At 39.1% G+C, this 72,089-nt stretch overlaps 2 protein-coding genes across 2 annotated transcripts; both read right to left on the bottom strand.

The window, feature by feature from the left end:
* Positions 1-21,067: 21,067 nt before the first annotated feature.
* On the bottom strand, positions 21,068-35,177 carry LOC139168102 (arylacetamide deacetylase-like). Its single transcript, XM_070753451.1, has 5 exons — positions 34,968-35,177; positions 28,294-28,516; positions 26,399-26,468; positions 22,643-22,814; positions 21,068-21,796 (listed from the first exon to the last, which is right to left on the bottom strand). The coding sequence occupies exons 1-5, from the start codon at positions 35,103-35,105 to the stop codon at positions 21,188-21,190; spliced, it is 1,212 nt and encodes a 403-aa protein (XP_070609552.1). The 5' UTR covers positions 35,106-35,177; the 3' UTR covers positions 21,068-21,187.
* A 2,602-nt stretch (positions 35,178-37,779) lies between these two features.
* LOC139168101 (arylacetamide deacetylase-like) lies at positions 37,780-48,013 on the bottom strand. The gene is made up of 5 exons (XM_070753450.1): positions 47,793-48,013; positions 45,294-45,516; positions 41,829-41,898; positions 39,961-40,132; positions 37,780-38,506 (listed from the first exon to the last, which is right to left on the bottom strand). Exons 1-5 carry the CDS (start codon positions 47,928-47,930, stop codon positions 37,898-37,900), a joined length of 1,212 nt encoding a protein of 403 aa, XP_070609551.1. The 5' UTR covers positions 47,931-48,013; the 3' UTR covers positions 37,780-37,897.
* Positions 48,014-72,089: the final 24,076 nt, after the last annotated feature.

Below are 72,089 nucleotides of genomic sequence, written 5' to 3'. Positions count from 1 at the left end.
AGGCTGTGAGTTTGATCCTAGATAGAGACAGATATGTCTTTCTCTGGACACAATGAGAATATATCAGCTGAACAAAATTGCATTGGTGGCAGGAAGTACATTCGGACATTATACACTCCATTTAGTTGCCCTGGGGTTGGAAGAAGAAGAAGAAGAAGAAGAAGAAGAAGAAGAAGAAGAAGAAGAAGAAGAAGAAGAAGAAGAAGAAGAAGAAGAAGAAGAAGGTGATGAAGAAGAGCAGGAGGAGGAGGAAGAGGAAGATGATGATTTTGTGCATCAAATGAGAACTTTGGATTGAATTTGTCAATGGTATCCTTGTGTATTTTGGCGCTCTATCGTATTTCAGACATTTTCTTAAGCACCAAAGTGATGGACAAAACATCAAAGGTAGTTACTCTGTCTGGGCCTGATGCTTCTAGTAGTATTTTTTCTATGAAATAGACCTTGCACCTCTTTTTCTAGGATCATCACAGGTTGGGGTCCCAGGGAATAGAGTCAGGTGTAGAAGACTTGGCTGTTGTTGTGTATCTGAGATGGTGAGAGTAATAAGTCGGACACTGCTTGGTCGGAACAACGTTATTTATTAGGTAAGAACAACAATAATAACAGAACAGAGTTTAGACCACTTAACCTCTTTATATACCTCCAGCTGGCTGAGGAGAGAACCAATGGGCTTATCCCGATTTTCCCGCTCAACGCTGTCACCACCCATTTGTACTGACCAATCAGGGCAAGTTATGGTCCCTCCTATTGCTATTCATCTCCAGGCAAATCCTGCTTGTTTAGACGGGAACATAACAGGGAGAGTAGTGATTATTGACAGTGGTCTCCTCTAAAACCAACAGTAGAACACATTCAGGTGATCTGCCAATTAGCAATTCCCTGCAGTAAGGGAGGGAGGTCTGCTATAGCAAGTTATATTTAAAAGATTTTTCCACATATTTGCTGCTTCATTTGTTGAGAACTGGTTCCTCAGCTTTTCAGAGTAGCTTCCTCTTGCTGCCCTGATTTCCCTTGTTAATACAGTCTTGACTGTACATCATTCTACAGTGATCCCTCGATTATCGCGAGGGTTCCGTTCCAAGACCCCTCGCGATAATCGATTTTTTGCGATGTAGGGTTGCGGAAGTAAAAACACCATCTGCGCATGCGCGCCCTTTTTTCATGGCCACGCATGCACAGGTGGAGTTTGCATGGGCGGCGGGGAAGACCCAGGGAAGGTTCCTTCGGCCGTCCAGCAGCTGATCTGCTCCGCAGCGCAGCAGCAGCGAGCAGACGAAGATCGGGGTTTCCCCTTTGCGTGGGCGGCGGGGAAACCCCGATCTTCGTCTGCTCGCTGCTGCTGCGGCCGCCCAGCAGCTGATCTGCTCGGCAGCGCAGCAGCAGCGAGCAGACGAAGATCGGGGTTTCCCCACCGCCCACGCAACGGGGAAACCCCAATTCGGCTTCTCGCTGTGCTACCGAGCAGATCAGCTGCTGGGCGGCCGAAGGAACCTTCCCTGGGTCTTCCTCGCTGATGCCCCCGCTCGCCCGCCCGCCCGCCGCCCGCCGCCCGCCCGCCAGCAAGAGGGGGAGAGATAGAGAAAGAGAGAGAAGGAAAGAAAGAGATGAGAGAGGGAGGAAGAGAGTGTGAGAGAGGAAGAAGCAAGATAGAGAAAGAGAGAGAGAAAGAAAGATGAGAAAGGAAGGAAGAGAGTGACGTCATCGGGTGGGAAAAATCGCGATATAGCGTTTCGCGAAGAACGAGATCGCGAAAATCGAGGGATCACTGTATTTCAGTTCCTTGAGATTTCCTCTTTGGCATAATGTAACTCGAGTTAGATACGAACCAAAGTTTAATGTTACTGTACATGCATAAGTTTTAGTCGGCACACAATAGTCCTCATAAAAACTGATGTATGATGTCACAGAACAGTGCGTTCATACAAGTCTGCTGAGGCAGCATCAAAAATGCTCCAGTTTATGCAAGCCTATAGCTTAATTTAGCAAGCCTATAGCTTAATTTTTGGCTCCTCAGTCCAAGACTTCATGATTTTAACTATTGGTTTTATGATTTTAAGCCTTTGTCTATAAACAGGCATACAATTAGGGGGAAAGATTATAAAAAAGACCAAGGATAAAGATCTATTATTATGCTTTATAAGGTCATTTTATAATACAATGTATACAGTATGTCAGCCAGCACACCTTATTTTGTGGTGGTTGTTATGGATATGCCTTCCACTATTTAACTAACAAAATATAGACAATCAAGCTATTCATTACTAGAGGCACAATTGCAACCATGTAATAAACATGCAGTACACAGTTGAAAAACAGATGACTGGTGCCAAAGGGTTGTTAAAACAGTTAAGTGCTTTCAGAATAATTATGGCTAACTATATGATGGATTGCTGTTTCTAGCAGTTACTGGGTTAGAGTCTTTTAGCCTTGAATGCTGATCATCTTGGCTGGGGTTAATGACATATGGATCCAATATATAAATGACCTCAGGTTCTCTAATTCTATTGTAAAGGGAACAAATTAATTTCCCCAAATGGTAAGAAAATAAAAAAGGGGGGGAAAACAATATTACATTGTTGTTTAGTGATAGCTCCAATCCAATGTCACAGCTAGGAAAATTCTTCAGGTGCTGCTAATATAGACATACATACATACACACACACACACATACATACATATAAACCTTACAAGGCAAAGGCTACAAGTTCAAATCCCAGTGAGGGTATGGCTAGATAATGAGGCCAGAACAAGGGCGGAATAGATCTATCCTAGTTTCCGTTAATTTTCAAATTCAGCAAAAACATGTCACACACACACACACACACACACTTCATCCATTTAAACATTTTATCTTAGCATGTGGAAGAATCAAATATGAGGTATTAATAAAAATTAGGATATGACTAGTAGTGTATTGTAGGCAGTATGTTGCCATAAATTATACTGATTTTGTCACTTGACCTCTTATAGTATTTTACTGACAGTTAGAACAATTAATTAGTGGAACGACTTGCCTCTTGAAGTTATGGATGCTCCAACACTGTAGGTTTTAAAAAAGAGATTGGACAACATTTGTTTAAAATAGTACAGGGTTTCCTGCCTGAGCAGAGGATTGGAGCAGAAGACCTTCAAGGTCCCTTCCAACTTTGGTTACTCTAGTTGATACAACTAATGGTGTTTATGGGTGGACCTGGGGTGTATGGGGTGCTCAGGGAGAGGTAGCACCTCTGATGTAGGGGTATGTCATGTCCCTTTACATCAGTTTTTAGGGCAGCTTGTTCACCTTTGGTCTCCACCTGTCATTCATCTCTCGCCTGTGATTCCTAGTATCTGTAGCATGTGCAGTGGCCACACCCTGGGCAACAGCTTCGATAGGCTGGCCAAACCAGGCTGACAGTAGCCAGTGGGTCATTGACCTTTAGTAAGATAGGCACTTCTTATGTTCTTGTCTATGTGAAGACAGATTCTGTCTTGTGAAGACAGATTCTGGTGGACTGAGCAGATTAAACCTACTAGAGCATATGAAGACAGATTCTGGTGGACTGAGCAGATGAAACCTATTAGAATAGGTCAACAATCATGAAGGTCGTCTCTGCAAGCAATGTAGTACACTAAAAGCACGGCAAGACATGAAAAACACCCTTGTCAACCACTAGGAGGAGGGAAACTCTGACTGCAAACCTCCACTGCGTTGTGGCTATATCTATAATTGGAAAAGGCCTCAGGAGTAAACCTTGAGGCAAAATCCAGAGCCAAAGTCCCAGTAGCAGTTCATGACTATGTACAGCCATGTTCTGATAACTCCTGCAATGTAGCTGGAACCTTTGCCATTCCATTGGATTATTTCAGAGGCGTGAAACGGGGGAATCTGCTGCTTGAGTAAGTCTATCCTCCATACTAACCTACCCAGGCTTCGTGCTCTGGAGAGTCCAGAGTATGATACCATGGTCTTTTGAGACCAAAGGATACCAACACCATGGGTGGACTTACAGCTAGAGTTCTCCTAGGAATTTCAATGTAATTGACTAGAATAGGAAGTTGAGCAACCAGCCTAAAAGAAAACACTAGTACTTCCATATTGTTTCCAACAAAGTTGTGTTGGCATGTTTATGAAATCAGCAACATTTGATCTCAATTTGAAGGATGTTTTACTTTAAGAACAAGGAGGAATGCTCCATCTCTTGCTTATTGCCATGGCTTTGTAAAAAACAACCTTACATAGATATTCAGTTATATGATATTAGTTGATCAACAAATATGCAATACACACAGAGAAATAATCCAGGCGGATTAATTAAAAAAGTAATCAATCTGAATTTGTGTTTGTACCAATGTTCATAATTTCAGTTAATTCAACAGGACTTTGCCCATAGAAGAAATATTTCTTCAGAAGATAAAAGTTGTGCTACCAACTTTATAATAGTAGAAGAAATATTTCTTCTACTACTATAAAGTTGGTAGCACAGTTTTTATCTTCTGTTTTCATTGGCTGCCTCTTTAATGCTGCGACAGTTGTCATGGAAATATCTCAAATCTTGAAGATAAATTGTAGGTGTCCATTGAAAATGTCCTTTAGGGCTATTTTCAGATCATCATTATCCTTTGCCTTCTATGTAGATCTGGCATGTGTGCCTGCTGAGAATACATCCTCAAACATTGTAAAAGGTAACAGAGTAGTTTGCTTTTTATAAGAAAAATCCCCACATTCATTATTACTTCATTATTGCAGGTGTGGTTCTTGTAAAGAGATTTTACTTTACTCAGTAGCATCGTTCTGTAATGATCACCCATTAAGAAGTAGAGGATTGGACTAGCGGTGTTGTTTAAAGAGGCAAAAAGCCTACTAAATGCATAAACAAGCTTGATAAGAATATATTTATGAGCAGAAAGATCTCAGATCGTTATCTCAGATGCAATCTTAATATTGTGCATAATGTGATATAAAGGGAAAAGAAGTGAAAATATATTCAAACCTATGATAACTGTATAAAATAATGAAAGTGATTTTGCATAAATATATAAGAACCATTATCTAGGCAAAAAGGCTGAAACATTTTGTAAGCTCAGAATGATAATAAGAGCTGTTAAGGTAATATCTGACATTTCCTTTTTATTATTGGCTGAATTCAGCTGGAAATAACTGAAAACTTCATATTTGCTACAGCAACCAATCTCAACCAGATTCAGTTGATTATTTGGCCACCTCATTTGTAACATGTTGGTGTTTCTCAATTTTCATCAGTCCAAGATGAGTATATCTTGACTTCCAGAGTTTGCCGGGAATTCTGGGAGTTGAGAGCCATATATTTTAAGGTAGCCAAGGTTGAGAATCACTGTTTAGGTAAAGAAACAGTATTTGACTCTGTTGCTATTAAATAATCTATTCATTAAAAATATATATATTCATAGAGATTTTACACACGAAACGTTTGTACGATTAACAGATAATGTATAGTAATACGTTGTCTTCATTGGGGAGCTGAATTGAATATCTTCCAGTTTAGATGTACAGTCGCACCTCTACTTACAAACTTAATTCTTTCCATGACCAGGTTCCTAAGTAGAAAAGTTTGTAAGAAGAAGCAATTTTTCCCATAGGAATCAATGTAAAAGCAAATAATGTGTGCAATTGAGGAAACCACAGGGAGGGTGGAGGCCCTGTCTCCTCCCAGGAGATTCCTAGAGAGGCCCCAAGAAGGCTTCTCCCTGCCTTTTCCGGTCACAGTTTTGGAGGCTCGGGTTTGTAAGTGGAAAATGGTTCTTGAGAAGAGGAAAAAAAACTTGAAAACCCGGTTCTTATCTAGAACAGTTCATAAGTAGAGGCCTTTGTAGATAGAGGTATCACTGTAATTCAGAATGAACAGTTTACAGAACAATTTAGAAAAAGTAATGCTGGCACTTCAGAACCACAGGCAAAATTCAGCAGTTCTAATAGGTTTTGGAGAATTGATAGCAGAAATTTTGAATAGTTTGGAGAAACGGCAAATATTAACTGTGGCCGGCGCCAGAGTAGGGTGGGAATGGAGATTTTGCATGCTCACCAAGCCATACCCACAGAAACGGTAGGGAAATTTTTTTGAATTTCAGAACAGGTGAATTCCCATTGGCAGAAACTCTTATTTTACCTTTCTGGCTTTTCACTCTTCCTATCAAGGTTTAAGCAATGTGATATCATAGTAGTTTCTCCACTATTTTAAAAGGGGCAGAATGGTAGCTTTCAAGCTTATCTTCAAAAGATCAGTTGGGATTTTTTTAATCTTTAGAAACTGAGGACAAAAGAAGGTAGGATATCAGTCTCAATATTTCCTTACTGAACAATAGGAGGAAATGTTTATTGTTCCATGTCTTAACATTTTGAGAATAGCATTCACAAGGTGCTTCAAAAATGCTTCTAAGGTTTTAAACAGTGGCTCTGGGAAATGCTTAGAGGCAATATGAAATTGAAATCTGTCTCAGGATACCATATATATATTTAAAAGATCTAAACAAATACAACGCTTCCCAACAACATACTGTTGTATGCCTGGCTGATATCTGGAATTAATTTTAAATAGTATCAATTATTATAACCCTCATCTCAATAGATCCAGAATAGTCCCATGGTATCAAGGCACTGAGCTCAGGAATAATAAATTAAGCAACATTGGAAGAAAATCTGGAATATGCAGTATGAGACCTAATATGAAATGGGATCCAACAGGACTTTGCATTTCTCCACTATTTACAGAGAGTAGATTACCTTGTCAATCTATAGTTCGCCATTATTTATTTATTTTTATTTATTTATTTATTTTGTCCAATACACAATGAGGGTTTTAGTGGGCATATATCTATATACACATAGTAAAATACATGATGAAGGTTATAGAGGAGATACTCATAGTAAAATATATCTAAGAAATAATAGAAAAGAAGGTATAGTTATATTTTATTTATTTATTTATTTATTATTTGGATTTGTATGCCGCCCCTCTCCGAAGAATCGGGGCGGCTCACAACAAGTGCAACAAATCATAAATAATCCAATTAATTAAAATATTTAAAGATTTAAAAAAACCCATATACTAACAGACACACACACAAGCATACCATGTATAAATTAAACATGCCCAGGGGAAGATGTTCCAATTCCCCCATGCCTGACGGCAAAGGTGGGTTTTAAGGAGTTTATGGAAGGCAGGAAGAGTAGGGGCAGTTCTAATCTCCGGGGGGAGTTGGTTCCAGAGAGCCGGTGCCGCCACAGAGAAGGCTCTTCCCCCGGGGGCCCGCCAACCGACATTGTTTAGTTGATGGGACCCGGAGAAGGCCCACTCTGTGGGACCTAATCGGTCGCTGGGATTCGTGCGGCATGAGGCGGTCTCGGAGATATTCTGGTCCAATGCCATGAAGGGCTTTAAAGGTCATAACCAACACTTTGAATTGTGACTGGAAATTGATTGGCAGCCAATGCAGACTGCGGAGTGATGGTGAAACATGGCCATACCTAGGTAAGCCCTTGACTGCTCTTGTAGCTGCATTTTGCACGATCTGAAGTTTCCGAACACTTTTCAAAGGTAGCCCCATGTAGAGAGCATTACAGTAGTCGAACCTCGAGGTGATGAGGGCATGAGTGACTGTGAGCAATGAGTCCCGGTCCAGATAAGGCCGCAACTGGTGCACCAGGCGAACCTGGGCAAACGCCCCCCTCACCACAGCTGAGAGATGGTTTTCTAATGTGAGCTGTGGATCAAGGAGGACGCCCAAGTTGTGGACCCTCTCTGAGGGGGGTCAATAATTTCCCCCCCCCCAGGGTAATGGACGGACAGGTGGGATTGTCCTTGGGAGGCAAAACCCACAGCCACTCCATCTTATCCGGGTTGAGTTTGAGTCTGTTGACACCCATCCAGGCCCCAACAGCCTCCAGGCACTGGCACATCACTTCCACCGCTTCGTTGACTGGGCATGGGGTGGAGATGTAAAGCTGGGTATCATCAGCATATTGATGATACCTCACCCTATGTCCTTGGATGATCTCACCCAGTGGTTTCATGTAGATGTTGAATAGCAGGGGGGAGAGGACCGACCCCTGAGGCACCCCACAAGGGAGAGACCTCGGAGCCGACCTCTGACCCCCCACTAACACCGACTGCGACCGGCCAGAGAGGTAGGAGGAGAACCACTGAAGAACAGTGCCTCCCACTCCCAACCCCTCCAGCCGGTGCAGAAGGATACCATGGTCGATGGTATCGAAAGCCGCTGAGAGGTAGAGGAGCACCAGGACAGAGGATAAATCCCTGTCCCAGGCCCGCCAGAGATCATCCATCAACGCGACCAAAGCGGTTTCCGTGCTGTAACCGGGCCTGAAACCCGACTGCTGGGGACCTAGATAATCGGCTTCTTCCAAAGACCGTTGGAGCTGGAGTGCCACCACCTTCTCAACAACCTTCCCCATAAAGGGAAGGTTGGAGACTGGACAATAGTTATTAAGTACTGCTGGGTCCAGGGAAGGCTTCTTGAGGAGGGGGCGCACGAGCGCTTCTTTATAGAGTGTTGGAAAAACTCCCCTCCCCAAGGAAGCATTGGTAATCTCCTGGGCCCAGCTCCGTGTCACCTCCCTGCTGGCCGAAACCAACCAGGAGGGACACGGATCCAGTAAACAGGTGGCGGAACTCACAGCTCCAATGGCCTTGTCCACTTCATCAGGTGTCACCAGATCAAACTCTTCCCAGACAGGTGGACAAGTACGTGCCCCAGTCACCTCGACTGACTCATTGTCAGTCAACTCTGTTTTACAATTGGAGTCGAGGTCGGCCCGGATCTGAGCGACTTTATCAGCGAAAAACATGTTAAAATCCTCGGCACTACTCTGCAAGGGCTTCCCAACTCCCCCCTGGTTAAGAAGGGAGCGGGTCACCCTAAACAGAGCGGCCGGGCGGGATTCCGCTGATGCAATCAAGGCGGCATGGTACGCGCATCTTGCCGCCTTGAGTGCCACTTTGTAAGAACATATCAATGAAAGAATAGAAGGAGAGATATAGGAATAGAAGAAAGGTATAGGAGATATAGGAGAGCAATAGGACAGGGGACTGAAGGCACTCTAGTGCACTTGTACTCGCCCCTTACTGACCTCTTAGGAATCTGGATAGGTCAACCGTGGATAATCTAAGGGTAAATTGTTGGGGGTTTGGGGATGACACTATGGAGTCCGGTAATGAGTTCCACGCTTTGACAACTCGGTTACTGAAGTCATATTTTTTACAGTCAAGTTTGAAGCGGTTAATATTAAGTTTAAATCTGTTGCGTGCTCTTGTGTTGTTGTGGTTGAAGCTGAAGTAGTCGCAGACAGGCAGGACGTTGCAGCATATGATCTTGTGGACAATACTTAGATCTTGTTTAAGGCATCTTAGTTCTAAACTTTCTAGGCCCAGGATTGAAAGTCTAGTCTCATAGGGTATTCTATTTCGAGTGGAGGAGTGAAGGGCTCTTCTGGTGAAGTATCTATGGACATTTTCAAGGGTGTTAATGTCTGAGATGCGATATGGGTTCCAAACAGATGAGCTGTATTCGAGGATGGGTCTGGCAAAAGTTTTGTAAGCTCTGGTAAATAGTGTGAGATTGCCAGAGGGGAGGCTCAATTGAAAAATCTCATTCTTTAAAGGAAACATTTTGTTGGATGATCTTAATCTGTGTGTCATATTTGAAGAGGCATGATTGATGTGGTTTTTGGCCAATTATTTGAAATATTTTCAATGTATACTTCTTCAGACTGGAGTATCAAACTACCATCCATTATTCCATTTAATTAGTCAGAGTAGTATTGGCCAAATGATTATAAAAAAGCAATAATCCCATTTTTGGGGAGGGGGAGGGGAAATGATGAAGCATTTGCTTCATCCACTTTTGTTACAACATTGGATTTTAATCAAATTCCATATCTAGTAAAACTAAACAGTGATTGTGATCAATTGCAAAGTTATAACTAGATTAATCTCACTTGGAATTTTTCATCTGTTACTTAAAAAATGTGTGAATCTGAATGCCATCAAATGTATGAATTGTATGAAAAATGTGAAACCCTGCTTGGCAACGATCCAAATTAAATCATTAAATTATGTGATTTATGTTTATGTGATTTCTTTTTGGTCCTTTCTTTTGAAACAAAAGAGCAATCTTGTTTCCATAGAGATGTTACTTTCAGCAAATTCATTTATGTTTGCATACAAAGTCAGGATTTCAATCCCCATTGACCAGAGCAGACTTGTTGCAAATAATAAAGCACTGTTGCCTGGTTTTATTGAACTATTTGTATTTCAGATCATGTGAAAAGATTCAATTTGTTGATGGGGGATATTTGCCTGATTTTTAGTAGTTACCTTCATGTAGTTTCCTTTATGGAAGTGCTTTACCATTGGCCTCTTCTGAGAATCCCCCCCCCCTCTTCTTCCTCTCCTCCCACCTAGTTACCTATATTAACATAAAGCATTGCAGTATAATTAAAATAAATTAGTAGAAAATTCTGTATGGGCCTGAAAATAGATCGGCTATTTACAATAAGACCCGACCATATGTTCTACATCTGCAACGAAAATTAACTGGACACACATTAATTATTGCAAACTTGCTTTCTCAACAGTAGTGTGTTTCCAGGAAAAAAAAATAAGGCAAGACCTATTTTTCAAATTTAGCCCAGATGTTCATGCTAATCATGATATCAAGCCAAGGTGACTTTTATTTTGTATCTGAAAGTTTGTTCAATTACGCCCCCATGTGGTGAGATTCAAAATGTTGGTATTGTATGCTACAGAATAGCAGGCTAATTTAAATTCGGGCTGATGGATATTCCCAGAACTCAGATGAAAAAGAGGACGGTTCTTTTTTAAATAATAATAATAATAATAATAATAATAATAATAATAATAATAATAATAATTGTACAACATTCATGCCTTATCTATTTACAATCTGAATAGGAACTAGTGTGTGACACACACACACACACACACACACACACACACACACACACACACACATATATATATATATATATATATATATATATATATATATATATATATATATATAAGCTGTGACGTTCCTTCAGTATACCAGGGTGATCCAACAGAAAGAACATATAGCCCCCTCCCTGGTACAAAGCTGAAGGGATCAGATCTGGTGGCCTAAAGGTTAATTCTCTGCCTTACAAAGCAGAAGCTGCCGGATCAAATCCCAGTAAGGGTGTGGCTAGCTGATGAGGCCAGAACAAGGCCAAAATAGTGCTATCCTAGTCTCCCTTAATTTTAAATATTCAGCAAAAACATGTGATACATATATATATATGTGTGTGTATGTGTCACATGTTTTTTTGCTAAATTTGAAAATTAAGGGAGACTAGGATAGATCTATTTCGGCCTTATTTTGGCCTCATCAGCTAGCCATACCCACTGGGACTTGAACCTGCAACCTTTGCCTTGTAAGGCAGAGAATTATCCTCTAGGCTACAGTATCCAATCCCTTCAGCTCTGCACCAGGGAAGGGTTACATATTTTTGTGTTGAATCACCCTGGTGTTTTGAAGGAACATCACAGCTCCTTATTTGCCTCTTGGCCCAACCCAGGGCCATTTCCAAGGCAGTTAATTTTATTGATAGCCGACAATTCTATCTGTATGTGTTACATGTATATATGGGTTCTAAATCCCATTGCTACTGGTTTGCGCATTCATGCATGCTCATCCACAATGTTTCTACACATGTGCAGAAGCATTCTGTACAGATGTGCGGAGTCTCCCATCACTGCTACCAGTTCATAGAACCATACCAGACCAGTAGCAACCCACCACTGGTGTGTGTGTGTCTCTGTGTGTCCATCTTAAGGAGGCTTAGGTAGTTGAGATCTGGAAACTTTCTTTTTGATAGTTTACCTAGAGCCTAATTAGATTAGGATCGAAAAGAAAACTAGATAAACTTTTATAACTAAAAAAATACTTTTGCTTTAATATATGTAGTATGGGAGGGAAAAGGAGAAGGTAAAAGAGAGAGGAAAAATTTGGGAAAGCAGAAAAACAGATAAAACAGAAAAGAACAAAAACAGATTATGCCACATGCAGCATAGGAAATCATTCAGTATAATTTTTAAACACATCATTCATTCTCGACTGCAATGATATTGACTTGTTTTTCCATTACACTGGTAGAAAGCTAGTTCAGGAACACAAAGCAAACATACTGTATATACAATATAGCTGTAATTCAGCATAGCAATCTGGGATTGTACTATCTTTCCAACAAGGACTAGCAATCTTTTTACTGCACCTCATGCTTGATAAATCCATAATTCTTCATCAAGTAGTAAGTTCCAAGTTTGGTGTATGTAGTTCAAAATTTGAAATCATATCACCTTATGGACATTAAACTAAAATCATTCCATACTGAGAATATCCTATATCAAATCATATCATATCATTTTATTTATTTATTTATTTATTTATTTAATCAAACAAGTATAGAAGTGTAGAGTTAGAAAAGACAAAAAGACTGTAAGACAGGGATGGAAGGCACAATGGTGCACTTATGCATGTCTCTCACAGACCTCTTAGAAAAGGGGAGAGGTTGATTCACCATCATCAGGCTGAAGTTTCAAGCTTCATGCTGTTGTAAAATGGAATGTTTGCAACTGTCATTTCTTCCTAGTATATAGTGTGGGGGTGGAGATTTGGTTTGAATGTAGCAAATAGATTGGGTGATTATGTTTTAGTGATCTGATTGGTTGGTGGAATCATAATTATTAGAAGGATTGACATGGTGATTTTTATGAAGTGTTTTTTTATTTAAGGCGGGACGTGTCATCTCTTTTATTTATGCAAAGGGGGCTCCTCTCAATCTCTATGGCTTACAAAGCAATTCTTCTATATAAATTCTCTGTTTTGTGAAGTAATTTAGTTTTTTCAAAGTCAATTTCGTGCCCTGTTTTTTTAATGTGCTGGACAAGGGAGGAAGTCTTTTCTTCTTTTCTAACTGCATTTCTATGTTCTGCAATGCGTGCACTTACTCTTCGATTGGTTTGTCCAATGTATGTGGCTGCACATGTTTTGCAAGGAATTTCATAGATTCCTTGGTATTCCAATTGGATTTTATCTTTTGGGCTCCTTAGGATATTAGATATTTTTTGGTTAGTGCAAAATGAAGTTTTGATGTTATGTTTGTGCAGAATTTTACTAATTTTGTCTGTGGTGCCCTTGATGTAAGGGAGGATGGTGGTACCATTGTCCTGTTCTTGATCTTGTTTTTTGGGAATGTGATTTCACCGAAACGTCGCATAGACATGCAAAATATTACACAGGGCAAAACCCGAACTCAGAACAATCTACATACATATACCCGTGAAAATTTACGAAAACAAATATATATATATATATGACGGTCTTGGTATATTCGGGTTTCTTCCCGTGTAGGATTTTGAAATTTCTGGCGACGTTTCAACGAGGTCCCACTCGTCATCTTCAGGCTGGTGTTTCTGTCCTTGTTCTAAGGCGAACACTGCGAGACCTGAGCTGCCTTCCTTCTATAAATACTGGTGGCTGGGTGTGGTTTGATGGCTCAGCAATTGCCTGCTGTGTAGAAACTTCCTGGTGAGTCTGTATATATATACATGAGTATCTATACATGTATCATCAAGTGAGTATATATACATGTATCATCAATCATTTTACATTTCCAACAAAATGACAGACTGCAAACCCTTTAAACATTTGGGATGGGTAGCACATGTAAAAAGCATTATTTTGCTGACTGTTCAATGCAGGAACACTTGTTCATATGAAATGGGCTTGTCACACTATTTTTTAGATATTAAATTACTTTTGTTTATAGCCACATGTTTAAAAAGTTTTAAAGATAATCAACAACATACTTAATATTTTTTAAGATCTCCAGTTGTTCATTTCATAAAAGATGTTCCAACTCTTCAATCCAGATTTCTTGCCCAATAATAATAGCTTCCTTAGTTATTCTGTTTCGTTATTGATTTTAAAAAATCGTAGATAATTCTAACACTAATATAGAAACATAGAAGTCTGACGGCAGAAAAAGACCTCATGGTCCATCTAGTCTGCCCTTATACTATTTTCTGTATTTTATCTTAGGATGGATATATGTTTATCCCAGGCATGTTTAAATTCAGTTACTGTGGATTTATCTACCACATCTGCTGGAAGTTTGTTCCAAGGATCTACTACTCTTTCAGTAAAATAATATTTTCTCATGTTGCTTTTGATCTTTCCCCCAACTAACTTCAGATTGTGTCCCCTTGTTCTTGTGTTCACTTTCCTATTAAAAACACTTCCCTCCTGGACCTTATTTAACCCTTTAATATATTTAAATGTTTCGATCATGTCCCCCCTTTTCCTTCTATCCTCCAGACTATACAGATTGAGTTCATTAAGTCTTTCCTGATACGTTTTATGCTTAAGACCTTCCACCATTCTTGTAGCCCGTCTTTGGACCCGTTCAATTTTGTCAATATCTTTTTGTAGGTGAGGTCTCCAGAACTGAACACAGTATTCCAAATGTGGTCTCACCAGCATTCTATATAGTGGGATCATAATCTTCCTCTTCCTGCTTGTTATACCTCTAGCTATGCAGCCAAGCATCCTACTTGCTTTCCCTACCGCCTGACTGCACTGTTCACCCATTTTGAGACTGTCAGAAATCACTACCCCTAAATCCTTTTCTTTTGAAGTATTTGCCAACACTGAACTGCCAATACAATACTCAGATTGAGGATTCCTTTTCCCCAAGTGCATTATTTTACATTTGGAAACATTAAACTGCAGTTTCCATTGCTTAGACCATTTATCTAGTAAAGCTAAATCATTTACCATATTACAGACGCCTCCAGGAATATCAACCCTATTGCACACTTTAGAGTCATCGGCAAATAGGCAAACCTTCCCTACCAAACCTTCCCCTATGTCACTCACAAATATATTAAAAAGAATAGGACCCAGAACAGATCCTTGTGGCACACCGCTTGTAACCTGACTCTGCTCAGAATACTCGCCATTAATAATAACTCTCTGATGTCTATGCTTCAGCCAGCTGCAAATCCATTGAACTATCCAGGGATTAAGTCCAATCTTCACTAATTTATCTATCAGCTCTTTATGTGGAACCGTATCAAAGGCTTTGCTGAAGTCCAGGTAGGCAATATCCACGGCACAACCTTCATCCAACACCTTTGTGACATAGTCAAAGAAATCAATGAGATTAGTCTGATATGATTTGAAGTGCCTTAAGATGCCCTTAAGGCATTTAATCAAACTTTGAAATCTAAGCATGGTGCAATTGACTAAACTGCCGTTTTTCAACATAAAAACAACAACAGAATTGGAAGGAATCTTAGAAGTCTTCTATCAAACCCCTTCCTTGGCCAGGAAACCCTACACTACTTCACACCAATGATTATCCAGCACCTTCTTAAAAACTTCCAATGTTGGAGCATTTACAAGTGGAGGCAAGCTGTTCCACTGATTAACTCTCAGATAATTTCTTCTTGTTCTAAATTGCCTCTCTCCTTGTTTAGTTTCCACCCATTGCTTCTTGTTTTACCCTCAAGTGCTTTGGAGAATAGTTTGACTCCTCCTTTGTGGCAACCCCTGATTATATTTACTTGGTATCATGCACATTCCTTTCATAACAAAAATACAAAGAATTTGTCTGTCTGCCTGCCTGCCTGCCTGCCTGCCTGCCTGCCTGCCTGCCTGCCTGCCTGCCTGCCTGCCTGCCTGCCTGCCTGCCTGCCTGCCTGCCTGCCTATCTATCTATCTATCTATCTATCTATCTATCTATCTATCTATCTATCTATCTATCTATCTCCAAGGGCTCGGGGCAACTTACAACACAGAAACAATGTAAATATCCTAATCCAATTAATTTAAACTAATTAATCTAAAACCACAGTAACATTTTAAAAAATCAATCATTCCCATTCACACAACAAGCATACATCACATTCGTCGGCCAGGGGTATAGAGTCTAAGAGCCCCAAGCCTGTCAACATAGATGAGTCTTCAGACTGTCGCGGAAGGCGAGGAGGGTGGGGGCAGTGTAAATCTCTGGTGGGAGCTGATGCCAGAGGGCCAGAGCCCCCACAGACAAAGCTGTTCCCCTAGGTCCCTAAATATTTGGTATTTAGAAAAGAAGAAGATATGTAATCATATAGTTGAAATATTAAAGGACAGTCACACAGAAAAAGATAAAAGGAAAGAATTCAGATAAAAAACACAGGAGAGGTATGGATGAGTATTTGATTCATTATGAGAGTTATCTCTACACTGAACATTCTCAGGAGGCAATATAAGATGTACAATCACCTTCCTCTCTTGACAGTTCCATTTTCAGTAGCATCTCTAATGCAGACTGCTTTGCTAGCTTCATAAAAATGATTGATCGCACTGGATTTATAGGGATTCAAAGTGGTACACTTGGCATCCATTCCTTCAACTCTTTCCCTGCAGACATTACTAAAATGGGACAGCAGATCATTCACACCAATGTTCTGCTGTTTAAACTGTTCTGCCGGCGTGTTTCAACCGCCTGTAATTACAGGGTAATTAGTCCAGGAAGACACACACCACACGATAAAAGGAAAACCCAAAAGTTTTTATAAACAGAAAAACAGAAACAGCTCCCTTTTTAAATGTCAAAGGGATTTTCTGGTACACACAAGGCACAGGGTAAATGCAGTCCAATTACTCACCCAATAACTGGGAAATTGAGTCCAATTCTAAACTCCAGAGATTCCACACACAATCTTGAACAGCACAAAAACCACAATCTTGACGAAACAATGAATCAGATAAATGGCCATGAGGCTAAAACACCAGGCTGCACTTTTATCTGTAGCACTAATTACAGCAGCCCCACCCAACCACCGGTGGCCTCATTTTCTCTTGTAATAATCCTTCCGTTGTTGTCTCCTATGCATCACTCTATGCATGCATGGATGTGTCATTAATTCTTGTTCAGAATCCAGGGATGATACAGATGATTGATCTCCTCCTGGCCTGTCTGCCAAACTCCCCTCTTCCCTGTCACTCACACTTCCTTGGTCAGAGGAGGCTTCCTCAGCAGATTCCATCGGGAACAAAACAGGCCTGCGGCATGTGGATGTTTCCCCCATATCCACCTGCACATTCCTTGGGGAAGGAGCTGGGCCAGAGCAAACCACAACATTAAACTATCCACTAGCTGACAGAAATACAAGACACAATTCTGCACCTTACCAATCTACTAAATGACAGGACTTATACAATTATATTTGATTAACTGAAAATAATCACAAGGCTGAGAACTCCAACAGAATTAAGCATTGTTCAAAGATTGTATCCTCTGATTGGCATAAAGACTCTCTCTGTTCTCTTAGGCTCTGATAATTCTTCATCTCTCTCCATCTCTTAAAGATTTCTGTCCAATTTGTAAAACAATTCTGGTTAATACTTGGCTAAGGTAACTGCTCTTGTCTATGCTGGGAAATTGAAAAATCTCAGGAAAGGCAATGAGAAAGTACTTCTGTCATGCTCCCAGGCAAACTGCATGAATATTTCTGTTGTGGTTGGCTCTGGGCCAGTTCCTGCTCCGAGGACTGTGGGTGTTTGTTTGGGAGAATCTTCACGTTATCAGAGACTGGTTTTGCTGCCAACAGCTTTGGACAGTGAGCATTCTGGGTCAAGGGCAGATTCTAGGAGTGAGGCAGGATTGGATGATGAGGACAGGCAGTCCATTAGCTAATGACCCCATTAGTGAATCATCATTAGATCCAGAGGAAGAGGGATTCATAGATGCTCGCAGGCACAGGTTTATGATGAGAAGGGAACAACTGTGCAAGTATTATAGAAAATAAGGGGGAACACCTGTGGTTGGGGCAATTAGACTAATGGTGCAGCTGATAAATTGCCTGTGTCACTGAGAGCGTGCGTGGGAGATTATCCGTTTGGTGAGAGATGAGTGCTGTGTGATTTTGGACTGCTTCAGGATTTACCAGGACTTTTTGGAATATTTCACAGTTAAGTACAGTTTGAGGACTTTTGAAGGGGGATGGCTGTGATGTCTTCACAGCTGCCTTTATCTGTTCTGCTTTTGCTATTGCTTTTCACAGCATTCCAGGCTTGTGGTTTGTGGGAGAGCACTTTGGCTGATTAAAGTACATGTGTACAATATTTTTATTTTGATAAACCGACTCTTTGTTTACTTTACAACAGTGTGTGTGTTTGAATTTACACTTCGGACTTAATTGGGGCTTGTAACGTGAAGCCCGGCATAACAATTACTAACACAAGCAGAGCTTTATTTGAAGGCATGTTTAACTTCACTTTCAATATTTAGTTTTATTTTTATTCTTTCTTTATTCTTTAGTTTTATTTTTATTCTTTAGTTTTATTTTTATTCTTTGACACCTGATACTGCAGCATCTTTAATGGAAATGGAATAGAGCTAGTGCTTAAACTCTTCACTCCCTGAAGCGGAAGAGAAAAAGCAATACTTTTCTCACAAGTCAGTAGTTTGGAGTTGGGTCAGTGTATCTGACTGTGAATACATCACTCTTTTTCCTTTTCTTGTGGCACTTTCCCGTCATGTTTGGTTATGAGTTATTTGCACTAAAGTTAGTTCAAGGGAGAAAGCATCTCTGTTTGCAAATTGCTAAACATCTTTTCTCAACCTCTTCTCCTTTTCTTTCTGATGTAACTGTTTCCCTAATATTAATTTAGAAAAAGGCAGTAAAATATATGTGTAAAAACAGGGGGGAAAAGTATGAAGAGACTGTGTGAGAGAAAGAAAAGCAAAAAAAAAAATTGTAATTATCGGAATATAGTCTTGATGAAATATGGCCCTTATCCTGGAATAGTTTCACTATTTTGATGTAAACAATGAAATAGGGAAACAAAATATTTTATTTATTTATTTATCTATCTATCTATCTATCTATCTATCTATCTATCTATCTATCTATCTATCTATCTATCTATCAGATTTGTATGCCGCCCCTCTCCGTAGACTCGGGGCGGCTAACAACAATAATAAGACAATATAAACAAATCTAATATTTAAGTTTAAGTTAAATTTAAAAACCCCAATTTAAGAAACCAATCATACATACAGACATACCAAGCATAAATTTTATAAGCCTAGGGGGAAGGGAATATCTCAATTCCCCCATGCCTGATGACAGAGCTGGGTCTTCAGGAGCTTACAAAAGGCAAGGAGGGTGGGGGCAACTCTGATCTCTGGGGGGAGTTGGTTCCAGAGGGTCAGGGCCGCCACAGAGAAGGCTCTTCCCCTGGGTCCCGCCAGATGGCATTGTTTAGTTGATGGGACCCGGAGAAGGCCAACTCTGTGGGACCTAACTGATCGCTGGGATTCGTTCGGCAGAAGGCGATCCCGGAGATATGATGGTGGTGGTGGTGGGATGTGACTGAATATTTTCTTTTTAAATATGTTTAAGCTCATGCATTACAAGCTTTCACCAGTCCTCTGAGTAATGTGAAAAATATGGAAAGTCTTGATAAAACTAGTCATAGTATAGAAGCAAGACTATATATTATAACATTCAGTGAAAGTCATCATGTTCAAATTCTATACGTTATTACTTACATACCAGGAATCAGTTACCGAAAGAAAATATTAGAAAGAGTTTGAAAAAATATCTTAATATATACTTGTGTAGAAGATCAAATAACTTAAATAATGTCATTTGGTCTATTATTCACCTAGAGACTGCTTGTAAGCTAAAAACCATATAGATATAGACTGTTAGGGTGATTCCATATCTATCTGTTTTGAAATCACACCTGAATTATTCAAATATACATGTACATTATTGACATCCAGTTGATTGGGTTGTAAAGTAAGATAGACATTAAAACCCGTGGACATAATCCCTGCAAAACATTATAAAGAAATTACTATAGATGTCTCTCTTTTCTCTTATTATAGTTGTTTTCCACTCACTTAATAATAAGCAAAATCACTGTATTAGGAAGTCTCATTCCTAACCTTAAATGGCATTTCAGAACAATATGGTGCTACCAAAAAGCCTCAATGCATAATAGACATGAATTGTTCCATGTCCATGTCTCTAACAGGACAACCAATGCACGCGTGCACGCCCATGTGTGAGATTTGGCTGCTGCGCATGTACAGCAAGTGAAATCTCATGTGTGGACACTCGCATGAGAGATATTGGGAATGTATGTGCCCCTTCTTTTTGGGGGGAGGTCCAGGCTAACTAGGTGGCCTACAGTCCTAGCCACCTGGCCTGCTCCCTATGCTGCATGCCATCTTCTCAGCGGGGTGAGGCAGAAAGAAGAGGGTGCTGCAGCTGTTGGCCCACTTCTCGAGGGAGGGTCACAGAAAGGAGGGCGAAGGAGTAAGCAAGCGGTGACCTCTCCATAAAGGTAAAAGTGGGCTCCAGGAGCACCTGATTTTGGAGGAAGGGGACAAGACTGGGCAGGCTTCAAGAGATGGGGCTGCAGAGTTAGTAAGGAGGGGAGGGGGGATGGCCGGAGGTCTCTCACCTGTGCAAAAGTAGGGCGGGAGACAGGGAGGGAGGAGGAGGAGGAGGTGGCGTGCTGCTTTCCACTGAGCTTGCCTAGGCTCACAATGGATGCCTGCTGGTAGTGCTGCTCCCCTTGCTCTCCGAGCAGCATTACCAGAAGCCATTCATTGTCAGCCTAGGCAAGTTCAGCAGAGAGCAGTGTGCCGCCAAGCCAACGCTCCAGCACTGTACTCCCAAAAGCCAGGCTAATGGAAGCTAAACATGTGCCAGATGTGCAGGTGTGTGCCGAACACATACACACGCCTTCGCGAACGCACCGGTAGAACTGCCGATGGCAGTCCTTCACTGGACACAAGCCCATAATTTCACACATGAAATGGTCAAAAGCTTTATTTTTCATTTTAAGTTATTAATCATGTAATGGTTATACGGGTCCCCCATATATGCTACCTTCTCTTCTCATATTTATTCATACAGCAGGAAACAAACATTCTAAGTGTAATAATAAATAATAAATAAAAACAAGAGATACTAAGTATAATAACTGCAGATTTACAGTGTAAAATTTATTGATAATGTCCCTGAAAAAATATATAAATTGAATGAAAAATAATGAATCTAAGGCGACCATCTTCTGGTAGTACATATGTGTGTTTTCACAGATTCTTATTTAGCCACTCAATGTAGTTGTTAGCAATTCTGTGTCCTATATTTTGTGCAAAAGGGCCTGTAATAAATGACAGAACACCATGAACACCATTGTTGACATGTTCATGTGCTACTTGAACTCCTGCTTCCCTAAGACGGGAAACATACATGAGTCCATCATCCCTCAAGACATCATATTGACAAGTGAGGACATATGTAAGTGGTAAACCCCGAAGTTTGATGTCTTCAACTAAAAGTGGTGCAAACCTTGGATCCAGTAACCCTGGATGTTTGTGTCCAATTTTGGGATTTCTATGTGATGGGTCAGTATAAACGTGACCTTTTTTAAATCTTTCAGGTAGCCATTCACTCCAGTTTACAAATTTAAAAAAATGGTTGAACTCAGCAGGAACATGTTGGTTTGTCTCTAAAGCTTTGTGAAAAGAGTCATCTGATGTTATATATTCACTGATGAATTTGATAATTAGTGTTTTAGTCAGAATTGGCATGTTTTTATTATCCTGATAGGATGGCAATTCCAGATCAATAGCCTGAAGAGCAGGGTAGAATAAAGCTTGAATCTTCAATTTAGCTTTGACGTCATGGTCATCTAGAAGCTAGAAAAGAAAAGTATTTATTAGAAATATTTTTCTTTTGAAAGATGGACTATTTAATATGTTTTGTATTTTGTAATATAAACAAAACATTACATTACCAAAGAACCATTAAAATTTCAAGGCTTATACATTTTCTATCTCTTTTATTCAAAATTGTAGGGAGAAAACCCTGATATGTTTTTCACAGTACAGTATTTGTAATCTGCCAATTTTCTACAGTAATAACTTTTGAGGAAAATTGCAAATAAAATACTGGAAGATATCTTATTACACTTGCTACCAGAAGATATCTTGAGAACTTCAGTATGTTCCAATCTTATTTATCAATGACTATAATTTAATTATTCTTTATCATTACTCTGTGCAGTTTAGCTGTTTTAGGAGTTATTTGACTCTTTTTCAATTCTTTTTCATAGTGCAAATAGGCTGGGTAAGTGAAAAGAACAGAGCAAGGGAAGATTTAATTTTTTTCCTTTAAAATACAGTTGTGTTCAATATGGTATACAAACATTGTCCCCAAAAGTGTCTTGTCTTATATCATTCATCGCTGACATGAACATATTAAATTTACTTTGAACATGAACATGATTTACTTTGATGGTGTTGTTGAGCTTGTTTTATTCTTGCAATGGAGGTGAAGTTACACCTTTCCATCACACTTAAGCCTCTATAGCTTCCCAATATGGAAATGATGTTGAATAACCATTTGCCTGAAATAGTTAGGGTCTCCTGCCCAAGCAGGGGGTTGGTCCCTTCTAACTCTGTTGTTGTTGTTGCTTTTGTTATTATTATTATTATTATTATTATTATTATTATTATTATTATTATTATTTGGGTAATTCTTACCTGCTGTGTTACAGCTGCGGCTAAGTTACCTCCTGCGCTGTCTCCTGCAATGGCGATGCGACTTGGGTCTACATTATATTTCTCCAGAATGCTGCTTTGTAGAAAGTATTTTGCTACTGAGTACACATCTTCAAATGCAACTGGGAACCGATATTTTGGAGCCAGCCTATAACTTTTTGGAATTGATTTAAAAAGACAATGACAAAAATATATAAATTCTGTGTTTATAAAACAAAATTAATTTATCACTATATTTACACTATTGATACTAGATTTTAAAAAGTTTTCTTTGGTATAGATTTTTTTTCCAATTCCTGACTGATTTATGGGCTGAATGATCAATAATTTTTCCCCCTTTTACTGACTAAGTCTAATTTGGTCTGTTTTGTCAATAGAATAAGTACGCTTCATAGAAAGTTATGTCATATGGATTGGAAGCTATAAATTATATGGAATAATCTGAGACAGAATAATTTTTAACTTTGAAGAATACCATTAGCTTTTTTTTTTTTTAAAGCAGCTGCTAAGCACGACTGATGTAATAATCTGTGGAAATATTCTTAAGAAAGAGAAGAAGAACCACGGCCCATAGACATGAGATAAGAGACACCTCAGCCCACAAAAGGAATGGGGTGTAGAAAGCATGTCAGAAGAAACCATCCTGGCTTCTTTGAAATGAAAGGCAATAGGAAAAAATGCAAGATTTTTTAAAATTACTATATTTTTCAGAGTATAAGGTACACCTTAGTTTTGGGGAGGAAAATGAAGGGGGGGTTTGCTTACCAGATATTTATCTGGCTAGCATCCTTAGTCTGATCAGCTTCAGCATATAATTTTATCCCCCAGTTAAAAAAACCTTATTTTGAGAGAGTAACAATGAAAGAGCTTGCAAGCTGGTAAGAGCTGTGAACATTGTTAGCACCTGGTTAGGCTCAAAAGAACCATTTGAAGCAAGTACAGTGATCCCCCGGTTATTGCGTCCCCGACCATTGCGAATGGGCTACATCGCGATTTTTCAACCCGGAAGTAAAAACACCATCTGCGCATGTGCGCCCTTTTTTCCTATGGCCACACATGCGTAGATGGTGTTCCCCGCCGGGCAGATCAGCTGCTGGGCGGCTTCCCTGGGTCTTTCCCCTCTTGCTGGCGGGAGGGCGAGAAGCCCCCCCCAGCACCCGCTCGCCCTCCGTTCGCCCGCCCTTCGCCCGGCCACCCGCCATTTGCTCGCTGCTCGCCCGGCCACCCGGGTTCGTTTGGCTTCGGGACTCAGTTGGGAAGCGGCACGGGTGTTTTAAAAGGTCTCCGCCAGCATGGGGGGCTTCTTAGCACCCCCCCAAACCCGGGTTGGGGGTTCGGGGGGGGTAGGAAGCCCCCCATGCCGGCGGAGACCTTTTAAAACACCCGTGCCGCTTCCCAGCTGAGTCCTCAAGCCAAGCGCAGAAGTTAGCCTTGAATCCCTTTGAATCCCGCCGCTTCTGCTGGATACGGGCGATGGGCGGGGCGAGCTGCCACAGCCCCTGGCTTCCGCGCCGCTCGTCCCCCCCACCGCCCGTATCCAGCAGAAGTGGTGGATTCAAAGTGCTGGGGTGGGGGGCTGTCGGGACAAGCCGCGCACAAAGGCCGAGGCGAGGCTGAGCAGGAGGAGAAGCCAACCAGCGAGGCGGTGGGCTGGGAGCCGCAGGTGAAAGGAGCTCGGGCATCGGAGCGCGGCGCCAGGCATTGTTCTCCGGACCCCGCCCGCTCAGCCCCGCGGCGGCCCTTTCCCTCTCCAGGCTGCGGGCGGGGTCCGGAGAACAATGCCCGAGCTCCTTTCGCCTGCGGCTCCCAGCCCACCGCCTGTCTCCTGCTGCCCGGTTTAGCCAGGACACGAGCGGCGAAATGACTTGGAGGAATGTGAAGCTGAAACCGGCCGGTTTCAGCTTCACATTCCTCCAAGTCATTTCGCCGCTCGTGTCCTGGCTAAACCGGGCAGCAGGAGACAGGCAGTGGGCTGGGAGCCGCAGGCGAAAGGAGCTCGGACATTGTTCTCCGGACCCCGCCCACTCAGCCCCGCGGTGGCCCTTTCCCTCTCCAGGCTGCGGGCGGGGTCCGGAGAACAATGCCTGGCGCCGCGCTCCGATGCCCGAGCTCCTTTCACCTGCGGCTCCCAGCCCACCGCCTCGCTGGGACTCAGCTCGAAAGCGGCGACAGCCAGCGCAGAGAAGCCGTTCGCCGGCGCTGGCTGTCGGCGCTTTCGAGCTGAGTCCCGGAGCGAATTCGCTCCGGGACTCAGCTCGAAAGCGGCGACAGCCAGCGCGGAGAAGCCGTTTGCCGGCGCTGGCTGTCGGCGCTTTGGGGCTGAGTCCCGGAGCGAATTCGCTCCGGGACTCAGCTCGAAAGCGGCGACAGCCAGCGCGGAGAAGCCGTTCGCCGGCGCTGGCTGTCGGCGCTTTGGGGCTGAGTCCCGGAGCGAATTCGCTCCGGGACTCAGCTCGAAAGCGGCGACAGCCAGCGCGGAGAAGCCGTTCGCCGGCGCTGGCTGTCGGCGCTTTGGGGCTGAGTCCCGGAGCGAATTCGCTCCAGGACTCAGCTCGAAAGCGGCGACAGCCAGCGCGGAGAAGCCGTTCGCCGGCGCTGGCTGTCGGCGCTTTGGGGCTGAGTCCCGGAGCGAATTCGCTCCGGGACTCAGCTCGAAAGCGCCGACAGCCAGCGCGGCGCGGCTGTTTTAAAATGTCGCCGCCGGCATGGGGTGCTTGCCAGCACCCCCCGGACCCCCAACCCGGGTTTGGGGGGCTGCTAGGAAGCCCCCCATGCCGGCGGCGACATTTTAAAACAGCCCCGCCACCCCCAATCGCTAGCGCTGCGGGAGTAAAAACACCATCTGCACATGCGCAGATGGTGTTTTTACTTCTGCAGCGCTACTTCGCGAAAACCCGCTCGTTGCGGGGGGTCCTGGAACGGAACCCTCGCAACGAGCGGGGGATCACTGTAATGCAATGAAAAAAAAGCCTGCACAGACTTAGGGCTTGGAAAATATTCTTTGCAGAGAGTAACAGTGAAAGAGTTTGCAAGCTGGCAAGAGCTGGGAACATAGTTAGCACCTGATTAGGGCTGGAGAGAAACTTATTAAGGGCAAGTTGAGCAATGGAAAAACGCCTGCAAAGACTTAGAGTTTGGAAAACATTCTTAACAGAGAGTAACAATGAAAGAGCCTACAAGATAAGAACTGGGAAGATCTTAGCACCTAGTTAGGGCTGGGGGAAAAAGCTACATTCAGTGTATTGATCAGCACCCAAATTTTCAGCCATTTTAGGGAGGGGAAAGGTGCATCTTATATTACAAAAGATATGGTATAACCTTGCAATAAACGTAGCATTACTATTCATAGTGTTGCTTTCATGTTTGTATTACTACAAAAGGCTGATAATTGGGATTGTGAAATGTATATTTTAGTCTGTTGAAATGATTTGTACATTTCAGCTTATGTATTCAAATATTATTACACTGTTTTCCAATCATATTCTGTTCATTAACACTTTGCAAAAAGTATAAAAGATAGTAAATATAAAACTATATTAGTTATCCCTTACAAATAGGAAATAATACTTATAGCACAGCATATGCAAAGAAGTATAATTTAGCAACCAATAACAATATACATGGGGCTTCAAAGTGCCAGTTTGTACTATTACTAATCATTAATTAATTTATTGTTTATAGGAAAAGATTAGAAAAAGATTAATGAACAAAAATGTATACTTCAAACACCATTCTTACTCGACTGACACCACAACAGCATTTACTCTTTCTGATGTCCATTTTGATAAGAGGTCATACGCTTTCATGGCTGTGAAAAATAAGTGGCAAAGTCTCAAAAAAAGCTACATTCCAAGTATTGAGTAAAGCATATTTTATTATTCTTTCAATACCAATACACAGTACATGCTTTAAACTACGAAAGAGTGAATTTAGCCTGTCCCCATAGAAACCTAAAGAACATCAAGCTCCTTTTATGAATAGCAGAAATATTTCTGCTTCATGGTCATGTGAGGTCTGAAGTCCTAAGCCTACACAATTCTAACGAGTTGTTTTCTGTTTCCTTTGGAAGGACTTTCTTGAAACTGTTCTGTCGGGCTCTCTGGTAGACTCCTCCCAAAAATTCACAGGTACAAATTTCAGACACACACACGTTTTAAAATTCAAAACAATGTTCTTTATAATGAAAATTCACTTAAACCAAGCCCTCTTTTGGTATAGCAAAGAGCACTCGTCTCCAAACAAACTGGTAATTTGTTCAAGTCCCTTATCAGTTCTGTGATACTTAGCTTGCAGCTGTGAGGTAATTCACAGTCCTTCTTCTTTCACAAAGTGAAACACACTTTCCCCTGGTTTAGTTTCAAACCGGGGAAAAATCAGCACACAAAAGGTCAAAGTCAGTAAAGCAGTCACGAAACACAACGATCAGATAATCCTCCACAATGGCCAAACCCACAGGCTGCTATTTATAGCAGCCTCACTAATTACCACAGCCCCACCCAACCACAGGTGGCCTCATTTTCTTTGATAATAATCTCTCAGTTGTTGTTGCCTATGCATCGCTCTCCGCATGCATGGCTGTATCATTAACTCTTGTTCTGAATCCAAGGAGGAGCTAGATAATTGATCTCCTTCTGAACTGTCTGCCACACTCTCCTCCTCCCTGTCACTCATGTCTTCTTGGTCAGAGGAGCCTTCATCATCAGATTCCACGGGGGGGGGGCAAAACAGGCCTGCAGCATGTGGATGTCTCCCCCACATCCACAGTCCTTGGGGCAGGAGCTGGGCCAGAGCTAACCACAACAGAAACTTTCAATGAATCTCTAATCAAATGTTTCATAATCTTGGCAACTTCAAGATTTCCCAAATTCTATTGGCTGAAGAATTCTGGGAGTGGAAATTAATTTTGGGATCATTATAAAATTTGTGAGTCAAGGATAAACTTCTCTCATCTTTATTATTCAGCAATTCCTACAAATGATACTTCTCCAGCTTAGGCTGGCAAGAAAGACTACAAAGTAGAGAAGCAGGTAGTCAACAGGATGTGAAAATATTTTTAAATGGCTTTTGAACATTCCCTCCTTTAAAATGGAGTAGGAATACTTTTTCATAGATTAAGCACAGTTTAAGTGTGCCTGGGTCTGTCTTCCTGCGTCTTTGTGAAACTCAATGCTCTATCTGATTTGAAAGAAATGGGATATTTTGTTGTTGTTTCTAATGGGAAACTAACATGTTACTATATGGTAACAGCCTCCTTTATGTTTGAGAAGCCTTCTTGGTCCTTCATCCCATAAATATCTGTAGAAAATAAAAGAAAAGGGATGGCTGCAACTTAGTGCTTTGTTTTCCCTACCGCTCAGATTATATTATAAATTAAAATTGGCAAGCCAATGAACTAGCAAGAGCTAGAGCAGTTGGGAGAAGCCTCAATTTACCTTTTGACAATTGTAAATCTTGTACCTTCTATGCTGTTCATTTTGTGAGAATCTTCAAGATGGTTGTTAAAAGTTAATTAATTAGCTGCCACTCCAAGAAGTTTGGATATATTTATTATACCTCAATGAAAGCCCTGTGACATCAGAATAAATAGTTTTTATTTGAGACCCACATTAATAGAACAAAATACTTATGCTTACTTGATGATCCTACACACCATCCACCTCCATGAACGAAAATCACTGCTCTTTTCAATATATCCGACTGCTTTGTAGGAATGTAAAGACGTACTGGAACATGGTTAAATTCTGTGTCTGTTACAATAACTTTTCCATCAGATGTAGGTGGTGTATATTCAGCAAATATAAACATACTTATAACATCCATATAGTTTCCAAGACCCAACTTCTCCACAATTGTGGCCTGCAAAACAAAAGAAATGTTAACATCTTTTCTTCTTCTTCAAAGAAAGACCATTCTGAAAGGAATTCATGTTTACGGAGCCCATCATTTCAGGTGCCTGCAGATACTAGAAATAGCAAACAAGGAACTCTGTAAAGGAAGAGAAAACAGGGAGATAATAAAGTAGGAAAGCAATACTTTATAAGAGAAAAATAAGACAAGACATAAATAATATATCTGAGGAGCTGGATGAGTTTTGGGATTGAACTCAAGTTCAATCCCAAAAAGACAGAGTTTGCCTCCCAAGGACAACACCATCTGTCCTTCCATCAACCTGGGTGGGGGAGAGACGTTTAACCCCCTCAGAGAAGATCCGCAACTTGGGAATCCTCCTTGATCCACAGCTGAAGTTAGAACAACATCTTTCAGCTATGGCGAGGGGGACATTTGGACAGGTCTGCCTGGTGCAGCAGTTTGTTTGTTTGTTGGTTTGTTTGCTTATTTACTTATTTACTTATTTACTTATTTACTTATTTACTTATTTACTTATTTACTTATTTACTTATTTACTTATTTACTTATTTACTTATTTACTTATTTACTTATTTACTTATTTACTTATTTACTTATTTACTTATTTACTTATTTACTTATTTACTTATTTACTTATTTACTTATTTACTTATTTACTTATTTACTTATTTACTTACTTACTTACTTACTTACTTACTTACTTACTTACTTACTTATTTACTTATTTACTTATTTACTTATTTACTTAATCCAATACACAATAATACACAATGAAGGTTATAGAGGATATAGTAGAGAAGAAATACGAGATATAGGAGAGACTATAGGACAGGGGCGGAAGGCACTCTAGTGTGCTCATGTACGGCCTTATTTGGACAGGGAGTCTCTTGTATGTAAAAAAACACTGACCTCGTCAGAAAAGAACACAAATGTAGGGAAAGGTTTTGCAATTGTATAAAGCAGAATTGAATTCTCAAGACAGAATGTTGAAAATAGCGCCGGTAGACCTCATCTACCGGCGCCGTTTGCAGGAGGCATTGGGAAGACTGCGGCCACCCAGTGAAGCCGCCATCTTGGATCTCAGCCGAAGTCTCGCGAGCTCGTGAGACTTCGGCCGAAAATCAGGCCAGGGTGGCCTGATTGGTGACGTGTCCGGGCGGGGCTTGCTAGCCCTATAAAAGGGCATGCAGGCCCGAGATCAGCCTTTTCGCCCGGACATCGCCAGAGCAGACACCCGCCCGCCCTCCCTATTTTCAGTGTGCTACTATGTGTCGCCCTAGGGGGCCGAATAGGAATTTTTTGCGGTCTGGCCTGTTGGCCAAACTGTTTTTTCGCCTATTCCACACTGTGGAGAAGGATAAGCGGTTAGGGGGTGCTTGCACCTGTTAGTATAATTGGCTTACCTTTGGTCATTTGGGTAGGCAGGTTAGGGGCGGAAAACTGGGTGGTGGTTTAGCAACTGCGTGTTCTCCGTTGGGCATCTTTGGGGATGATTGACAGGTTCTCTCCAAGCTTGTGGTTTGGGCGACCTGAGCAGTTGGGGGGAACCTGTCTTTGGGTCCCGCACCTTTAAGTCCCCTGTTAGGGGTTAGCCGGCAGGACCCCCCTCATGCATGGCAGGGTCTCAGGTGAGGGAGGGGTCCCCCACCTGGACTAGCATGGAGCTACGCCCATATGTTGCCCAGGAAGTTTATGTTACGTCATCTTTTCCGCCCCGGAAGCAATTGTTTGACCCTGCAGGTCCATTGTTTGGGTCATAGTTAAGTTAGTTTATTTATGCTAATTTATTTTAATAAATTATGCAAATTTATTTTAATAAAAATGACCCAGTTTAAATCCAGCTCTTGTGTCTGCGTCGTTACTCCGTCTCTCCTGCAAAAATGAAAAAAACCCTGCAGGACTAATGATTACTAATACTGTATCTGCTAAGATTAGATAAGGCGAAGAGTATTCTGGGTAGTATTGTTGCTATGGGACATCATTATTATACTGCACTTGTAACATTACTCTATAGATTGCACTTGCCAAACAGGTAGAACTTGTGTTCTCCCTCAAGCCCTTAGAATAAACTTGACTCAAATCAAAATGTGGATTCTCCACTCGCTGAAGAGGGTAAAGTACAAGCACCCCAGGCAGATGAAAACTGATATGCTGCAGATGCAATATCTTGCATAACCTCAACAGAAATTCAGAAGGCTGCTCATGCAGCAGCATGTAAAAACACTAATCCGTTTCAGTGCCTAGGATACACATCGACAGCTAAAATTCAGGGGGGGAAGTATATTAAACAATGAGTGTTTCCTATTTGGGATGACTTGTGGAGGCTAATAAAATGCAAGCAACTTTTCCCTTTCTGTATGCAGGCACAAGATAAAATAGACAGATAACATACATTGCATACATTACCAATTAAGCATTACTGTTTTTTTTTTTTATTATATATGGGATTTTAGTAGTAACTTTTACTTAATTAGATTTGTTGTTGTGTTGCTTTTGTACCCTGTGAGCTGCCCCGAGTCTTTGAAAAAGGGCGGCATACAAATCTAATTAATAATAATAATAATAATAATAATAATAATAATAATAAATCGAGCTGCAACGACTCTGGCATAAGCCCGTGAAAGTGGTCCCAGTGGTACTTGGCACGCTGGGCGCAGTGCCAAAGGATCTCAGCGGACATTTGAAAACCATTGGAATTGACAAAATCTCCATCTGTCAATTGCAAAAGGCCGCTTTACTGGGATCGGCAAACATAATTCGCCGCTACATCATGCAGTCCTAGGTGCTTGGGAAGCGCCCGACTGGTGATGAAATACGAAAGTCAGCATAGATTGGATTGAAAGAGAAATGAAATTATTTTTAAAAGAAAATAACAACCCAGATACCTCCCTCCAGAATTTATGGGATACAGCAAAAGCCTATCAAAGAGGCTTAACAATAGCCTATAAATCAAGAAAAAACAAGGAAAAAAGACAAAATCAAAAAGAGTGGATATTTAAATTAGGAAAATTAGAAAAAGAATCCCAAAAAGACCCAGGAAACCCAAATATAAGGCAACAAATTATGCTGATAAAACACAAACTAGAATTAATAGAGATAGAAGAAGTAACTAAGAAACTAAGAGAAGTAAAACAAAATCAATTTGAGCACGCAAATAAACCTGGCAGATGGCTATCGTATAAATTGAGGAAAGAAAGAGAGAAGAAATTAATCCAACAATTAACAGATAAAAAAGAAATAACACATTACCAGTTAAAAAGAAAGAAAGAAATTGCATTAGAATACTATAAAGAATTGTATAGTGAAGAAAATATTAAGGAAGAAGATATATTAAAATATTTAGAGACATGTAAAATCAATTTAATAAGTAAAGAAGATAAAGAAATATTAAACAAAGAAATAACAAAAGAAGAATTGGAAAGAACAATTATGAAACAGAATAATAATAAAACACCAGGCCCAGATGGCTTCCCAATTGAATTCTATAAGGCAACATTCCATGTAACGGGAGAATTATTATTAGAAATTTATAATAAAATGTTAACGAACGGAGAATGCCCGGTATCATGGCAAGAAGCTAACATAACGCTGATACATAAAGAAGACACAGATCCAAAGTATATTAAGAATTATAGACCAATATCTCTGTTAAATGTAGACTACAAAATTTATATGGCAATTATAGCAGACAGATTTAAAAAAATATTAAACAAAATAATACACTCTGATCAGAATGGTTTTTTACCTAACAGACAAATTAGAAATAATATAAGAATTACATTAAATATGCTAGAATATTATGAAAGCCATAATGATAAGGAGTTTGCAATGCTATTTCTAGATGCTGAGAAAGCCTTCGATAACCTCAATTGGAACTTTTTCAAAAAATTAATAAATACTATGGATTTAGGAGAGAACTTTGAAAATACAACAAATAAAATATACTCCAAACAAAAGGCAAGGATAATTATAAATGGAGATTTAACCAATACATTCGATATTAAAAAAGGAGTGAGACAAGGCTGTCCACTATCTCCCTTAATATATATAATGTCTATAGAAATACTATTAAACCGAATTAGAGGGGAATCATCAATACAGGGCACCCAAATTAAACAACAAATTTATAAAACACAGGCCTTCGCTGATGATCTGGTCTTCTTCTTAGAGAACCCAGTTAGCTCAATGATATACTTAGTAAAAGAATTAGAGAACTATGGGAAAGTGGCCGGCTTAAAAATAAATAGGAATAAAACTAAAATATTAACCAAGAATTGTAATCAAGATTTAAACAAATTATTAATAAAAGAAACAGGTTTTCAAATAGAAAAAAAAATTAAATATCTAGGGATTTGGTTTACGACAAGGTATTCTTCACTGAAAGAACTAAATTATACAAAATTATTAACAAAAACAAAAGAAGATTTAGAAAAATGGTCAAAGTTAAATCTATCCTTAATGGGAAGGATCAATACAATAAAGTCTAATATACTTCCAAGGTGGCTCTATCTCTTCCAAACAGCACCAATACAATTAAACAAATCGTTCTTTGCTAAAATAAATAAAATAATTTCTAAATTTATCTGGTGCAATAAAAAACCAAGAATAAACATGAAAGCCCTACAAGATTTAAGAACAAGAGGAGGATTCGGTTTACCCAACTTAGAAATATACTACCAAGCCACTAAATTACTATGGATTAAAGAATGGGTCAACCTTGAAAATCCTAGAATTCTAACAATAGAAGGCCACGATATAAATGAAGGATGGCACGCACATTTGTGGGAAAAAGAACATTCAAAACATTCTCACTTTAAACAACACCAAATTCGGAATACACTATTGACATACTGGCGGAAAGTCAGGAAAAAACACTATAATGAAATACCCAGATGGCTATCCACTCTAGAAGCTCAAATTCATCCAAATATAATAAGCCAAGAACAAAAAATAACCTACGAAGCCCTATTAAATACTAAAGGAAGTCTTAAAACTAGAGAAAGACTTAAAGAGGAAGGCATAGTAATAGATTGGCTTCCATATTACCAAATTCAAAGCAGATATAAAAGGGACTTGGTACAATTTGGAATATGTAATAAACAAAATGAAATAGACAAAATATTGACAGGATCTGACAAAAAATTTATAACCAAAATGTATATTTATCTATTAAACTATGAAAACATCGAAGAAATTGTTAAACCTAACATGATATCTTGGATGACTAACTTTGGATATGCAATTCAGCTAGAAGACTGGGAAAAACTATGGTCAGTTAATTATAAGATGACTTTGTCAACACCATATAAAGAAAATCTTTATAAAATGTTCTTCCGATGGCATTATGCGCCAGCACGCCTAGCCAAAATGAATGTAAACATTAGTAACAAATGTTGGAAGTGTAAAAAAGAAGTGGGAACATACTACCACATATGGTGGCAATGTAACGAAGCAAAAAAAATTTGGATTCAAATTAGGGCATGGATGGAAGAAATATTGGGCTATAAAATTGAAATAAAACCGGAAATGTATTTATTAGGCATAATTAGAGGCAAACATAGCAAAGAAAATTACTACTTAATAAATCACTTACTTACTGCTGCAAGATTAGCATATGCACAAGTCTGGAAACAAGATAAGATTCCAAACAAAGAAACGGTAATTAAAAAAATATTAGACTGCGCCAAATTTAGCAAATTAACATACGAAATTCAAAACCAACAAAATAAGGACTATTACAAAGTGTGGGAAAAAATTTACAACTGGGTGGAAATCAAGAAAAAGGTATAGTAAATAGAATTGTTAAAAAATAAATCTTGTAAATATATTAAGTGTAAATGTTTAATGTTGTATTGTTTGATGTCTAAATGTTTGTAAGTCATATAAAATAAAATAAAAATATTAAAAAAAAATATAATAATAATAATAATAATAATAAATAATAATTAGTCTGGAAATAATGAGATGGTGACAAAAAGAAATGCAAGAATTTACTCAGTTCAGCAAACAGATACATAAGATGTGAAAAAAGTATTTTATTTCTTTTCCCTCCTATCATTTTCCTTCAAGTGCACCATCTGTTTTTTTCTGGATCAACCAAGAATTGATCCATTTAATTGCAGCAGGAATTTGTTCTGGAAGAAAATGTTTTGTAAAATGATAAGTTTCTAACATATAGACAGAAAATTGTTGTTGTTTTTAATATATGAGATAATTATATCCAGAAAAGGCGTAGAAAAATACATACATTTAATCTCTTTTTCCATCCCCCCAAATAATATTCAGTATCTGCTTTCAGTATTATGGATCTTCATTTTACATATAGTGTTCTTGATTCTTGTTGTTGCTTTTTCTGGCATTATCTTACTTCCCTAAAAGCACAACTTTCCCCTTCATGCCTTCTCAGATATAAGCACAGGAAATAAATGTCTCAACTTACCATATGACTTAGGCTTCTAAAGGCAGCATCAAAAAGCATCAACTTCCAGGATTCTTCCACATTTTCTGGTAAAGGTTTGTAGATGTAGTAGGCTATCAAAGTAGAAGCTACCAGAAGGTAGAAGAATTTTCCTCCCATCTTTTCCTCCGTCTGCTTTATTCAACTCTCACTTTCACTGACTCATCTCAGGAGGATTGCAACACTGACAAGTCAGCTGATCTGATCAAGCATTCCACTTGATCTCATTGGTAAAGTTACTACAAGAGGCACTTTGTTAAATATTCACAAATCTTCTGGCACTACCTCCAAATCAGGACAAGATACAAGAAAAAAAGATTTAGAACAGTATGGTATTTATGGAAAATGATTGGAAATGGTGGTGGTGGGATGTGACTGAGTATTGTTTTAAAAAATATGTTTAAGCTCATTAATTACAAACTTTCACCAGTCCTCTGAGTAATATGAAAAATATGGAAAGTCTTGATAAAACTAGTCATTGTATAGAAGCAAGACTATATATAATAACATTCAGTGAAAGTCATCATGTTCAAATTCTATACGTTATTACTTACATACCAGGAATCAGTTACCAAAAGAAAATATTAGAAAGAGTTTGAAGAGTGTGAAAAAATATCTTAATATATACTCGTGTAGAAGATAAAATAACCTAAATAATGTCATTTGGTCTATTATTCACCCATTTGGTCTATTATTCACCGCCTTCTTGTAAACTAAAAATCATATAGATATAGACTGTTAGGGTGATTCCATATCTAGCTGTTTTGAAATCACATCTGAATTATTGAAATATACATTTTGACATCCAGTTGATTGGGTTGTAAAGTAAGATAGATATTAAAACTCGGGGACATAATACAGAACATTATAAAGAAATTACTATAGATGTCTCTCTTTCCTCTTATTATAGTTGTTTTCCACTCACTTAATAATAAGTAGAATCACTGTATTAGGAAGTGTCATTCCTAACCTTAAACGGCATTTCAGAACAATAGGGTGCTACCAAAAAGCCTCAATGCATAATAGATATGAATTGTTCCATGTCCAGATCTCTTACAGGACAACCAATGCACGCATGTGCGCCCATGTGTGAGATTTGACTGCTGTGCATGTACAGCAAGTGAAATCTCATGTGTGGACACTCGCGTGAGAGATTTCGGGAATATATGTGCCCCTTCTTTTTGGGGGGAGGTCCAGACTAATTAGGTGGCCTACAGTCCTGGCCACCTGGTCTGCTCCCTATGCTGCATGCCATCTTCTCAGCGGGGTGAGGCAGAAAGAAGAGGGTGCTGCAGCTGTTGGCCCACTTCTCGAGGGAGGGTCACAGAAAGGAGGGCGAAGGAGTAAGCAAGCGGTAACCTCTCCATAAAGGTAAAAGTGGGCTCCAGGAGCACCTGATTTTGGAGGAAGGGGACAAGACTGGGCAGGCTTCAAGAGATGGGGCTGCAGAGTTAGTAAGGAGGGGAGGGGGGATGGCCGGAGGTCTCTCACCTGTGCAAAAGTAGGGCGGGAGACCGGGAGGGAGGAGGAGGAGCAGGTGGCGCAGTGTTCCCTCTAATTATTTTTTGGGGTGGGCGGAAAAGTATAGTGTCTGAGCAGCAGTCCCTTTGGGACTGGGCGGCACTCTTTCCCTCTCACTCTTCCCTCTCGGCTTCTGGGCAGGTTTGAAAAACTCTGAGTTGATGATGATTTTTAAGTGAGCCATTGCTCACTGCTCAGCTTAGAGGGAACTATGGGTGGCGCGCTGCTCTCCACTGAGCTTGCCTAGTCTGACAATGGATGCCTGCGGGTAGTGCTGCTCCCCTTGCTCTCCGAGCAGCACTACCAGAAGCCATTCATTGTCAGCCTAGGCAAGTTCAGCAGAGAGCAGTGTGGTGCCAAGCCAACCCTCCAGCGCTGTGCTCCCAAAAGCCAGGCTAATGGAAGCTAAACATGTGCCAGATGTGCAGGTGTGTGCCGGACACATACACATGCCTTCCCCTGCTGTCGGGAATGCACCGGTAGAACTGCCGATGGCAGTCCTTCACTGGACACAAGCCTATAATTTCACACATGAAATGGTCAAAAGCTTTATTTTTCATTTTAAGTTATTAATCATGTAATGGTTATACGGGTCCCCATATATTTATTTATTGGATTTGTATGCCGCCCCTCTCTGGAGACTCGGGGCGGCTAACAGCAACAATAAAACAGTGTACAATAGTAATCTGATATTAGAAATGATTAAAAATCCATTAATATAAAAACCAAACATACATACATACATACCATGCATAGAATTGTAAAGGGCTAGGGGGAAAGAGGATCTCAATTCCATGCCTGGCAGCAGAGGTGGGTTTTAAGTTGCTTACGAAAGGCAAGGAGAGTGGGGGCAGTTCTAATCTCTGGGGGGAGTTGGTTCCAGAGGTCCGGGGACGCCACAGAGAAGGCTCTTCCCCTGGGTCCCGCCAGGTGACATTGTTTAGTTGACGGGACCCGGAGAAGATCCACTCTGTGGGACCTAACTAGTCGCTGGGATTCGTGCAGCAGAAGGCGGTCCCTGAGGTAATCTGGTCCGGTGCCATGAAGGGCTTTATAGGTCATAACCAACACTTTGAATTGTGACCAGAAACTGATCGGCAACCAATGCAGACTGCGGAGTTTTGGAGTAACATGGGCATACATGGGGAAACCCATCATTGCTCTCGCAGCTGCATATATGCTACCTTCTCTTCTCATACTTATTCATACAGCAGGAAACAAGACATTCTAAGTATAATAATAAATAGTAAATAAAAACAAGAGATACTAAGTATAATAACTGAAGATTTACAGTGTAAAATTTATTGATAATGTCCCTGAAAAAATATATAAATTGAATGAAAAATAATGAATTTAAGGCGACCATCTTCTGGTAGTATATATGTCTCTTTTCACAGATTCTTATTTAGCCACTCAATGTAGTTGTTAGCAATTCTGTGTCCCATATTTACTGCCAAAGGGCCTGTAATAAATGATAGAACACCATGAACACCATTGTTGACATGTTCATGTGCTACTTGAACTCCTGCTTCCCTAAGACGGGAAACATACATGAGTCCATCATCCCTCAAGACATCATATTGACAAGTGAGGACATATGTAAGTGGTAAACCCCGAAGTTTGATGTCCTCAACTAAAAGTGGTGCAAGCCTTGGATCCAGTAACCCTGGATGTTTGTGTCCAGTTTTGGAATTTCTATGTGATGGGTCAGTATAAACGTGGCCTTTTTTAAATCTTTCAGGTAGCCACTTACTCCAGTTTACAAATTTAAAAAAATGGTTGAACTCAGCAGGAACATGTTGGTTTGTCTCTAAAGCTTTGGGAAAAGAGTCATCTGATGTTATATATTCACTGATGAATTTGATCATTAGTGTTTTAGTCAGAATTGGCATGTTTTTATTATCCTGATAGGATGGCAATTCCAGATCAATAGCCTGAAGAGCAGGGTAGAATAAAACTTGAATCTTGAATTTAGCTTTGACGTCATGGTCATCTAGAAGCTAGAAAAGAAAAGTATTTATTAGAAATATTTTTCTTCTGAAAGATGGACTATTTAATATGTTTTGTATTTTGTAATGTAAGCAAAACATTACATTACCAAAGAACCATTAACATTTCAAGGCTTATACATTTTCTATCTCTTTTATTCAAAATTGTAGGGAGAACACCCTGATATGTTTTTCACAGTACAGTATATATAATCTGCCAATTTTCTACAGTAATAACTTTTGAAGAAAATTGCAAATAAAATACTGGAAGATATCTTATTACACTTGCTACCCAAAGATATCTTGAGAACTTCAGTATGTTCCAATCTTATTTATGACTATAATTTAATTATTCTTTATCATTACTCTGTGTAGTTTAGCTGTTTTAGAAGTTATTTGACTCTTTTTCAATTCTTTTTCATAGTGCAAATAGGCTGGATAAGGGAAAAGAACAGAGCGAGGGAAGATTTAATTTTTTTTCTTTAAAATACAGTTGTGTTCAATATGGCATACTAACATTGTCCCCAAAAGTGTCTTGTCTTATATCATTCATCGCTGACATGAACATGTTAAATTTACTTTGATGATGTTGTTGAGCTTGTTTTATTCTTGCAATGGAGGTGAAGTTACACCTTTCCTTCATACTTAAGCCTTTATAGCTTCCTAATATAGAAATGATGTTGAATAACCATAGAAACATAGAAACATAGAAGACTGACGGCAGAAAAAGACCTCATGGTCCATCTAGTCTGTCCTTATACTATTTCCTGTATTTTATCTTACAATGGATATATGTTTATCCCAGGCATGTTTAAATTCAGTTACTGTGGATTTACCAACCACATCTGCTGGAAGTTTGTTCCAAGGATCTACTACTCTTTCAGTGAAATAATATTTTCTCACATTGCTTTTCATCTTTCCCCCAACTAACTTCAGATTGTGTCCCCTTGTTCTTATGTTCACTTCCCTCCTGAACCTTATTTAACCCTTCAACATATTTAAATGTTTCGATCATGTCCCCCCTTTTCCTTCTGTCTTCCAGACTATACAGATTGAGTTCGTTAAGTCTTTCCTCATACGTTTTATGCTTAAGACCTTCCACCATTCTTGTAGCCCGTCTTTGGACCCATTCAATTTTGTCAATATATTTTGTAGGTGAGGTCTCCAGAACTGAACACAGTATTCCAAATGTAGTCTCACCAGCGCTCTATATAAGGGGATCACAATCTCTCTCTTCTATAGAGCGCTGGTGAGACCACATTTGGAATACTGTGTTCAGTTCTGGAGACCTCACGTACAAAAAGATACTGACAACCATTTGCCTGAAGTAGTTAGGGTCTCCTGCCCAAGCAGGGTTTGGACTAGAAGACCTCCAAGGTCCCTTCTAACTCTGTTGTTGTTGTTGTTGTTGTTGTTGTTATTATTATTATTATTATTATTATTATTATTATTATTGTAATTCTTACCTGCTGGGTTACAGCTGCGGCTAAATTACCTCCTGCGCTGTCTCCTGCAATGGCGATGCGACTTGGGTCTACATTATATTTCTCCAGAATGCTGCTTTGTAGAAAGTATTTTGCTACTGAGTACACATCTTCAAATGCAACTGGAAACCGATATTTTGGAGCCAGCCTATAACTTTTTGGAATTGATTTTAAAAGACAATGACAAAAATATATAAATTCCGTGTTTATAAAACAAAATTAATTTATCACTAGATTTACACTATTGATACTAGATTTTAAAAAGTATAGAATTTTTTTTTCAATTCCTGACTGATTTATGTGCTGAATGATCAATAATGTTTCCCCCCCTTTTACTGACTAACTCTAATCTGGTCTGTTTTGTCAATAGAATAATTACGCTTCATAGAAAGTTATGTCATATGGAAGCTATAAATTATATGGAATAATCTGAGACAGAATAATTTTTAACTTTGAAGAATACCATTAGCTTTTCTTAAAAAAAGCATCTGCTAAGCACGACTGATGTAATAATCTGTGGAAATACTCTTAAGAAAGAGAAGAAGAACCACGGCCCATAGATATGAGATAAGAGACACCTGAGCTCACAAAAGGAATGGGGTGTGGAAAGCATGTCAGAAGAAACCACCCTGGCTTCTTTGAAATGAAAGGCAATAGGAAAAAATGCAATATTTTTTTAAATTACCATATTTTTCAGAGTATAAGATGCACCTTAGTTTTTGAGGAGGAAAATAGGGAGGATTGCTTACCAGATATTTATCTGGCTAGCATCCTTAGTCTGGTCAGCTTCAGCATATTATTTTATCCCCCAGTTAGGGCTTAAAAAAACCTTATTTGGAGAGAGTAACAATTAAAGAGCTTGCAAGCTGGTAAGAGCTGGGAACATTGTTAGCACCTGGTTAGGGCTCGAAAGGGACATTTGAAGCAAATAAAGTAAGGGAAAAAAGCCTGCACAGACTTAGGGCTTGGAAAATATTCTTTGCAGAGAGTAACAATTCAAGAGCTTGCAAGCTGGTAAGAGCTAGGAACATTGTTAGCACCTGGTTAGGGCTCAAAAGGAACGTTTGAAGCAAGTAAAGTAATGAAAAAAAGCCTGCACAGACTTAGGGCTTGGAAAATATTCTTTGCGGAGAGTAATAGTGAAAGAATTTGCAAGCTGGTAAGAGCTGGGAACATAGTTAGCACCTGATTAGGGCTGGAAAGAAACTTATTAAGGGCAAGTTGAGCAATGGAAAAAACCCTGGGAAGACTTAGAGTTTGGAAAACATTCTTAACAGAGAGTAACAATGAAAGAGCCTTCAGGATAAGAGCTGGGAAGATCTTAGCACCTAGTTAGGGCTGGGGGGGGAAAGCTACATTCAGTGTATTGAGCAGCACCCAAATTTTCAGCCATTTTAGGGAGGGAAAAGGTGCGAAAGATATGGTATAACCTTGCAATAAACATAGCATTACTATTCATAGTGTTGCTTTCATGTTTGTATTACCACAAAAGGCTGATAATTGGGATTGTGAAATGTATATTTTAGTCTTTTGAAATGATTTGTACATTTCAGTTTATGTATTCAAATATTATTACACTGTTTTCCAATCCTATTCTGTTCATTTACACTTTGCAAAAAGTATAAAAGGTAGTAAATATAAAACTATATTAGTTATCCCTTACAAATAAGAAATAATACTTACAGCACAGCATATGCAAAGAAGTATAATTTAGCAACCAATAACAATATACATGGGGCTTCAAAGTGCCAGTTTGTACTATTACTAATCATTAATTAATTTATTGTTTATAGAAAAAGATTAGAAAAAAATTAATGAACAAAAATGTATACTTCAAACACCATTCTTACTCGACTGACACGACAACAGCATTTACTCTTTCTGATGTCCATCTTGATAAGAGGTCATACGTTTTCATGGCTGTGAAAAATAAGTGGCAAAGTCTCAAATAAAGCTACATTCCGAGTATTGAGTAAAGCATATTTTATTATTCTTTCAATACCAATACACAGTACATGCTTTAAACCAGTGGTCCCCAACTTTTTTTCCACCAGGGACCAGTTTCAGTAAGACAATTTTTCTATGGCCCGGTGGGGGCGGAAAGGGGTGTGGTTGGGCACGGGATTAAGCATGGGTGTGTAGCTTATTGTTCCATTGCCTCTCTTTCCTCCCCCCCCCTTTTTAATTTTGTGCGGGAACCAAGGTGACAGACGGAGGAAGGGCAGGAGGGGGTGGTTTCCTGTCTCTTTCCCCTCCCGTTCACTCAGGACCACCGTTTGCCTTGGGCCGAGGTGGTCCACCTGAGGGAGAAAACTTTTGCTTCCTTCCTTCCTTCTGGTAGTTTCAGAGGACACCCCCCCCACCCGCACCAGCTGGGATTGCAGCAAGGAATCCCAGGGGGGGAGGTGCCTCCATGGACACAGTCGCCTTCCTTTGTGATCGCTGCCTGCTTGGAGCGCCCACCATTGCCAGGTCCGGTAATTTTCTTGCAGCAAGGAATCCTTCCAAAAGAAAATTACCGGAGCTGATGGTGAGGGCTTCATGGTCACACGCACACCCCTGGCTTCGCTCCCGCCCAGGCCCCCAGGAATAGGGTGGGGAAGCCTAGCCAAAAAAAGAGCTGCACAATGCCAAAGCCTTTCCGTCTGAGCTGCAGGCAGAGTGAGGGCTTCGCAAGGAGGAAATAGACCACTTTCGACGAGGGAAGGAAGACAGGAAAGGAAGCAAGCAAGCAAGCAAATGTTTTCTCAACCCGAGGCAAACGGTGGTCCCGAGTGAACGGGAGGGGAAAGAGACAGGAAACAGTTTGGCACTCGCCAGCTCCACAGCAGCTGCTGACTCCGCGGACCGGTGCAACATGCCCCGCGGCCCGGTACTGGTCCACGGCCCGGCGGTTGGGGACCCCTGCTTTAAACTACCAAAGAGTGAGTTTAGCCTGTCACCATAGAAACCTAAGGAACATCAAGCTCCTTTTACGAATAGCAGAAATATTTCTGCCTCATGGTCAGGTGAGGTCTGAAGTCCTAAGCCTACACAATTCTAACAAGTTGTTTTCTGTTTCCTTTGGAAGGACTTTCTTGAAACTTTCAATGAATTTCTAATCAAATAGAAACATAGAGACATAGAAGTCTGGCGGCAGAAAAATACCTCATGGTCCATCTAGTCTGCCCTTATACTATTTTCTGTATTTTATCTTAGGATGGATATATGTTTATCCCAGGCATGTTTAAATTCAGTTACTGTGGATTTATCTACCACGTCTGCTGGAAGTTTGTTCCAAGGATCTACTACTCTTTCAGTAAAATAATATTTTCTCATGTTGCTTTTGATCTTTCCCTTAACTAACTTCAGATTGTGTCCCCTTGTTTTTGTGTTCACTTTCCTATTCAAAACACTTCCCTCCTGGACCTTATTTAACCCTTTGACATATTTAAATGTTTCAATCATGTCCCCCCCTTTTCCTTCTGTCCTCCAGACTATACAGATTGAGTTCATTAAGTCTTTCCTGATACGTTTTATGCTTAAGACCTTCCACCATTCTTGTAGCCCGTCTTTGGACCCGTTCAATTTTGTCAATATCTTTTTGTAGGTGAGGTCTCCAGAACTGAACACAGTATTCCAAATGTGGTCTCACCAGCACTCTATATAGCGGGATCATAATCTCCCTCTTCCTGCTCGTTATACCTCTAGCTATGCAGTCAAGCATCCTACTTGCTTTCCCTACCGCCTGACTGCACTGTTCACCCATTTTGAGACTGTCTGAAATCACTGTTTCCTAATCTTGGCAACTTCAAGATTTCCCAAATTCTATTGGCTGAAGAATTCTGGGAGTGGAAATTAATTTTGGGATCATTATAAAATTTGTGAGTCAAAGGTAAACTTCTCTCATCTTTATTATTCAGCAATTGCTAGAAATGATACTGCTCCGGCTTAGGCTGCCAAGAAAGACTACCAAAGTAGAGAAGCAAGTAGTCAACAGGATGTGAAAATATTTTTAAATGGCTTTTGAACATTCCCTTCTTTAAAATGGAGTAGGAATACTTTTCCATAGATTAAGCACAGTTTTAGTGTGCCTGGGTCTGTCTTCCTTCATCTTTGTGAAACTCAATGCTCTATCTGATTTGAAAGAAATTGGATATTTCGTTGTTTCTAATGGGAAATTAACATGCTACTAGAACTAAGCCTAGAACTAAGACGCCTTAAACATGATCTAAGTATTGCCCACAAGATCATATGCTGCAACGTCCTGCCTGTCAGCAACTACTTCAACTTCAACCACAACAACACAAGAGCACACAACAGATTTAAACTTAATATTAACCGCTCCAAACTTGACTGTAAAAAATATGACTTCAGTAACCGAGTTGTCGAAGCGTGGAACTCATTACCGGACTCCATTGTGTCATCCCCAAACCCCCAACACTTTACCCTTAGATTATCTACGGTTGACCTATCCAGATTCCTAAGAGGTCAGTAAGGGGCGAGTACAAGTGCACTAGAGTGCCTTCCGTCCTCTGTCCTATTGCTCTCCTATATCTCCTATTCCTTTCTTCTATTCCTATATCTCTTCTTCTATTCTTTCATTGATATGTTCTATTACTATATCTTCTTTTCTATTCTTTCATACATATATTTTACTATGAGTATCTCCTCTCTAACCTTCATCATGTATTTTACTATGTGTATATATATATATATATATATATATATATATATATATATATATATATATATATATATACCCACTAAAACTCTAATTGTGTATTGGAATAAATAAATAACTAACTAACTAATATATATATATATATATATATATATATATATATATATATATATATATATATATACATACATACATACATACATACATACATACATACATACATACATATATATATATATATATATATATATATATATATATAGTAACAGCTTCCTTTATGTTGGAGAAGCCTTCTTGGTCCTTCATCCCATAAATATCTGTAGAAAATAAAAGAAAAGGGATGGCTGCAACTTAGTGCTTTGTTTTCCCTACCGCTCAGATTATATTATAAATTAAAATTGGCAAGACAATGAACTAGCAAGAGCTAGAGCAGTTGGGAGAAGCCTCAATTTACCTTTTGACAATTGTAAATCTTGTACCTTTTATGCAGTTCATTTTGTGAGAATCTTCAAGATGGTTGTTAAAATTAATTAATTAGCTGCCACTCCAAGAAGTTTGGATATATTTATTATACCTCAATGAAAGCCCTGTGACATCAGAATAAATAGATTATTTGAGACCCACATTAATAGAACAAAATACTTATGCTTACTTGATGATCCTACACACCATCCACCTCCATGAACGAAAATCACTGCTCTTTTCAATATATCCGACTGCTTTGTAGGAATGTAAAGACGTACTGGAACATGGCTAAATTCTGTGTCTGTTACAATAACTTTTCCATCAGATCTAGGTGGTGTATATTCAGCATATATATACAGATTTATAACATCCATATAGTGTCCAAGACCCAACTTCTCCACAATTGTGCCCTGCAAAACAAAAGAAATGTTAACATCTTTTTTTCTTCTTCAAAGAAAGACCATTCTGAAAGGAATTCATGTTTACGGAGCCCATCATCTCAGGTGCCTGCAGGCTGCAGATACTAGAAATAGCAAACAAGGGACTCTGTAAAGGCAGAGAAAACAGGGAGGTAATAAAGTAGGAAAGCAATACTGTATAAGAGAAAAAGAAGACAAGACATAAATAATATATCTGAGGAGCTGGATGGGTGTCATCAGACTCAAGTTCAATCCCAAAAAGACCGAGTTTGCCTCCCAAGGCCAACACCATCTGTCCTTCCATCACCCTGGGTGGGGGAGAGACTTTTGACCCCCTCAGAGAAGATCCGCAACTTGGGAATCCTCCTTGATCCACAGCTGAAGTTAGAACAACATCTCTCAGCTATGGCGAGGGGGACATTTGGACAGGTCTGCCTGGTGCACCAGTTTGTTTGTTTGTTTGTTTGTTTACTTATTTACTTGCTTGCTTGCTTGCTTGCTTGCTTGCTTGCTTGCTTGCTTGCTTGCTTGCTTGCTTGCTTGCTTGCTTGCTTGCTTGCTTGCTTGCTTGCTTGCTTACTTACTTATTTAATCCAATACACAATAATACACAATGAAGGTTACAGAGGATATAGTAGAGAAGAAATACGAGATATAGGAGAGACTATAGGACAGGGGACGGAAGGCACTCTAGTGCGCTTATGTACGGCCTCATTTGGACAGGGAGTCTCTTGTACTTAGAAAAACACTGACCTGGTTAGAAAAGAGCACAAATGTAGGAAAAGGTTTTGCAATTGCATAGAGCAGAATTGAATTCTCAAGACAGAATGTCGAAAAAATGAAAGAAGCCCTGCGGGACTAATGATTACTAATACTGTATCTGCTAAGATTAGATAAGGCGAAGAGTATTCTGGGTAGTATTGTTGCTATGGGACATCATTATTATACTGCACTTGTAACATTACTCTATAAATTGCACTCGCCAAACAGGTAGAACTTGTGTTCTCCCTCAAGCCCTTAGAATAAACTTGGCTCAAATCAAAATGTGGATTCTCCACTCGCTGAAGAGGGTAAAGTACAAGCACCCCAGGCAGATGAAAACTGATATGCTGCAACTGCAATATCTTGCATAACCTCAACAGAAACTCAGAAGGCTGCTCATGCAGCAGCATGTAAAAAGACTAATCCGTTTCAGTGCCTAGGATAGACATCGACAGCTAAAATTCGGGGGGGGGGGGTATATTAAACAATGAGTGTTTCCTATTTGGGATGACTTGGGGAGGCTAATAAAATGCAAGCAACTTTTCCCTTTCTGTATGCAGGCACAAGATAAAATAGACAGGTAACATACATTGTATACATTACCAATTAAGCATTGCTGGTTTTTTAATTATATATGGGATTTTAGTAGTAACTTTTACTTAATTAGATTTGTTGCTGTGTTGCTTTTGTACCCTGTGAGCTGCCCCGAGTCTTTTAAAAAGGGCGGCATACAAATCTAATAAATGATAATGATAATAATAATATTAATAATATTAATAATAATATTAATAATAATAATAATAATAATAATAATAATAATAATAATAATAATGATAATAAATTAGTCTGGAAATAATGAGATGGTGACAAAAAGAAATGCAAGAATTTACTCAGTTCAGCAAACAGATACATAAGACGTGAAAGAAGTATTTTATTTCTTTTTTCCCCTATCATTTTCCATCAAGTGCACCATCTGTTTTTCTGGAACAACCAAGAATTGATCCATTTAGTTGCAGCAGGAATTTGATCACCGAGCTGACTTTTATACCTAAGGCTGGTCTAGAATTCCAGTTTCCAGCTTAGTGCCTTAACCAGTAGATCAATTTAGTTCTCTTGAGTGTCTGAAGTATATATTATATCCAATATGTATATATATATATATATATATTTAAAAACCTACCTTGCTCAGAGTCTAATGTTCTGGAAGAAAATGTTTTGTAAAACGATAAGTTTCTAAAATGTAGACAGAAAGTTGTTCTAGTTTTTAATATATGAGATAATTATATCCAGAAAAGGTGTAGAAAAATACATACATTTAATCTCTTGTTCCCTCCCCCCAAATAATATTTAGTATCTGCTTTCAGTATTATGGGTCTTCATTTTACATATAGTGTTCTTGATTCTTGTTGTTGTTTTTTCTGGCATTATCTTACTTCCCTAAAAGCACAACTTTCCCCTTCATGCATTCTCAGATATAAGCACAGGAAATAAATGTCTCAACTTACCACATGACCTAGGCTTCTAAAGGCAGCATCTAAAAGCATCAACTTCCAGGATTCTTCCACATTTTCTGGCACAGGCTTGTAGATGTAGTAGGCTATCAAAGTAGAAGCTACCAGAAGGTAGAAGAATTTTCCTCCCATCTTTTCCTCCGTCTGCTTTATTCAACTCTCACTTTCACTGACTCATCTCAGGAGGATTGCAACACTGACAGGTCAGCTGATCTGATCAAGCATTCCACTTGATCTCATTGGTAAAGTTACTACAAGAGGCACTTTGTTAAATATTCACAAATATTCTGGCACTACCTCCAAATCAGGACAAGATCCAAAAAAAAAGAAGATTTAGAACAGTATGGTATTTATGGGAAATGATTGGAGATGGATAAAATAATGCTAGGGACAATAGAGGGAAAATGCATATACAGTAGTAGCTCTACTTACCCCGAGTCTTCGGAGAGGGGCGGCAAATCTAATAAATTATTATTATTATTATTATTATTATTATTATTATTATTATTATTACTATTACTTTTATTATTATTAGTTGTATTAGTGTTATTATTAGTATTATTGTTATTATTAATGTTGTTGTTATTATTATTATTATTTTATTTATTTATTTATTTATTTATGTGTTTGTTTGTTTGTTTGTTTGTTTATTTATTTGTTCGATTTTTATGCCGCCCTTCTCCTTAGACTCAGGGTGGCTTACAACATGTTAGCAATAGCACTTTTTAACATAGCTAAGCTATTGCCCCCACAATCCGGGTCCTCATTTTAACCACCTCGGAAGGATGGAAGGCTGAGTCAACCTTGAGCCGGTGATGAGATTTGAACCGCTGACCTTCAGATCTACAGTCAGCTTCAGTGGTCTGCAGTACAGCACTCTACCTGCTGCACCCCCCCGGCTTATTATTATTATTATTATTATTATTATTATTATTATTATTATTATTATATAATTTAATTCATTCCGTGACCAGGTTCTTAAGTAGAAAGGTTTATAAGTAGAAGCAATTTTTCCCATAGGAATCAATGTAAAAGCAAATAATGTGTGCAAACCCATTAGGAAATAAATAAAGGCTTGGGATTTGGATGGGAGGAGGAGGAGGACAGTCGCTGCTGAAGGAAGAAGGTGAGGTGAGGTGAATTTAAAAAAATCCAAAACTTTAAGGCTTAAAAAAAAGGTAAAGGACTCTGAGGCGGGGAGGAGCATGCGCCTCCCATACACCCAGTGCGAGGCTGCCTTCCATACACTGTGCCAGAGAGAGAAACCCATGTGGGTAAGAGGGGGGAACACCACCGAAAGGCTCCTTTAGCAGCCTAGAAAAGCCTGAGATGGCTGAGATTAAAGGGGGAATGGTAGGAAACTGGCCGGGCCTTTCTGCCGTTCTCTAATTTCCTGGGAAATTTTCCCGGGCTCGGATTCTTAAGTAGAAAATGGTTCTTAAGAAGAGGCAAAAAATATCTTGAACACCCGGTTCTTATCTAGAAAAGTTCTTAAGTAGAGGCATTCTTAAGTAGAAGTACCACTGTAACCTCTTTCTAACATTCACAATGGAAAAAGAAACTGTGAAGGAGACTTTGATAAATTGGGCTAGAAATTTCAGATGGAGTATTGAATTGGACCATTGGGACTATGGGAAGAAAAATATAAATTAACGATATCAGCAGCCTATAAGGAAAACCTCTACAAAATGTTTTATCATTGCCATTTATTATTTATTTATTTATTTATTAGATTTGTATGCCGCCCCTCTCCGAAGACTCGGAGCGGCTCACAACAGCAACACAAAATACAAATCCAATTATTAAAACGTTATAATATGATTATATCATGATCATTATTAAAGGCATTATAATTAGTTTTGGGTGAACGCATCAAAGTTCAGGTTCAGCGGGTTCGGACGAACTTACGGTGGAGTTCGGGTAAGTTCACCGAACCCAAACCCCAACCCCAACACTTCTGGCCCTGCCCTCCCATCTTCTGCCAAAGCAGCCTGCGGCCGCCTGTCTCCTTTTTTTACAGAAAAGGCTCGGATGCTGCAGGCGCACCTCTTCCGTAAGCTGAGCCTTTTCCGCAAGAAATAAAAGGAGACAGGTGGCCGCGGGCTGCCCTGGGCAATGGACACAACATGGGGGAGAGCCGCACCACCTCCAAGCCCAAAATTTTCCCGCCACGGGAATGGCGCTGCAACCAAAAGGAGGCGGGGAATCCCATTTGCTTACCGCCCACGCTGGGATTCTGGAGGGCGAGGCTTTGACATCTCAGAGACTCCTTCCTGGCCTGTGGCTTTATTTCCTCAAATCCCCTGTTTTGGCCCCAGCCAGGAAGGAGTCTCCATAATGCAAAGCCCCACCCCCGGAATCCCAGCGTGGGCAGCAAGCAAATGGGATTCCCCACCTCCTTTTGCTTGCAGTGCCATTCCTGAGGTGGGGAAATCCCATCAATACTGGGCAGCCCACCTTCTTGCTGAGGGGGTGGGGCGGGAAGCAAAGCCCAAGCGGAGGGCATCCAAGATGGGGGAGCTGCTGCATGCACTGGTGCAGGTATTTTGGGCTCGGAGGCAGCGCGACTCTCCCCCCCTGTTATGCCCATTGCCCAGGGCAGCCTTAGCTCACTCCAGCGCTCTTTGGAAAAGGGAGGGGTGGGTTCTGTGTTTTAAGACTTTGTGGACTTCAACTCCCAGAGTTCCTCAGCCAGCTTTGCTGAGTCAGAGCCCTCCCCACCTCCACCTCCCACCCACTGCGGTGTTCAAGTGAACGTTGAACCTGAACTTTTTAAAAAGTCCAGGTTTGGGTTCTGTATGTTGAATACCGCAAAGTTCTACATGGACCCGAACTATGCAAGTTCGGTTCGCCCAACACTAATTATAATATAAATGACTGTATAATATAGGATAGTGAATCATAGAAAGAGAATTAATGTAAATAAAATGTTATGGATGATATTGATACCGATATGGAAATGTTATAATGAGTAAAAATTTGTGTTCTGTTTTTTAATGTTGAAAATGTTTAATACAAACTATTAAAAAAAAATATTCACCATTTTTCAATTGATAAAACACATTTTGCTTTGATGGTTAGAGGGCGAGACAGTTCTTGATTATTTAAAAACCTTTGGTTTTTTTAGGGAAGCTCTATATTCAAATTTTAAAGGATTGCAACACACTTTATTCACTTCACTGGAAATTTCCTTTGAATAGCATAACTAAAATTATAAGTTGCAAAGTTGCTGGACAGAAAGTGAAATTGCTGGATTTACAGAGGAGACAGAATAAATCAATAGAAAAATCATATGATTTAGCTTAATAAAATAAAGATGCTATCACACTGAGCAGTCTTCTTGGTTAAAAAAGTGATTACTGACTTCTTATGGACTGTTCTCTTGTCTTTAATAAATAATATTTAATATTTAATTAAAACATGATTATTAAAATGAATTAATTTTTCAAATATATTTAATAAAATGTTTTAGGATATCTTCTGCAATCTGCTAGCTAAACAAAACTAGTTAAGAACAAATTTACTTTGAATAATGATGATGATTTATTTATTACACATATTTATTAAACATATTTATATGCTACCCAACTTCCAAAGGACTCTGGGCAGCTTAATGATTATTGGTAATATTATAGTTTCTGTTGTTGTTGATGATGATGATTCAAAGTTATGTGAAATCACCACTAACAGTATTTAGCTGGTGTTTATTGTGTTTTACGTTGTGAAATAAATCAGAAGCTTCCCAAATGACTGCATTTCGCTAATTCAGATAATTTTTTAATAAACATAACAAAAGCCCTACATGGCATCAGACCAGAATACCTCCAGAACCGTCTTCTGCCGCACGAATCCCAGCGGCTGATAAGGTCCCATAGAGTTGGCCTTCTTCGGGTCCCGTCGACTAAACAATGTTGTCTGGGGGAAGAAACCTCTCTGTGGCAGCCCCAGTCCTCTGGAATCAACTCCCCCTAGAGCTCAGAATTGCCCTCACCCTCCTTGTCTTTCGTAAATTGCTTAAGACCCACCTGCATTGCCAGGCATGGGGGAATTGAGATATCTCCCCCAGGCTTATATAGTTTTTGTATGGTATGCTTGTGTTGTATGGTTTTAATGACGGAGTTTTTTTAGATGCTTTTTTAAATATTAGATTTGTTACATTGTTATATTGTTACTATTGTTGTTGTGAGCTGCCCTGAGTCTGCGGAGAGGGGCAGCATACTACTACTACTACTACTACTACTACTACTAATAATAATAATAATAATAATAATAATATTTATTTATTTATTTATTTATTTATTTATTTATTTATTTATTTATTTATTTATTTTATTTATTCAATTTTTATGTCGCCCTTCTCCTTAGACTCAGGGCGGCTTACAACATGTTAGCAATAGCATTTCTTAACAGAGCCAGGCTATTGCCCCCACAATCCGGGTCCTCATTTTACCCACCTCGGAAGGATGGAAGGCTGAGTCAACCTTGAGCCGGTGATGAGATTTGAACTGCTAACCTTCAGATCTACAGTTAGCTTCAGTGACCTGCAGTACAGCACTCTATCTGCTGTGCCACCCCGGCTCTTTTATTAATATATTAATATTAAAAGTATTAAAAGTATTAAAAGTATTAAAAGTATTAAAAGTATTAAAAGTATTAAAAGTACAGTGGTACCTCGAGATACGAGTTTAATTCGTTCCGGACCTGGGCTCTTAAGTCGAGCAGCTCTTATCTCGAACGACTTTTCCCCATAGGAATTAATGTAAATAATTTTAATTGGTTCCAGCCCTCAAAAAACTCACAAAGTTAGTCTAAATTATGCAGAAAGACATGTTTTTAATGAAGAAATGTACATGTACATATAAATGAATAATGAAGTTTCTTTCACTTAACTTGTAAACTTTCTTAAACTTTTAAATTTACATATGTTCAACTTCTCTGCCACCCAATCCTGTAGGACAGAGGTCCCCAACCCTTTTTGCACCAGGGACCGGCTTTAAGCGATCAAGAGAGGAATGGGTGAATGAATGGATGGAGGGTGGGAAGGAAGGAAGGAAAGAGGGAAGGGACAGGAACAGAGGAAGGAAGCAAGGAAACTTATGAAAGGGGAGAGTAAGAGAGGAATGAGTGAAGGGAGGGAGAGAGGGAGGAAGGTGGGAAGGAGAAAGAAAAGAAGAAATAGAGGAAGGGAAGGTAAAAGAGAGAAAGAAAAAGAGCAAGAAAGAAAGAAAGAAAGAAAGAAAGAAAGAAAGAAAGAAAGGGGGAAGGGACAGGAACAGAGGAAGGAAGCAAGGAAACTTATGAAAGGGGAGAGTAAGAGAGGAATGAGTGAAAGGAGGGAGGGAGGGAAGAAGGTGGGAAGGAGAAAGAAAAGAAGAAATAGAGGAAGGGAAGGTAAAAGAGAGAAAGAAAAAGAGCAAGAAAGAAAGCTGCAAGCACCCCCCCCCCGAGCCCCCCAGGCCGGTTGCAACCTTTTAAAACACGCGCGCCGCTTCGCAGCTGTCTCCTGAAGCCGAACGCGGAAGTTAGCGTTTGGCTTCAGGAGACAGCTCCTTGGCGCTTGTATCTCGAATTTGGGCTTGTAAGTAGAACAAAAATATCTCTCCCCTCCCAGCTCTTATCTCGAGTTGCTCTTAAGTAGAGCAGCTCTTATGTCGGGGTTCCACTGTATTAAAAGTATTAAAAGTATTAAAAGTATTAAAAGTATTAAAAGTATTAAAAGTATTAAAAGTATTAAAAGTATTAAAAGTATTAAAAGTATTAAAAGTATTAAAAGTATTAAAATTATTAAAATTATTAAAATTATTAAAATTATTAAAATTATTAAAATTATTAAAATTATTAAAATTATTAAAATTATTAAAATTATTAAAATTATTAAAATTATTAAAATTATTAAAATTATTAAAATTATTAAAATTATTAAAATTATTAAAATTATTAAAATTATTAAAATTATTAAAATTATTAAAATTATTAAAATTATTAAAATTATTAAAATTATTAAAATTATTAAAATTATTAAAATTATTAAAATTATTAAAATTATTAAAATTATTATGCATATCCCTTAATTAAATAAGGTATTACTACACAATATTGGTATGCTCATTTCCCAAAGAAAGGTTTGAGCCATTGACATATGAGAGTACTTTCTTCCAAGGAAACAACACAGATATTCATAAGAGATCTCATAACCAATAACTGATAATGATCCCATGAATTGTGGGAGTAATGGTTAAATGAAAGGGGGGCTTTTTTTAGGCAAGGGAAGGTTAATTGGTAAGAAATGAAATAATGATAGCAAGCTCATTTCTTCTTCCCAATGAATCATAAAGGAAAATATTAAAATTAAATATGCAGATTGGTTTTTTCTAAAGCTTGGAGGCTGTGACTGAAGTATATACCACCTGCTCAACCACAGAGCAATTTCAATATTTTGTACCTCCCAATCTTAACATTCCCCAAACCCACACAGGATCAAAAGGATCTGGTGCTCTTCCAGTGAGTTTTTGGATGAGAGCCATTGATTTCAAAATGAATACATTTGCTGTACAGCCAGCCAGATGATAAATAAAACATTAATCTTACCGATACTTGCCTTGTGTTAATGCTGTTGCCCTGGCTGCTATATCTTTATGCAAAAAAAAAAAAAGATTTAATACTCTACCTTAAAAAAAATAGATACACCCAATAAAAGAAAAACTGTTGAAATGCACTAAAGCACAGACACCTATCTGAAGGTGTTGGAACAATTTATAATGGGAAATGTTTCCTTCATGCTCAAAAAAGTTTAAAAATCTCGACTTACACTTTGGATAAAATACTCACAGGACAGGATGATAAATTAATCACTAAAATATACCAATACATGCTAGAAACAGACAGGATATAGGACATTGTTAAAGACTCAATGATTGCACGGGCCAAGAAAGTCCAACATAATATACATTTAATAGATTGGGAGAAATCATGGAACAATTAATTAATTTATTTATTTATTCGATTTTTATGCTGCCCTTCTCCATAGACTCAGGGCGCTTTTTTTTTTTTACAGAGCCAGCCTATTGTCCCCACAGTCCGGGTCCTCATTTTACCCACTTCGGAAGGATAGAAGGCTGAGTCAACCTTGAGCCAGTGATGAGATTTTATTTGTTTGTTTGTTTGTTTGTCTGTCTGTCTGTCTGTCTGTCTGTCTGTCTGTTTATTTATTTATTTGTTTGTTTGTTTGTTTGTTTATTAGATTTGTATGCCGCCCCTCTCCGAAGACTCGGGGCGGCTAACAACAATAAAGAAGACAATGTAAACAAATCTAATATTAAAAATAATCTTTTAAAAAAACCCAATTTAAGAAACCAATCATACAAACAAGTATACCATGTATAAATTCTATAAGCCTAGGGGGAAGGGGAAAATTTCAATTCCCACACGCCTGATGACAGAGGTGGGTTTTAAGGAACTTGCGAAAGGCAAGGAGGGTGGGGGCAACTCTGATATCTGGGGGAGCTGGTTCCAGAGGGTCGGGGCCGCCACAGAGAAGGTTCTTCTCCTGGATCCTGCCAAATGACATTGTTTAGTCGACGGGACCCGGAGAAGGCCAACCACTGACCTACAGATCTACAGTCAGCTTCAGTAGCCTGCAGTACAGCACTCTACCTGCTAAGCCACCCCGGCTCAATATATGTAAAATCACGTTGTTGGCAGCATATAAAGAAAATTTTTATAAACTCCTGTATAGATGGTATTTACTCCCTCAAAGACTCGCTAAGATATATCCCAAATTTAAAGATACCTGTTGGAAATGTAAGAAACACCAAGGAACATTTTTTCATATGTGGTGGTCCTGCTCTAAGATTCAAAGCCTATGGAAAACTATACATATGTAGCTTACCGAAATTGTGGAAGATGAAATTGAATATTCACCTGAAGGCATGCTTTTAGGGATCTGGAAACAAAATTACACTAAGCAAAAACTCTATATTATGACGCATATAATTACTACAGTTAGAATTTCAATAGCCCAATTGTGGAAAAAGGAACAAATCCCGTCTGAAAATCTAATTATTGAGAAAGTGTATAAATGCGCTGAAATGGATGAAATAACAAACGCAATCAAAGGAGTAAGAATCAAAGAAACCAAAGAAATATGGAAAAAATGGCACGAATGGATCCGTAATAAAAATGGAATATATCAATATACAGTGTTCCCTCGATTTTCGCGGGTTCAAACTTTGCGAAAGTCTATACCACGGTTTTTCAAAAATATTAATTAAAAAATATTTTGCAGTTTTTTCCCCCTATACTACGGTTTTTTCTGCCCGATGATGTCATAAGTCATCGCCAAACATTTGTCCACCTTTAATAAATATTTTGTTAATAAACTTTAATAAATAAAAATGGTGAGTAATAATCTAAATGATCGCTAAGGGAATGGGAAATCACAATTTAGGGGTTTAAAGTGTTAAAGGAAGGCTTGTGATACTGTTCATAGCCAAAAATAGTGTATTTACTTCTGCATCTCTACTTTGTGGAAATTCAACTTTCGCGGGCGGTCTCGGAACGCATCCCCCGCGAAAAGTGAGGGAACACTGTAAAGTATAAGTGCACAAGTGTATAAGTGTAACTTAAGAAAGTCAAATATACTAACATCATAGGTCTTGTTTACTCATGGAAATGTATATAGTGCTTAAGATATAGAGATATGATTTGCAATCTTAATATGTAAAATGAAACTGTATTGGATCTGTAATAACAATTATATGAATTATCCTTTTTTTTAACAATAAAAGTTTAAATAATTTTTTTTAAAGTTTAAAAACTTATTGTCCCTAATTTAATAATTAAAAAATTCTCTCTCAACCACCAAGAGGCAGCATAATATCAAAAATAACTAGTTGCCCTGAACTGAAGTAAAGGCATTATTTTTCAAGTGTATTAATACTTCATTAAATAGTCTGTCAACAACCTTGATAGTTTTAGATAGCTGACTAAATCCCTGAACATATATTTTGAAGCTACCCTTGAACAGCAGTGGCTGTGCAGAAGAATAGAATGAAATATGAACCTCAAATTGTAATAGGAATTTCTTAAAGGTAGCAGGAATCAATCAAACAAACACACACAATAGACTTCTAGAGTCAATAAATAGTTAGAGGAAAAGTGATATAAAGGTTCTGATTTTATTTTGTTTTTTTCTTCCAAAGCGAGGGTTTTCCGTACTTTGGAAGCAAGGAAAACCTTGCTTTGGAAGAAAATTGGGCAATAAAATCTCAATTTTATTCAAACTCAATGTAATTTTACTCAGGTTTAATTTTAGATGTTGTGCCTATTATTCCTTTATTGAACTTTTTTTTCTTTTCAGTGTAGTAGTAGTAGTACCTGTCAGTTTTATTCTATGCTATCACATGTTAGTTCTTAATGAAGTCTATAATTATAGATAATCCTCATTTAATGACTTCTTCAGCAACAGTTCTGAACAAGTGGTACTTTCTTTCTTTCTTTCTTTCTTTCCTTCTTTCCTTCTTTACTTCTTTATTTATTTACTTATTTACTTATTTATTTATTTAGTCAGGTACACATTGATGGTCTACAAAGATATAACAATATTTATATACATGATACTAGTAAGAAAGAAACATTAGAACAGGGGACAATAGGTACGCTGGGGCACCCTTTACTGACCTCATAGGATTTAGGTTAGGTCAACAGTGGACAGTCTAAGGATAAAGTTTTGTGGGTTAGGTGATGATACTACAGAGTTAGGTAGTGAATTCCATGCATCAACTACTCAGTTACTAAAGTTGTATTTCCTGTAGTCGAGTTTGGACCTGTTTATTTTAACTTTGTATCTGCTGTGTGCTCATGTGTTGTTAGTGAAGCTGAAGTAATCATTGACAGGAAGGACATTGTAGCAGATAGTTTTATGGGCTATGCTTAGATTGTGTTTAAGGCAACGTAGTTCTAAGCTTTCTAAGCCAAGGATTGTAAGTCTAGTTTCGTAGGGTTTTTGGTTGCGAGTGGAGGAGTGAAGAGTTGTTCCAATGTGATCACCATTTGCAACCTTCCTGCTATTATCCTCCAGGCAAAGCCAATAAGTTGTTCGCTCTCTGCTGTGGTCAGCAGCAGCTATCCCCAGCTATGGGGGAGCTCTCATAACTGTTTCCCCTATGTCTTGGCTCTTGAATTCTGACAACACATCAGAATACTTAGATCTTTAGACATTCTAAAGATATGGGAATGTCTTTAGAATGTCTAGAATGTCTGAATGGGAATGGTAATGTCTTTAGAATGTCTAAACATGGGAATATCTAGCAGACATCTTCTAAGAATATACAAGTTCACTGATTCAGGAGGAGTGGAATGTGTATCTGATTTTGAGACCAGAATTATGGTTGTAATTCAAGTCAGTCATTAAGAGGATCATTCCATGACTGACCTAATTGTATGATATTTTTGATGTGGTCATTAAGCAAATCACCATGGTTGTTAAGTGAAAGCTAAGGTCCTTAAGCAAAGCCTTTATCTGGAATGGGTGGTTTTTGTTTCTGAAATAAACATCAATCGTCAGCAAAAAATACAAAACCATTATAAATCATGATCATTATTATTGTTATTTATTAGATTTGTATGCCGCCCCTCTCCATAGACTCGAGGCCCAGGATGCTACAAATGATGATAAATGCAGAGTGATTGCCAAGACAAATTCTTTGTGAATATTGGTCTGTACTTACCTAGAATTCCATGTTCTAGGACAGACAATAAATGGTGATTAGCATTTGAATTTTCTACAGAATATGTCCATATGAAAAAAATTGATCTTCCAGGGATAAGGGGAGTGCAAGCCATCTCACTGGATAATTATCTCATTTGTAAATTAATAAAGTGCCAATACAAGGACAGGGAAGAAGAATGTGGAATGATGGAGCCAGTGGGTTGAATTTCACTGAGCAGGAGAGAGTACAATTAAATATTTGTGCTTATGTTCATTAATCCTACAAGCATAGAGTTGTAGAAGAATATTCAGTCTATAGAATCAAGTCCACTGATTAGGGCAGGAGTGCAAATGGAAGTATTCTCAAGAGACAGTATTATGACTTCTGCAGTGAAGGGCTACCAAAATTTTTACTACCACACTATGGACATGGCTGATGCATTTTCTTGCAACATCTTTCAGTACAAATTGGGTGCTCTGGGTTGGAGCTCCATTTTCGCTACCCCACTGCATCCCACTCCATCCAGGCAGTAGCCCATCCCTGGACTTCTGCCTGATCACACCCAATGATAGACAACCTACTCTTTGCATTGCAGTTCATTCTATTACTGACCTGCATTCATTCATTCATTCACTCACTCACTCACTCACTCACTCACTCACTCACTCACTCACTTACTAGACTTCTATTCTGCCCTTCTCAACCGACTCAGGGCAGGATAGAAGTCTTATATTAAGATTTTTTTTCCTCTAACATTTAATCAGAATTTTAGTTTCTTCAAATTAAGACCATTATACTGTGATCTGAACTCTGAGATGATGGAGAAATTATCTTGACTTTCCATGATACTTTAGATAACTGAACATTCTATATCCCTACTCAGTTATTTTTCACTGATCAGAGTGGGAGGAAAGGGAAATAAAAAGGTGATAATTCACATAAAAATACAATTACTTGTTATTCTCAAACAAGTTAAGAAGTAAATCAACCTTAAAATGCATACAGAAGAAAGGCTTTGAAGTAGTTACTGAGATATCTCATTAAAAAGAAGCAAAATATCCCATTCCATTCTAGCTACTCATACAATTTTATCATGAGATAAACTGTTGATTTTTCATTATTAAATGAGAGACAGAGAGATGCATAAAATAACACTCAAGTAAATCACTAACAACAAAAGCAAATTTCTGTTTCAGTTTAAGAACCCGAATAGGCTTCTATTAAGAGTATAGACTATTCTTAAAGATAGTTATCTATCTCTACCACAAACTTGGAACAAATTATGCTACTTCTTTGCCACGGGGTCAATGTGTTACTCTAATTTCAATCAAATGAAAGGATGTGACTTTCACAAGAGTTTCTGTTATAAGCCGTTCTGGATCTTGGTCCTCCATCTGTTTTTCATTATTGAATTATGAGCTATATAAATGGAAACAAATGTCCTCCCCAGTGCTGCCCTCAGTTTGTATCTGCAAACAGCAATGCACTGCAGAACTAAAGATAAATAAGCATTCAGTTAGCATGTGGCATTTCTTCATGTAAAGCCTACAAGATTATGTAAGTTGTTTGTGCATGCCAAAATATGAGCACAAAGGCCTCAGGGTAATTCAAAGGTTTTTAAGAACTAGGTTAAATTAAACTAGCATTTAATACTATCATTGACAGTCTTTTCTTATTTCAGTAAGCCATTCCCCTTGCTCCTTTCCCCTTTCAGGCTTCTGTGATATTTATTTATTTATTTATTTATTTATTGGATTTGTATGCCGCCCCTCTCCGTAGACTCGGGGTGGCTAACAACAGTAATAAAAACAGCATATAACAATCCAATATTAAAGCAGTTAAAAACCCTTATTATAAAACCAAACATGCATACAGACATACCATGCATAAAATTGTAAAGGCCTAGGGGGAAAGAGTATCTCATTTCCCCCATGCCTGGCGGCAGAGGTGGGTTTTAAGAAACTTACGAAAGGCAAGGATGGTGGGGGCAATTCTAATCTCTGGGGGGAGTTGGTTCCAGAGGGCCAGGGCCTCCACAGAGAAGGCTCTTCTCCTGTGTCCCGCCAAGTGGCATTGTTTAGTTGACGGGACCCGTAGAAGACCCACTCTGTGGAACCTAACTGGTTGCTAGGATTCGTGCAGCAGAAGGCGGTCCCTGAGATAATCTGGTCCAGTGCCATGAAGGGCTTTATAGGTCATAACCAACACTTTGAATTGTGACCGGAAACTGATCGGCAATCAATGCAGACTGCGGAGTGTTGGTGTAAAATGGGCATATTTGGGAAAGCCCATGATTGCTCTCGCAGCTGCATTCTGCACGACCTGAAGTTTCCGAACACTTTTCAAAGGTAGCCCCATGTAGAAAGCATTACAGTAGTCGAGCCTCGAGGTGATGATACTTTTCAAATATCTGTGTAATGGTACCTGAACCCATTTGTAAGTGGATCAGAAGCTTCCTAACAAACAGGAAGCAGCAGGTGAAGCTACTGTAAGCAGACTCCCATCAGATACCTGTACAATTAGCACAGCACACACACCCATGTGTGCTCTCTCCACTTCTCTCTATATATCAATGATTGCATCTCTAATTATCAATTTTTCATATTTCATCAATGCTTTAAATCTATAATTTCCTTATAGAAATTCCCAGCAAGAAATAGTTCAGATTTGAATGGTATATTTTGTTGTTTGACATGCTTATCATAATTAACAACTACACAGCAGATCGATACCATAGGCTCTTCTTTATGCTGGAATAGTTTCATTGATTGAATAAAATAATACAATATTTTAAAAAAATAATGACTTACAAAATGTACATTTTTCTTCTAAAGTGTATTTTTCAATAAAATATAGGGTGCAGAATTCAATTTATCTTTGTAGGCTTCAGCTTTTCCATTACCGTGCTTTATCCAAGGGAGAAAAATATATCTAAATAATAGATAAAACTTGCCATGGTGAATATTATTTCTTCCATCACAAAACCTGGTTTTTTTTTATCATCCTGCACTATGAAAAATTCAGTGAAATATGAAAACGTGAACAATTACAAACCACATTAGGGATGGAGAATAGATTCCTTCTTCGGATATCGCATCTCAGATATTAACACCCTCGAAAATGTCCAGAGATACAGTAGTTCCTCGCCATACCGCGCTTCACCTACTGCGGCTTCACTTCATCGTGGGTTTCTGAGGAAGCCGATCGGCAGATTTAAACAGCCCGCCGAACTCGATCGGCAGGTTTTTTAAAAAAATATATCTAAAATTGTAAATACTGTATTTAAATACTGTATCTAAAATAAATACTGTGTGGAAAGTGTTTATAAACACTTAAAACAATGAAAACTTACCAAACAATTACAATATAAATACTTAAATAAGTACTATCAGTCGATAAATTCCCCATCGCGGATTTCACCTATCGCGGCCAGGTCTGGAACGTGATACCAGCGATAGGTGAGGGACTACTGTACTTCACCAGAAGAGCCTTGCATAGACTTACAATCCTGGGCCTAGAAAGCTTAGAACTAAGACGCCTTAAACATGATCTAAGTATTGCCCACAAGATTATGTGCTGCGATGTCCTGCCTGTCAACGACTACTTCAGCTCCAACCACAACAACACAAGAGCACACAACAGATTCAAGCTCAATATTAACTGCTCCAAACTTGACTGTAAAAAATACGACTTTAGTAATCGTGTTGTCGAAGCGTGGAATTCATTACCGGACTCCGTAGTATCATCCCCTAACCCCCAATATTTTACCCTTAGACTGTCCATGGTTGACCTCTCCAGATTCCTAAGAGGTCAGTAAGGGGCATCATAAGTGCACTACAGTGCCTTCTTATTGTCTCTCCTATATCTCCTATATCTTCTCTTCTATCCCTATATCTTTCTTCTATTCTCTCATTGATTATTTTATTCTATATTCTCTCTTCTATTCTTTCTCTAACTCTATTTCCTCGAAGGTGTCCTCTATTACCTTCATTGTGTATTATTGTGTATTGGACAAAATAAATAAATAAATATATTCTCCCTATCCCCCAATAAGCAATGTTTATTTCACTGTAGTGTAGGAAGTTAGTATCTCCCTCTCTCCTGGAGAAATAAAATATTTTAGGAAATATTAAAATATTATATAGAATATCCTTAGAGAAATGGAGAAATGCTTTTAGGCAGGAAACAAACTCATTCCTAATAATCCCCACCTTTGTTAATAGCCTGGACCAGTCTCTTCTACATAACAAAGATCTATCCCTTTTAGTGCCAGGGTGATGGAATTAAGATTTTCATCCTTAGGACATGATAGGATTAGCCTTGCACCCGGGATGGACTCGTAAGTGCTTGCGGGACCAGCGTGATTTTGTTCTGCACCTTTGGAGATAGCAAAATCACGCATGAAGCTGCCTGTGTTTTGGCACACGCGGAAGCAAAAAAAACCTCACCAAAACAGGGGCTCACCTGCGGTTCCATGCACGATTTTGCTATCTCCACAGGTGCAGAAGCAAAATCATGTTGGCCCCATAAGCACTCACGAGCCATGGCGGTGAGCCTAATTTAGCGTTCCGGCTAGCAGTCCATCCCTGCTTCTACCACATGGCACCTGGAAAATTACCAGCACTCAGAAAAGCCTGGGACATGTTGTGGTTAGCTCTGGCCCAGCTCCTGCCCCAAGGACTGTGGATGTGGGGGAGACATCCACATGCTGCAGGCCTGTTTTGCCCCCGGTGGAATCTGATGATGAAGGCTCCTCTGACCAAGAAGACATGAGTGACAGGGAAGAGGAGAGTGTGGCAGACAGCTCAGAAGGAGATCAATTATCTAGCTCCTCCTTGGATTCAGAACAAGAGTTAATGAACAGCCACGCATGCGGAGAGCAATGCATAGGCAACAACAACTGAGAGATTATTATCAAAGAAAATGAGGCCACCTGTGGTTGGGTGGGGCTGTGGTAATTAGTGAGGCTGCTATAAATAGCAGCCTGTGGGTTTGGCCATTGTGGAGGATTATATGATCGTTGTGTTTCGTGACTGCTTTGCTGACTTTGACTTTTTGTGTGCTGATTTTTCCCCGCTTTGAAACTAACCCAGAGCAAAGTGTGTTTCACTTTGTGAAAGAAGAAGAAATGTGAATTGCCTCACAGCTGCAAGCTAAGTATCACAGAACTGATAAGGGACTTGTACAAATTACCAGTTTGTTTGGAGACAGTGCTCTTTACTATACCAAAAGAGGACTTGGTTTAAGTGAATTTTCATTATAAATAACATTGTTTTGAATTTTCAAACGTGTGTGTGTGTGTGTGTGAAATTTGTATCTGTGAATTTTTGGGAGGAATCTACCAGAGAACCCGACAGAACAGGACACAACCTAAAAGGTTAGCTAAAACCCCTGCTCCTAGAGTGGTCTGACCACCAATCAGCATGCATTACTTATGCAGGAACAGGAAACTGTGAGGTGGGGCCCAAGAGAAGGTATAAAACAAGGGCCTCTCAGCATATCTACCCTTTTTCTCTTCAATCAACATCTGGAACCTTGTGATCCACCCTTTCTGTTCAGGAGCTCGTACTATATGCTCCTGTCCACCATTAAAACTTCTTTCCAATCAATTTCCATGAATCCATTGTGGATTTTTCCACCTGAAACTGAACACAGAAGGATATTCCTTACAACAATTTGTCCATGAGATACTGTAAGGCAGGTGAAGAAGCAGTTTCTTCAACAGAAGTCTGTAAACATGTCACTGTACCGATCTACTAAAGGTTAATAACTTTATCATCCTACATTTTTCTTATTACAATCTGGATTGCATGTCCCTTTAAGGCTGATATAGAAACTGTTAAGAAGGTCTTCAAGACTGCTGGGCCGCGAGCCAGGAACAAAAACGCTGAGAGAAAATGCAGATAACAGCAACTCCACTCTGATAACACTCCACGCTGCCAAAAGGGTTCACATGCCTTATAAACCCTTCCCTGCTAATGAGAACCACACCCAACCCCCAGGTGTTCCTCATTCAGCCCTGATAATATCTACGTAATTGATTTCTCCTTTGATCTATGCGTCTCTGTCGCATACTAATGATAGCTTGTGCTTCATCATCCAATGACTCCAGTGACTCCAGAGAATCCAAGCTACTTGCTCGAGATAGCCCTTCCCCAGGGCTCCCAGGCCTTTCTTCCTCGTCACTTTCCTGACTGCTATCTCCCCTGGCTGGCTGCCAAGAACTCTCCTCTCCGCTCTCAGCCTCCCCGGGCATGGAGCCAGCAGAGATGCAGCTGGTCTTTGATCTTGCTCAGGCTGAACCACAACAGTATCTAATTATGATTCATATTCCACCCAGCTAGCAAACCAAATATAATATGCTGATGATGATCCATCCTAACTTCAACCAATCCCAACTCTTCCTTTCATTTTGTAGAGAACTTTTGGATGAACAGAAATTAGAAGGATCGTCCCATGTGGTAGCTGCTTAAATGCATCCCTTTAACCATGGAAGTACACCTTTCCTAGGAACTTTTGCCCATATATCAAATTGGTATTTAACCCCTTAAAAACCATATTTACAGGTAGATTACATATTTGAAAAATCTGTCCATTCATGCATGAAAAAGAGTTATATACAAATTTTGGCATTGGTGAAATTGGAAACAGAAGAACAAGAGAATGGAGGAGATAAAATGAGAAAGCAAACACTTGCTTTATCTGGCCTTGTGTTATTTTCCAAAGTCTTGTTTTCACTATTATTATTGGCTTTTATGCAAACCTATTTCTTGTGAAGTCATTAATTATCCATAACTGATTTTATTGATTTCTTCCAGCTCCCATCCAATTCATATCAACACATAAAATATCCCATGCTTATTCTTGGATTGGGAATGTGTCGCAAGGGTATTTCATAAGATATACTGTAATCCTCAAGAAGGGAAAATATCATCACATGATTTAAGCAAATATTTTTAATTGTAATCATTTTCTTGGAAATGGAACAAACAAGAAAAATACAGATAGGAAATATCAACAAGATCAGAGAAGTACAATTTACTGTTTGCTGAGATCTCAACTCTATTCCAACTGATATTAGTCACAGACCTTTCAATTGTCTCCCATTGAAACATGTTAACAAGTTAATTGCAACTGTGTGCCATACCAAAACATGTTAGACAGTAAATCTGCATACTAACAAAATTTTCATGTGCCAAATTGCAGAAGATCACACTGATTGGATCCACACATATAGCATAATATCTTAGGTTCTTGGAAAAACTGGATATGTATTAAAGCCAACACCAATTAAAGGACTGGCAGCTGTGACTTCACATTGTTGTGAACAGATATTATAATAATAATTTTACCCCCAGTGAGGCATTATCTTAGAGGACATGTATGCTGTGTGGAAAATAAAATATGTATGCCAAGATTAGATTCAAGAAAGCTAGAACTGATGGAGGAAAATAAGCTAAACAAGAAGACCAAAGAATACCTTGTTAGTACTCTGTACAAAACAATATATAAACAAGATAACAATGAATATCTGCATGTATTGAAGTACTATAGCTTTAAGAGGTAATTTTGCAAATTGCCCTAAGAGGGACCCAGAAAACATGATTCTCTCTCTCTCCGCTCTCTCTGTTCTTTCTGCTGATTCACTGAGACTTATGTAGTAAGCTCTGTGTTAGTTTGATGTATTTTCAGGGGTGGACTTCTAACCAGAATGCTAAATTGGGCTCGCCGCCGTGGCTCGTGACTGCTTGCAGGGCCAATGCAATTTTGCTTCTGCACCTGTGAAGGTAGCAAAATTGCACATGTAGTCGCAGGTGCACCCATGTTTCGGCATGTGTGGAAACAAAAAAAACCCTCACCGAAATATGGACACATTTGTGGCTCTGTGCGTGATTTTGCTCCCTCCACAGGTGCAGAAACAAAATCGCGCTGGCCCCGCAAGCACTCACAAGCCGTGGAGGAGAGCCCAATTTAGCGTTCTGGCTAGAAGCTTACCGCTGTGTATTTGTAAGCTATAATTATGTCTGATATGAAAGACAGAGAGGCTTGTAATATTATTGTTGTATTGGGAGATATTTATCTATCTATCTATCTATCTATCTATCTATCTATCCATCCATCCATCCATCCATCCATCCATCCATCCATCCATCCATCCATCCATCTATCTATCTATCTATCTATCTATCTATCTATTTGTCAAACATGTATAAACATAAGATAAGTAAAAAGTAATGATAAAAGAAGACAATAGAAGAGTAGGACAGGGACGGCAGGTTGTTTAACTTGATTGCTATTTCTAAAGTGAACACTATTTTATACGCTTTAATGTATCTGTCTAGTATGTCTGAATAATTACTCATATCTCTTGGATATCTGTTGGAATCCCACTTTTTCCTCTGTGCAGGTCCTTGATAACTCACGGGTTCTGCACACTCCTTAACATACTTGATTAAAGGAGGTGGGATAGTCTGGCACTCATTGGCAAGGAATTGAACAACATACAACAAGGATAAGAAACTGAAGATTGGTAAAATCTGACAAAACCTACCTGATAAAGAAAGATCCAAGGAAAGGGGCAGCACTAGGCAACTAAAGGCCAATTACTTGTTTACTAACAACTTTCAAATTTTAACCGGGATGGTAGCTGATGTTAGTCCAACAGTTAGTAGACTACCGTTGACAACAGTTCTTCATCCATATGGTGATGTTGTCAAACTCTACTCACCAATAAATATAAGTGAGCATGAAAGGTTACAAGTACAGTATACCAGACAGGTGAAGATGAAAAAAAGGCATTGGAAAAATATGTGAAGAACAGTGAAAGAGATGGACTGAAGCTAGTATGCCATAAACGTATTGCTTTGTATATAATAATGTATTTAATTTATATACTACCCTGCTTCCAGTAAAAATCTAAAACCTACTAAAGATATTACCATTCAGTGGTATTTAGTGACAGTTAACTTGATTGGAGCAATGAATGCTATATGCATCTTTCACTGAGGATGATTTTAATTTTAAGAAGTGACAGCTCTTAAATGTATGTAGCAAATTAATTTTGCTAAACATAATAAATTTCTCCCTCAAACGCATGCTGTTCACCAAAGCTCTTTAAGAACAACATTAACTTTGTTTGTTGCAATGGCTTTGAGATAATCTTATCCTGTCTACCTAATCTTAATCACATTGATTGAACAGCAAAGTATCAAAAATTCTTAACTGGTCTTGGTAGAACAAAAAAGACCTTATTACAAACAAACTTTTCTCTTAAATATATAGTTGACATTGCATGCCATTCAGAAGCTATTAGCACATGAACCTAATATATTAGTTCAAGTTGATAGGTTTAGCTCCAAAAGTGAATGGAAACACTTTTTTTTTCTTTTATGGCACCTTGTTCTTTCTCTTACTCTCTTTTCTGATGCTATTTTCTAAGTAGTTATTTCTCTTTATTTAGTAGGATGTGAGGAAGTGATATAACTTTTAACAAAGTAATGTACTTGCAAAGAACCACTGAAATTTAACCAAGAACCGCAGGGGTTGGTTTTTTTTACTCTATAATACACACTTGTAGATCAGTGTGAATATTGTTGCAATAGAATTAACTCCAAATGTTTCAGGTTCCTGACGTTGTCCAGGGAGTGTTATGTAAGAGTTGATTCTATTCTTCTTAATTTGAGCAAATCTGCTCAATTAAATTAAGGTGAATTTGGATCATGTAGAAATCCCTGTTTCTATTGTAACAATTTCCCAAAGACTTAGGAACTTTGATTGAATCCAATCCTTTAATTGTGGAACTGTTTTTTTAAAATGTAAAAGGTTGAATGAAACTTCTAATTAACAAAAACAATGTTATGATTCCAGAACTGATTTTTTTTTCTATACAGACAGAAACCAGAAAAATAAATCAAGTCCTTTGATATATTCTGTCCTGTTACAGAGACTTTGGCTCTAATTGTGAAGATGTTATGTTAGTAAAAATTACATTAGTAAAAATCATTGTTATCCCAAACTATATTGTATTACCCAATTATAGTTATGATTCTTAAAATACAAGATTTTATGCAGGTTATTTAATTCAAGATCTAAAAATAGAATAGAATAGAATAGAATAGAATTTTATTGGCCAAAGGAATTTGTCTTGGTATACATGCTCTCAGTGTACATAAAAGAAAAGATAAGTTCTGAATCTAGTTGAGTAAATTCAAAACACAAATCTCATGTAGTATTTAATTTTCTTCTTCCTGCCCTTCCTTCCATCCTTCCTTCCATTTAGTGTGGTTTACATGGGAATTTCTTAAGTGAAATTCACTTAATGGAGGGTTCTTTCAGATAACCTCATCAAAGGAGTGAGGTGGACTTTACATAAAATATATTTTTTCTGTGCTTACCCTTCCCCCTCCCCAAATGTAGGGTGTTCTCTCTCCAGAGAGGCTAAAATGAAATCCACATTACCATCATTTTGATACCAAGCGAGGCCCTTTTTGCTTTCCAAATCCTTTTTAAAATTGTCCTCTTTTTTCAGTGACTACTATGCTGTTGCCTAACTTATGTGGTGAATTTATTTGAATTTTGTCATATATGTTTTTATTCAGATTGTACAGCTAAACTGAAGTTAAAAAAAAATAAATTTCTTGTTTATTTGTCTATTTTATGCAGCTCTTTCTACCAGAATACAAGAAAAAATTTCTCCACTGAAAAGCCTAATTGGAAGGAAGAACATTTATCTTTCCCTGGTGATTCAGCCTGGTTTCAGAGCTTGATTTCTGGAATCCATCTGGGGCAATATTTCTGATAAAACAGCATCCAAAAGAAATATATACTGAATGCGCCAAGGGATTCTGGTGGCATTGAGCCTATTACTCATCTGCACATTGCTTGTAAAAAATCCAGAAAAGAATATTCATCCTTGGTTGACCTAAATAAAATATTTTTCCCCCAATGACACATTTTAACAAGGAGTCTTTGTGATTTAAAGGCAATTGTCACATCTGTAGGGAAGACTAGTTATTATTTAGCAACTTACATTTCAAAGAATGGAATAGATGATCAATAGTATCAGCAAATTCTCATCTTTTGAAGAACATAGAAATGGAAGAAAAGAAGTCCGATTGGTTTGGAAAGATCATAATCATTTGTGGAGTGAGACAAGGAAGCTCTTTGCCAAACCTGTCACTTTTCTTCAATGCAATTATCAAGGTATTTCACTTCTAATTTCTAAGAGGTCTAAGAAAAAAACACTGCTTTTCTTCAGATGAAACCTTCATAGAATTATGTTATTATTACAGTGGTGGGATTCAAATTAATCCCAGCAACCGATTAGGTCCCACAGAGATTCCCACGAATCCCAGCAACCGATTAGTTGGCCTTCTCTGAGTCCCGTCGACTAAACAATGCCATCTGGTGGGACCCAGGGGAAGGGCCTTCTCTGTGGTGGCCCCGACCCTCTGGAATCAACTCCCCGCAGAGATTAGGACTGCCCCCACCCTCCTTGCCTTTCGGAAGCTCCTGAAGACCCACCTATTTCACCAGGCATGGGGAAATTAATATACCCCCAGCTACTATGGTTTTATGCATGGTTTGTTAGGTTGTGTGATTGTTTTCTTTTTTATAATAATGGTGTTTAAATTGTTTTTTAACATTAGATTTGTACATGTTGTATTATTGTTGTGAGCCACTCCAAGTCCTCAGAGAGGGGTGACATACATATCTAATAAATTATTATTATTATTATTATTATTATTATTATTATTATTATTTATTATATTACCTGTTCTGTGGGTGTTGCTTGGTGGCCGTTGCTTGGTGAGGTGGCACCTTGGTGTGAGTGACATCAAGTTAGCCATGCCCAATCAGTCACATGACCCGCACCAAGCCATGCCCACAGAACCCGGTAGTTTTTAAAAAATTGAACTTACTCCTATTACAGCCTTTTTCTACCTATTATTTTCTGCCCAAGATCTAAGTTGGCTAAACTTATGTCCTTCTCCCGCCACCTGCTCTCCCTTCACCCCATTTCTCCTCCTTCAGAGAGCCCGGCCCTTATTCAATCTCCCTGCTTCCTCCTGGGATCGCCTCTTTCTTTGTTCTGCAACCTTATCTTCCTCCGATGGCTAGCTGCCAGGGAAGGCAAGCTAGGGCTGAGCCATCACCACTGGGCTCTATGCGAGCCCACATTTGCTCACCCTCCTTAAAAGCAGTGAACATTTTTTCTTTTTCTCTCTCTTTTATTTGGATTTCTGTGTCGCCCTTCTCTGTAGACTCAGGACTGAGGTGGGGAAGTGACTGGTAAGGTGATTAGCTGGACCTTGTGGTGAAGGCAACTTATATAGGGAAGGAATGGGCAGGGTGAGCATTAAGCAAACGGACAGGGCAAGCAAGTGGGGAGTGGGCAGGCAGTGGTGACCGGATCACCAGGCAGGGGCAAGACCACCCAGAGATGATATTTACTGGTTCACTGAACCAGTCCAAATTTCCACTACCGATTTGGGTGAACCATTCCAAAGTGTCTGAATACCACCTCTGCTTTAATCCACAGCGAATAACTACTCCTACCAGGCTTTCTATACTAGGAAGTGTTCTGTTGAGGTCTCTGGTAGACTCCTCCTGAAAATTCACAGATACAAATTTGAGACACACACACGTTTTAGAATTCAAAACAATGTTCTTTATACCGAAAAGTCAAATAAACTAAGCACTCTTTTTGTATAGCAAATAGCACTCGTCTCTAAACAAACTGGTAATTTGTACAAGTCCCTTATCAGTTCTGAGATACTTATCTTGCAGCTGTGAGGCAATTCACAGTCCTTCTTTCACAAAGTTCAACACACTTTGCTCTGGTTTAGTTTCAAAGCGGGGGAAAATCAGCACACACAAAGGTCGAAGTCAGCAAAGCAGGCACGAAACACAACAATCAGATAATCCTCCTCAATGGCCAAACCCACAGGCTGCTATTTATACCAGCCTCACTAATTACCACAGCCCCACCCAACCACAAGTGGCCTCATTTTCATTGATAATAATCTGTCAGTTGTTGTTGCCTATGCATTGCTCTCCGCATGCGTGGCTGTATCATTAACTCTTGTTCCGAACCCAAGGAGGAGCTAGATAATTGATCTCCTTCTGAGCTGTCTGCCACACTCTCCTCCTCCCTGTCACTCATGTCTTCTTGGTCAGAGGAGCCTTCATCAGCAGGTTCCACCGGGAGCAAAACAGGCCTACAGCATGTGGATGTCTCCCCCACATCCACAGTCCTTGGGGCAGAAGCTGGGCCAGAGCTAACCACAACAGGAAATATGGGCAACCATGAAAGTCTCAGTGTGATGGGAAAAATCTATAACAGAAAAAGCAGTTACTGCATACACCCTTCTCTACTTCATAATAATGCACTGTTTTTATTGACAATGTTCTGAGCTTGCAGGTAGCCTGATTTTTACTTTTATGGTAGGAAAATAATCTACACAACATCATTCTCAGGTTATGCATGGCAGGAATAAACAAACCTATCATTGTCTTTTTCTCAAACACAATTTCTTTAAAAAAAAAACCCCACCATCACATTTGTGGAAATATAATGTAA

This window comes from Erythrolamprus reginae, chromosome 5 (assembly GCF_031021105.1).
Source record: "Erythrolamprus reginae isolate rEryReg1 chromosome 5, rEryReg1.hap1, whole genome shotgun sequence".
NCBI lineage: Eukaryota > Metazoa > Chordata > Lepidosauria > Squamata > Dipsadidae > Erythrolamprus > Erythrolamprus reginae.
Note: the sequence above shows the minus strand (reverse complement) of the source record. Positions and strands in the feature narration are given on the sequence as shown.

Bases quoted from the DNA above. Each gene is read 5' to 3' on its own strand.
- LOC139168102 (XM_070753451.1), bottom strand. From the start codon at position 35,105: ATGGGAGGAAAATTCTTCTACCTTCTGGTAGCTTCTACTTTGATAGCC. The intron at 28,517-34,967 runs GTAAGTTGAGAC...TTTGTTTTGCAG, and splicing joins TTAGAAGCCTAAGTCATATG to GCCACAATTGTGGAGAAGTT. The intron at 22,815-26,398 runs GTAAGAATGGTG...AATTCCAAAAAG, and splicing joins GCTGTTGTGGTGTCAGTCGA to TTATAGGCTGGCTCCAAAAT.
- LOC139168101 (XM_070753450.1), bottom strand. From the start codon at position 47,930: ATGGGAGGAAAATTCTTCTACCTTCTGGTAGCTTCTACTTTGATAGCC. The intron at 41,899-45,293 runs GTAAGCATAAGT...TATTTTTCACAG, and splicing joins ATGGTGTGTAGGATCATCAA to CCATGAAAACGTATGACCTC. The intron at 40,133-41,828 runs GTAAGAATGGTG...AATTCCAAAAAG, and splicing joins GCTGTTGTCGTGTCAGTCGA to TTATAGGCTGGCTCCAAAAT.